The sequence below is a fragment of the Salmo salar genome, chromosome ssa14 (genome assembly GCF_905237065.1).
Source record: "Salmo salar chromosome ssa14, Ssal_v3.1, whole genome shotgun sequence".
Classification (NCBI taxonomy): Eukaryota; Metazoa; Chordata; class Actinopteri; order Salmoniformes; family Salmonidae; genus Salmo; species Salmo salar.
This window is the reverse complement of record NC_059455.1, coordinates 4,711,785-4,783,873: the sequence shown is the minus strand read 5'-3', so window position 1 is coordinate 4,783,873 and position 72,089 is coordinate 4,711,785. Positions and strand designations below refer to the sequence as shown.

Here is a 72,089-nt window from a genome sequence, read left to right as displayed (position 1 = left end):
ATCAGTCAGGAAGTTAAAGCTTGGTTGAAAATGAGTCTTCCAAATGGACAATGACCCCAAGCATACTTCCAAAGTTGTGGCAAAATGGCTTAAGGACAACAAAGTCAAGGTATTGGAGTGGCCATCACAAAGCCCTGACCTAAATCCTATAAAAAAATGTGTGGGCAGAACTGAAAAAGCGTGTGCAGGCTAGGAGGCCTACAAACCTGACTCAGTTAAACCAGCTCTGTCAGGAGGAATGGGACAAAATTCACCCAACTTATTGTGGGAAGCTTGTGGAAAGGCTACCTGAAACATTTGACCCAAGTTAAGCAATTTAAAGGAAACGCTATCAAATACTAATTGAGTGTATGTAAACTTCTGACCCACTGGGAATGCGATGAAAGAAATAAAAGCTGAAATAAATCCTTCTCTCTACTATTATTCTGACATTTCACATTCTTAAAATAAAGTGGTGATCCTAACTGACCTAAGACGGGGAATTTTTGCTAGGATTGAATGTCAGGAATTGTGAAAAACGGAGTTTAAATATATTTGGCTAAGGTGCATGTAAACTTCCGACTTCAGCTGTACATACATACACAGAAACAGAAGGCATTTGATCCCAGTATGGCACAAAGAGAAGATTCATATGGTAGACAAGCCTATACACACACGTGCCATTTACCACATAAAAGCAAAATATTTTTACAATTTAATTATTAGGTATATGACAAGAATGCCAAAATATGCATCTTTCCAACTCAATATATTCAACAGCAATTGGATGGGGAAAGGTGTTCGCAATATGGTGAACGCTCCAACACTGCAAGACCTAAAACTATCCAGACACTTCAGATCTATAATCATTAAAGGATTAGAACTCCTGTGGAGTGAATTGGGACTGGTACAATGAGTAAGACTATGTTGCCTACTATCGCCCTAGTGTCCAGTCAACTATATGGTACATAAGAGAGACAAACCACAACAATGGCATTGCTTTGTGCAATTATTAAATACGTAAATTAAAGTCCGGGAGCAAAACTAAACTCACTCACACTGAGATATAGTGTGGTATAATCAGTTTAAGCACAGCCATGCAAATCTTTAGGCAAAATGAGTTTCCACAAACAAGGAAAGGATATCCAACAAAACAAATCTCACCATGCTTATGGCCTCAAGGCAATCTAGATAATCTTAGAAGTCCAGAAACTCCCAAGTCATTGGACATGTATCGTCCAAGTCATCAGACACGTCTTCATCCTCAAAGCCTATATCCTCTTGAATGTCCATAACTTCAAGAGTGTCCCACAAAACAAGAGTAGCCAGAGAATGTCTGGAGCTTAAAGAATTTTCAAATATGACCCCAAAAATCTGGAACATCCAAATTGAGTTTTGAGCCGTGAGCTGTGAGTGACACACCTGGGCCTTGTTCAAATACTCTAAAAAAATGCATCCTTCCTTCCCTAATCTGACATGACTAGATGGGTCAAAGAAATTCAATGGAACCCTTTGTTTAGACATATCAAATGATGTTAGAACAGTGATTACTTCAACAATGGAAAGAAGTACGTATGCTTAACCTCAGCCCTGCCAACTTGGCACTTGTGGAGATCTGAGAGTATTAGATAGGTGTAAGCAATAATAGTACACATAGCTCTCCTTGCTCTATCTATGCTATATATCCACAGGTGTTCATCCTTCTTCAATGTTAAGGTTAGGATAAGTTTTCCTCTTGAACTTCAACACTATCTTAAATGCTTAAAATGGAAATCTCACCACTATTCAACCTTTTATTCATTATCTCCAGCACCACCCCAACATCAACATAGGTAACTTGGGTGACTTATCAGAAGGATCACAACCATCCAGCTTCAATTCACCTTAATGGAGAAGCTGGACCACTACACGCCAAGACTGTTGTCCTTGTTTAAGTCAAGAGGAGGTTTATTCAACTAAGCAGGAAAATGTTAATTTACTAACTTTGCCTGCTCATAGTTTAAAAATGTAATGGTGCTCAGTGTTTTGTATAGTACAGTTATTGCCAAAATAAAATAAAGTTGTTTCAGTGACAGTCAGCTAACCTATGAGCAACCCGGCCTATGTATTGAATACATGGAATTGGATTGTGAAGATAAAGATGCAGGAATCCTGCACACAATGTGCTTATTTTCCATTTTCTTTTTTGTTTGGTGAAATATGCATAAAATGAGAGTAATTGCCCATAACTTCGCATGTTTTAATACTCATTCTTACCAAAGAAAATCTCATCTACTGGAATTTTTAAAAAGAAAGACTAACTTTATGTTTAATCAGTTTAGACTCAAGATACATTTGTTTGTTAATCTTTATGTTGTGTTGTTTTGATGAATGTATTTGTAATTTAGACTATCATATTATAGTTTTGATGAATTAAGCAAAGCCAGTTCAAACGGGAAACTTGAGTGTTGTATCAGCTGTTAGCAAGCACCATAGCATACATAAGCATTAGCTGAGATTCAAACAATCAGTTCTCACCTTAAAACCTTGTAAGGATTACCCTTTTTTTCAATTTTCGCCTAAAATGACATACCCAAATCTAACTGCCTGTAGCTCAGGCCCTGAAGCAAGGATAAGCATATTCTTGGTACCGTTTGAAAGGAAACACTTTGAAGTTTATGGAAATGTGAAAGAAATGTAGTATAATATAAAACAATAGATCTGGTAAAAGATTATACAAAGAAAAAACCAACCGTTCTTTTGTATTTTTTTGTACCATCACCTTTGAAATGCAAGAGAAAGGCCATAATGTATTATTCCAGCCCAGGTGCAATTTAGATTTCTTTAAAAAAGTCAGTTTAAATAGACCTCCATATGTTTCGCTATTACAGCAAAAACATGCCATGCGATTGTTTGAGGACAGCGCCCCACATCAAAATATTTTTCCACCGGCACAGGTTTCATAAATTCACAAATAGCGATTAAATATTCACTTAATTTTTTTAAATCTTCCTCTGATTTGTCATCCAAAGGGTCCCAGCTATAACATGTAGTGTCGTTTTGTTAGATAAAATACTTCTTTATATCCCAAAAAGTCAATTTAGTTGGCACCATCAATTTGAGCAAACAACTCGTTCAACATGCAGAGAGAGAAATCTGAAAATCTACCCCTAAACTTTGTTTCAACAAGTCAAAATATGTTTCTATTGACTCTTCAGATACCCTAAAATGTAAACAAACTATAATATTTCTTATGGAAAGAAGTATGTTCAAAAGGAAACCGATTTTAGCAGGTGCGTCCTGTCTTCATGGCGTGCGCAAATTCGAATTTCCAAGATTGTGTCCTTCTACTAAAACTGTTATTTCTTATTCGTTTTTGAAGTTAAAAGAGAAAAAAGAGGCCTAGCCCTAAGAAGTGTTTTAATATCAAAATGTCTAAGACAAACTTCAAGAGCATAACACACTTGTTGAAACCATTTAGCAAATGTGTTTATATTCCCTTATCATACTGGCGACCTCCCCGCAGAGTTACCCCTTAGGGAGAAATCCAGACCGTACAGCAGTCCCAATCTGGTGAGATTTGACAAACAAGACAAAAACAACAACAGCAATACACTTCTTCAAATAAACTAGAGGTGAGAATAACTTTTCTTCCTTTCATAGGCAGACATGTGAAGAAACAAATTAGCATATTTACCAAAAGCCCCAGAGGACCGGTAATTAAAAATAATACTATCTGTTAAATCAGAAATAACCAAATTAGAATAACAAATCAAATTAGAATTACAACTCTTGATAACTCCATAAGGAAATAAGTATATCCCATAAGTTAATGGTAAAATAGACTAGAGACAGGTGTTCCTCATTCAGGGCAGCTCTCTCTCTCCTTCACGTGTTCCAAAATACACATAGGGCTATTGCTAAATTATAAACTTCTTCTTAATTATAAATGTTTACATAGCCCATTTAAATCTCACCCAATGTCTCCAGTCTTTCTAGTTGAAGGTGATCGGGCCTCACCAGGGAGCAAGAACAGAGGTCATTCAACCTCATTAAGTGTTTTCTTTCTTTTTCTTTCCCTGTACCTCAGAAACCATTTAAAAACATTTCCATCATTCTGCGTACCCAGTTTACAACCAAATAAAGACACCACACAATAAATCAAACATGCTATTAACACAACTTAACAAATATTCCTAACCGGTGAGTTGTGTGCGCGTGTGCTGGTGAAACGTATGGCAAAACAAATAAACCAATGACCAGGCCTTACTTATTTGGGAGCTCCCTCTATGGCCAGATCTGATACATTTATAAAACGTTACTAATAAACTTTTCCAAACAAGTCAAACAACGTTTATAATCAAACCGTAGGTACCCTAATACGTAAATAAATGATACAATTTAAGACGGAGAATCGTTATTGTCTTTACCGGAGAAAAATACCAAAGAACGCGCTCTCTTCCACACGCTTGGAAACACTACAGCCAAAATGGGAGCCACCTAGAAAAACTACCATTTCTGGCTCATTTTTCCAAAAACCAGCCTGAAACTCTTTCCAAAGACTGTCGACATCTAGTGGAAGCCCTAGGAACTGCAATCTGGGAGGACTTGGCCTTATTATAAAAGTGATGGCCATTGAAAATAGTGGTAGGCTGAAATTTCTTTTGGGGGGGATGGTTTGTCCTCGGGGTTTTGCCTGCCATATCAGTTCTGCTATACTCACAGACATAATTTTAACAGTTTTAGAAACGTTATATTGTTTTCTATTATATGCATATTCTAGCTTCTGGGCCTGAGTAACAGGGAGCTTGCTTGCCCCTTACCCAAGAGAGGTTAACTTTTGTAACCATGCCTTAAACAAAGGCACCAAAAGTACAAACACATTTTCAGATTTGCACTTTGTTTGCAATTCTGCAACACAATTGCAAATCACTACACCCTGTTTCTTACATTAGACACTTAATTCAAGAATGAAATCTCTTGTAATCATTAGGAAAACCTTTCTATTCAAAATGCAAAACATACCTGAAATTGACAACACCCCACACACGAAAACACTTATACAGTAATTGAACACCAATTAGTCTGAGCCTTAGATCGACAAATAAACCTCAGGTAAGCTCACCTCTTTTGTGAGAACTTTGCAAACATGTAGGCAGTGAGAGAGAGAGGAAGAGGAAACGAGGAGTAGGATGAGGACAAGAACAAAGAAGGGGACCAGGCAATAGACGGAGACATTTTTCCGAAAACATTAGTGCCACTTTGGTGGACCATGTCATAAATCATGGCCTGACGATGAGGGAGGCTGGGCAGAGAGTCCAGCCCAACCTGAGTTGCTACACGGTAGCATCCATAATATGTACATTTAGACTGGAGAACAGGTACACTTCCGTTCAAAAGTTTGGGGTCACTTAGAAATGTCCTTGTTTTTGAAAGAAAAGCACTTTTTTTTGTCCTTTAAAATAACATCAAATTGATCAGAAATACAGTGTAGACATTTGCAATGCTGTAAATGACTACTGTAGCTGGAAACTGCTGATTCTTTTAATGGAATATCTACTTAGGTGTACTGAGGCCCATTATCAGCAACCATCACTCCTGTGTTCCAATGGCACGTTGTGTTAGCTAATCCAAGTTTATCATTTTAAAACGCTAATTGATCATTAGAAAACCCTCTGCAATTATGTTAGCACAAGTGAAAACTGTTGTCCTGATTAAAGAAGCAATAAAACTGGCCTTCTTTAGACTAGTTAAGTATCTGGAGCATCAGATTACAGGCTCAAAATGGCCAGAAACAAAGAACTTTCTTCTGAAACTTGTCAGTCTATTCTTGTTCTGAGAAATGAAGGCTATTCCATGCGAGAAATTGCCTAGAAACTGATGATCTCCTACAACGCTGTGTACTACTCCCTTCACAGAACAGCGCAAACTGGCTATAACCAGAATAGAAAGAGGAGTGGGAGGCCCCAGTACACAACTGTGCAAGAGGATAAGTACATTAGACTGTCTAGTTTGAGAAACAGACGCCTCACAAGTCTTCAACTGGCAGCTTCATTAAATAGTACCTGCAAAACACCAGTCTCAACGTCAACAGTGAAGAGGCGACTCCGGGATGCTGGCCTTCTAGGCAGAGTTCCTCTATGTTCTTTTGCCCATCTTAATCTTTTATTTTTATTGGTCAGTCTGAGATATGGTTTTTTCTTTGCAACTCTGCCTAGAAGGCCAGCATCCCAGTCGCCACATCGAAGTGTCAACTGTAGGGATCAGCTCTTCCTTCAGGGGTCCTACAAACTCACTCACCTTTGGGGTTTTCAAAGGAGAGGTCAACTCATGAGGTTTAGCAAAATCAGGATCACTCATAAATGTCTCAGACAGATCGACCATGGTGGGATTGTCGACATCCTCCTCAACACTAGACTTGCTCCCGGCAACTTTATTAGACATAGCACGTATAACGCCACACACGCTAGGAACACTCTAGGGTACTTTTCTGATAACCCATCAGGTTCCTCTACTCTGGGTTCCTTACAAACCACAGGATTTGGCACAACTTTACCCACTGCCAAATCGTTTCCCAAAATGAATGAGACCCCCTTCACCGGTAGGCTGGGCCTCACTCCAACGACAACGGAACCAGAAATAAGATCAGACTCGAGGTCCACATTATGCAAAGGAACTTCCATGCGACCCATCTCCACGCCTTGTGTTAACACACTAACCAGATGCTGAAGTGTCATCTCAAAGACATAACTCCCTCCAAAATGAAGGACTGGGCTACCCCAGTGTCTCGCAGTATCTTCACTTGCTGCTTAACAGCATCGCTGTTCAGAGACAAACACGTCAGAAACAAAGGATTCATACACATATGATCAAAAATCTTGTATAGGAGATACCCCACTCCCAACCAGAGACTTCATAAGCTGGAGTGCTCCCACAAGAAGAAACAGATCTTTCTCTCATTTTTCTGTTTCAACTTAGGACACAGAGACAATGTGTCTTTTCTCACGTCAGTAATGACAAACTGGCGGATACGAAAAACTAGCTGTTTTCTGCCGACCTTTATCTTTGGGAACTGTAGAAAAGGAATGAAACCTCACAGTAGGAGGTGACTTCTCTGGATTGATTTTTACATAGGGATAAATACTGGGTGCTTTGTTTGTGAAGGTAGTTTTATGTGTCAACACAAACTCATCTGCAAGAACTGCAGCTTTCTCAAGAGTGAGATCCTTGTGCTCATAAATGTAGGCTGCAACCCTTTCGTGAAGGCAATTCTTGAACTGCTCGAGAAGTATGAGTGTCTAAATCCTTAAGGTCCTTAACCTCTTGAGAACCACACCACTGATCAAAAAGACATGCTTGTTCCCTTGTAAACTCTAAATGGCTTTGTGATTCTGTTTTTTGTAATTTACGGAACTGTTGTCTGTATGCCTCTGGGACCAACTTGTAAACCCGAAGGATAGCAGCTTTAACTTTTTAAGGTATGGGGGCAGTATTTTCATTTTCGGATGAAAAGCATGCCGAGAGTAAAGTGCCTAATACTCGGGCCCAGAGTCAAATAATTGGATATATTTGGATAGAAAACACTCTGAAGTTTCTAAAACTTTTTGAATGATGTCTGTGAGTATAACAGAACTCATATGGCAGGCAAAAACCTGAGAAAAATCCAACCAGGAAGTGGGAAATTTGAGAATTGTAGTTCTTCTTTTGAATCCCTATCGAATCCCTACAGTGTCTGTGGGGTCACGTTGCACTTCCTAAGGCTTCCATTGGCTGTCAACAGCCTTTAGAAACGTGTTTCATCCTTCTCCTGTTACTGGGCAGAAAATAGGAGCTCAGTCAATGAGTGGACTGCCTGGGACCAGTGAGTTGTTTACCGCGCGGTCACGTTTGGCGCACCGCTCCTTCTTTTTCCTCTGTAATGAATACGCTATTGTGGAATATTCTCGACGTTCTATGTTAAAAAGACCCTAAGGATTGATTGTAAACAACGTTTGACATGTTTCTACGAACGGTAATGGAACTATTTGACTTTTCGCGTCTGGATTTACACTCACGCGTTTTGCCTTTGGATAGTGATCTGAACGCACGAACAAAACGGAGGTATTTGGACATAAATATGGAGTATTTCGAACAAAAATAACATTTCTTGTTGAAGTCGGAGTCCTGGGAGTGCATTCTGACGAAGATCAGCAAAGGTAAGAGAATATTTATAATACTAATTCTGAGTTTAGTTGACCCCAGAACTTGGCAGGTATCTGTATAGCTTCCTTTGATGGCTGAGCTATGTACTCAGAATATTGAAAAATGTGCTTTCTCCGTAAAGCTATTTTAAAATCTGACACAGCGGTTGCACTAAGGAGAAGTATATCTATAATTCTTTCAATAACTATTGTACATTTTATCAACGTTTATGATGAGTATTTTTGTAAATTGATGTGCTCATTCACCTGTCGTTTTGGTGGGAATACATTTTCTGAACATCACGTGCCAATGTAAAATGGGGTTTTTGGATATAAATATGAACTTTATCGAGCAAAACATACATCTATTGTGTAACATGAAGTCCTATGAGTGCCATCTGATGAAGATCATCAAAGGTTAGTGAATATTTTAGCTGTATTTTTGGTTTTTGTGATGCATGTCCTTGCTTGGAAAATGGCTGTGTGGTTTTTCTTGTGAAGTTTATGTCCTAACAAAATCTTATTTTATGCTTTCGCCATGAAGCCTTTTTGAAATCGGACAATGTGGTTAGATTAACGAGAAGTTTATCTTTAAAATTGTGTAAAATAGTTGATTGTTTGAGAAAATGAAATTATGAGATTTTTGCTGTTTTGTATTTCGCGCCATGCTATTTCACTGGCTGTTGATAGTGTGTACCGCGGGTGGGACGCTAGCATCCCACCTAGCCCATAGAAGTTAAGGACAACAAAGTCAAAGGTATTGGAGTGGCCATCACAAAGCCCTGACCTTAATCCTATAGATAATTTGTGGGCGGAACTGAAAAGCGTGTACGAGTAAGGAGGCCAACAAACCTGATTCAGTTACACCAGCTCTGTCAGGAAGAATGTGTCAACATTCACCCAACTTATTGTGGGAAGCTTGTGGAAAGCTACCCATTTCGGGTAGCTTTCCACAAAGTAGCCCCACAACATGATGCTGCCACCCCCTTGCTTCACGGTTGGGATAGTGTTCTTCGGCTTGCAAGCCTCCCCCTTTTTCCTCCAAACACAACTATGGTCATTGTGGCCAAACAGTTCTATTTTTGTTTCATCAGACCAGAGGACATTTCTCCAAAAAGTACGGTCTTTGTCCTCATCTGCAGTTGCAAACCGTAGTCTGGCCAAAGTACGTTTATCTCTAGGAGACAGAACGCGTCTCCTTCCTGAGCGGTATGACAGCTACATGGTCCCATGGTGTTTATACTTGCGTACTATTGTTTGTACAGATTAACGTGGTACCTTCAGTGTTTGGAAATTGCTCCCAAGGATGAACCAGACTTGTGGAGGTCTACAATTCTTTTTCTGAGGTCTTGGCTGATTTCTTTTGATTTTCCCATGATATCAAGCAAAGAGGCAGTGAGTTTGAAGGTAGGCCTTGAAATACATCCACATGTCCACCTCCAGTTGACTCAAATGATGTCAATTAACCTATCAGAAGCTCCTAAAACCATGACATCATGTTCTGGAATTTTCCAAGCTGTTTAAAGTCACAGTCAACTTAGTGTATGTAAACTTCTGACCCACTTATTGTGATTCAGTGAATTATAAGTGAAATAATTTGTTTGTAAACAATTGTTGGAAAACTTACTTGTGTCATGCACAAAGTAGATGTCCTAAACCACTTGCCAAAACTATAGTTTGTTAACCGGAAATTTGTGGAGTGGTTGAAAAACTAGTTTTAATGACTCCAACCTAAGTGTATGTAAACTTCCGACTTCAACTGTATATAACTTTGGCAAAACATCAATTTACTTTAGGGAAAGACAGCATCTGAACAGTGCACTTTGCAATCTCCAACTTTCCTTTCCACTTTGCAAGAGGCTGAAACCAGAGATCTGTATATAATGACGACATGCTCATGTCTCCGCCTGAACAATGGTCATTGTCCCAAAGGTAGGAAGACAGGCTACAAGCTTAGGTTTGCATAATATGCCAATAAAAACCCATTGGGTGTATTCTGTACAAATTTTGGTAAAAGGGAGCCCTCTTGCTTCACCTCTTCCTCTCTGCTGAATCTATCACCGGAGAAAGCATCCGAGCGAGCCAAACAGCGCCCCTCTGTCTTACTATACGCAGCACATGCACTGTATCTGATCCTGTCTGGCCAGAAATAGTATGACTTGCCATACTCATTTTGTCCAGACAGCATCAGAAACATGGTCTACACATACTGAGACAGTGGGGCGCTGTTTCGCTCGATCGTATGCTTAATCTGAGATTGATGCGTCTTTCTGTCGGCCTGTGTCTCGGTCCAAAAAATGATCAGTATTTCAATATTTTATTTGGACGGGCAAGGAGGTACTGTATGGCGGGCCTGGCCCCCTAAGGCCCACCCATAACGTCGGCCCTGAGACAGTATGGTTCATTGCCTTATCCTCATGTCTGTTCCACCACCCCTCTCCTCCTTCCATTCCTGCCCAGGCAAGTATAAACTGAAAGAATGATTGGTGATGCTGGCTGGTATAAATAAGTCAGTCATTACAGGACATGGGCTGATATTTTATGTTTTCATTAAAATTATATAAAGTTTTCTTTCATTACAACTCATCAGTGGAGGCTCCTCATAGGAGGAACGAAGCATAAAAAAGTTGTCCTTTATAGATAAAACTATACTAAATATATTCACGTCACATTTAACATTTACATTTAAGTCATTTAGCAGACACTCTTATCCAGAGCGACTTACAAATTGGTGCATTCACCTTATGATATCCAGTGGAACAACCACTTTACAATAGTGCATCTAAATCTTTTAGGGGGGGGTTAGAAGGATTACTTTATCCAGTCCTAGGTATTCCTTAAAGAGGCGGGGTTTCAGGTGTCTCCGGAAGGTGGTGATTGACTCCGCTGTCCTGGCGTCGTGAGGGAGCTTGTTCCACCATTGGGGTGCCAGAGCATGCAACAGTTTTGACTGGGCTGAGCGGGAACTGTGCTTCCTCAGAGGTAGGGGGGCCAGCAGGCCAGTAGTGGATGAACGCAGTGCCCTCGTTTGGGTGTAGGGCCTGATCAGAGCCTGAAGGTACGGAGGTGCCGTTCCCCTCACGGCTCCGTAGGCAAGCACCATGGTCTGGTAACGGATGCGAGCTTCAACTGGAAGCCAGTGGAGAGAGCGGAGGAGCGGGGTGACGTGAGAGAACTTGGGAAGGTTGAACACCAGACGGGCTGCGGCGTTCTGGATGAGTTGTAGGGGTTTAATGGCACAGGCAGGGAGCCCAGCCAACAGCGAGTTGCAGTAATCCAGACGGGAGATGACAAGTGCCTGGATTAGGACCTGCGCCGCTTCCTGTGTGAGGCAGGGTCGTACTCTGCGAATGTTATAGAGCATGAACCTACAAGTTCGGGTCACCGCCTTGATGTTAGTGGAGAACGACAGGGTGTTGTCCAGGGTCACGCCAAGGTTCTTAGCACTCTGGGAGGAGGACACAATGGAGTTGTCAACCGTGATGGCGAGATCATGGAACGGGCAGTCCTTCCCCGGGAGGAAAAGCAGCTCCGTCTTGCCAAGGTTCAGCTTGAGGTGGTGATCCGTCATCCACACTGATATGTCTACCAGACATGCAGAGATGCGATTCGCCACCTGGTTATCAGAAGGGGGAAAGGAGAGATTAATTGTGTGTCGTCTGCATAGCAATGATAGGAGAGACCATGTGAGGATATGACAGAGCCAAGTGACTTGGTGTATAGCGAGAATAGGAGAGGGCCTAGAACAGAGCCCTGGGGGACACCAGTGGTGAGAGCACGTGGTGCGGAGACAGATTCTTGCCACGCCACCTGGTAGGAGCGACCTGTCAGGTAGGACGCAATCCAAACGTGGTCCGCGCCGGAGATGCCCAACTCGGAGAGGGTGGAGAGGAGGATCTGGTGGTTCACAGTATCAAAGGCAGCAGATAGGTCTAAAAGGATGAGAGCAGAGGAGAGAGAGTTAGCTTTAGCAGTGCAGAGAGCCTCCGTGACACAGAGAAGAGCAGTCTCAGTTGAATGACCAGTCTTGAAACCTGACTGATTTGGATCAAGAAGGTCGTTCTGAGAGAGATAGCAAGAGAGCTGGCCAAGGACGGCACGTTCAAGAGTTTTGGAGAGAAAAGAAAGAAGGGATACTGGTCTGTAGTTGTTGACATCGGAGGGATCGAGTGTAGGTTTTTTCAGAAGGGGTGCAACTCTCGCTCTCTTGAAGACGGGAGGGACGTAGCCAGCGGTCAAGGATGAGTTGATGAGCGAGGTGAGGTAAGGGAGAAGGTCTCCGGAAATGGTCTGGAGAAGAGAGGAGGGGATAGGGTCAAGCAGGCAGGTTGTTCGGCGGCCGGCCGTCACGACGCGAGATTTCATTTGGAGAGAGAGGGGAGAAAGAGGTCAAAGCACAGGGTAGGGCAGTGTGAGCAGGACCAGCGGTGTCGTTTGACTTAACAAACGAGGATCGGATGTCGTCGACCTTCTTGAGTCAAAGTTAGACGTGGGGAGGTTTAAGTCACCCAGAACTGTGAGAGGTGAGCCATCCTCAGGAAAGGAACTTATCAAGGCGTCAAGCTCATTGATGAACTCTCCAAGGGAACCTGGAGGGCGATAAATGATAAGGATGTTAAGCTTGAAAGGGCTAGTGACTGTGACAGCATGGAATTCAAATGAGGAGATAGACAGATGTGTCAGGGGAGAATGTCCACTTGGGAGAGATGAGGATTCCAGTGCCACCAAATAATTGATTAAAACACACTGTTTCGTAGTGAAGGTTTACAGTAAACTCAAAAGCACTCTGTAGGGTAGCACCATTATGTAGCCGGAGGACAGCTAGTTTCTGTCATCTGGGTACATTGATTTCAATACAAAGCCGAAGAGGCTCACGGTACCCACCCCCCTTCCATAGACTTACAAATTAATTATGACAACCAACCCAAGGTTTCCCAACCCTCCCCCCCTTTCAAAGCACTTCATGGCTACAGACGTGAGTGCTATGGGTCGGTAGTCATTTAGGCAGCTTACCTTAGTGTTCTTGGGCACAGGGACTGTGGTGGTCTGCTTGAAACATGTTGGTATTACATACTCAGACAGGGAGAGTTTCAAAATGTCAGTGAAGCCACTTGCCAGTTGGTCAGCGCATGTCCTGGTAATCCGTCTGGTCCTGCGGCCTTGTGAATGTTGACCTGTTTAAAGGTCTTACTCACATCGGCTGCGGAGAGCATGATCACACAGTCGTCCAGAACAGCTGACGCTCTCATGCATGTTTTAGTGTTACTTGCCTCGAAGCGAACATATAAGTTATTTAGCTCATCTTGTAGGCTTGTGTCACTGGGCAGCTCTCGGCTGTGCTTCCCTTTGTATTCTGTAATAGTTTGCAAGCCCTGCCACATCCGACAAGCGTCGGAGCCGGTGTAGTACGATTGGATCTTAGTCCTGTATTGATGGTTCGTCAGAGGGCATAGCGGGTTAGAGTCCCGCTCCTTGAAAGTGGCAGCTCTACCATTTAGCTTAGTGCGGATGTTGCCTATAATCTATGGCTTCTGGTTAGGGTATGTGCGTACGGTCACTGTGGGGACGACGTCATCGATGCACTTATTGATGAAGCCAGTGACTGATGTGGTGTACTCCTCAATGCCATCGGAAAAATCCCGGAACATATTCCAGTCTGTGCTAGCAAAACAGTCCTGTAGTTTAGCATCTGCTTCATCTGACCACATTTTTATAGACCGAGTCACTGTTGCATCCTGCTTTAATTTTTGCTTGTAAGCAGGAATCAGGAGGATATAATTATGGTCCAATTTGCCAAATGGAGGGCGAGGGAGAGCTTTGTACACATCTCTGTGTGTGGAGTAAAGGTGGTCTAGAGTTTTTTCGCCCCTCTGGTTGCACATTTAACATTTAGGTAAAACTAATGAAAGTTTCCCTGCATTAAAGTCCCCGGCCACTAGGAGCGCCGCTTCTGGATGAGTGTTTTCATGTTTGCTTATGGCGGTATACAGCTCATTGAGTGCGGTTTTAGCGCCAGCATCGATCTTTGGTGGTATGTAGACAGCTACGAAAAATACAGATAAACTCTCTAGGTAGATAGTGTGGTCTACAGCGTATCATGAGATACTCTACCTCAGGCGAGCAAAACCTTGAGATATCGTGCACCAGCTGTTGTTTAGAAATATGCATAGGACCTCGCCCCGTGTCTTACCAGAGGCTGCTGTTCTATCCTGCCGATAGAGTGTATAACCCGCCAGCTGTATGTTATTAATGTCATCGTTCAGCCACGACTCGGTGAACCATAAGATATTACAGTTTTTAATGTCCCGTGGGTAGAATATACGTGCTTTCAGTTCGTCCCATTTATTTTCCAGCGATTGTACGTTAGTTAACAGTACGGATGGCAAAGGTAGATTAGCCACTCGTCACCTGATCCTCACACCCCCTTTCTCCAGCGAATGACGGGGATGAGGGCCTGTTCGGTTGTTTGGAGTATATCCTTCCCGTCCGACTCATTAAAGAAAAATCTTCGTCCAGTTCAAGGTGAGTAATTGCTGTTCTGATGTCCAGAAGCTCTTTTCGGTCATAAGAGACGGTAGCAGCAACTTTATGTACAAAATAAGTTACAAACAATGCGAAAAAACTAACAAAATAGCACGGTTGGTTAAGAGTCAATAAAACGGCAGCCATCCTCATCCTCTCCGGCGCCAGAGGAGGGCGTTCCGCCATGTAACCAACTGCAGATTGTACTGGATAGTACCATGGAAATGAAATATCAAACACACTTTGCTCTTTACTTTTCAAATTGGCAGGCATTATGCACAATTAATCATGAAAATGATAATGCAATATATTTATTTTAATTTTGTCACAAACAATGCCTACCCATTTCGGATAATAAATTGGAAACGTGATTTTGATTTATCATTTGCCAATTTGAATTTATGTTTTATGAATATCACAAAACTACCATAGTCAGAGAGGATACCATTTGAATCTGATATATTTCTGTTGTGTAGCAGAGCAAGAAAGTAGTCCGTTTACATTTTAAGTAATTTAAGCATACACTTATCTAGAGTGACTTACATTTCGATACATTTGCAATAACATCTGCTAAACACGTGTATGTGACAAATAAAATGTGATTTGATTTGATACACAGCCTCCTTCCCTCATGCTGCTAAACATACCCTCGTAAAACGGACTATCCTACCGATCCTTGACTTTGGCGATGTCATTTACAAAATAGCCTCCAACACTCTACTCAGCAAATTGGATGTAGTCTATCACAGTGCCATCCGTTTTGTCACCAAAGCCCCATATTCTACCCACCACCGCAACCTGTATGCTCTCGTTGGCTGGCCCTCGCTTCATATTCGTCAAACCCACTGGCTCCAGGTCATCTATATGTCTTTGCTAGGTAAAGCCCCACCTTATCTCAGCTCACTGGTCACCATAGCAACACCAACCCGTAGCATGTGCTCCAGCTGGTATATTTCACTTGTCATCCCCAAAGCCAACTCCTCCTTTGGCCGCCTGTCCTTCCAGTTCTCTGCTGCCAATGACTGGAACAAATTGCAAAAATCACTGAAGCTGGAGACTTATCTCCCTCTCTAACTTTAAGCATCAGCTCTCAGAGCAGCTCACAGTTCACTGTACCTGTACACAGCCCATCTGTAAATAGCCCACCCAACTACCTCATCCCTGTATTGTCATTTATTTCTGCTCCTTTGCACCCCAGTATCTCTACTTGCACATTATCATCTGCACATCTATCACTCCAGTCTTAATGCTAAATTGTATTTATTTCGCCACTATGGCCTATTTATTGCCTTACCTCTCTAATCTTACTACATTTGCACACACTGTACAGTATATAGATTTTTCTATTGTGTTATTGACTGTACATTTGTTTATCCCATGTGTAACTCTGTGTTGTTTTTGTCGCACAGCTTTGCTTTATCTTGGCCAGGTTGCAGTTGTAAATGAGAACTTGTTCTCAACTGGCCTACCTGGTTAAATTAAGATTACAAAAAATTGAAGAGCAATTTGGGTAAAGTGCCTTGCTCATGGGCACATCAACAGATTTTTTTCACTTAGTCGGCTCTGAACCAGCAACCTTTCAGTTACTGGCCTAACGCTCTTAACCACTAGGCTACCTGTGTTGGTGTTATATGGGTCATTCCGTCAATGGATACACACCTTTTGGATCCTGTAATTTAGTCAAAGTGCCAATTAAAGTAACAGGTCATTTCAGTAATTTCATCTGAAATCAGCAATAAATTCCCTTGTCACAAGGGGAATGGAATCTTGATTTGGGAGGGGCAATTGAATGCAAGCTTCACAATTTTTTTTATTGCCTATCTATGGGTAACAGGGTTGACTAGTTATGCATGACACGCTCAGTTTTTTCTTTTGAAAATAAATATTTAACTAGGAATATTTTCACCATATTAAAATGAGAGTTCAGTTCACGTAACAGGGTTGACCTTAAAATTAGGGACAAATGTAAATGAACCACTAATTACATTAAATAAATAATAATCTTCAGAAATTACTTTGTCAAAGCAACAAAATAACTAGGGTTTTACAATGATTCTGAAAACGTGTGGTTAAGTGGGTTAAAACCTTAATAGAGGTCGGGAAAATATAATATGGAACAAAAGAAAGTCATATTTATTGAATTTTCCATGTGGTTTATACACATTAAGAACAATGTCCTAATATTGAGATGCACCCCCCCTTTTGCCCTCATAACAGCCTCAATTCATTGGGGCATGGACTCTACAAGGTGTCGAAAGCATTCCACGGGGATGCTGGCCCATGTTGTGTTTCCCCCAGTTGACTGGTTGTCCTTTGGGTGGTGGACCATTCTTCATACACACAGGAAACTGTTGAGCGTGAAAAACCCATGGGTGAATGACACATAGCGGTGCGCCTGGCACCTACTACCAGACTCTGTTCAAAGGTACTTCAATCTTTTGTCTTGCACATTCACCCTCTGAATAGCACACATACACAACCCATGTCTCAATTGTCTCAAGGCTTAAAAATCCTTCTTTAGCCTGTCTCCTCCCCTTCATCTACACTGATTGAGGTCGATTTAACAAGTGACATCAATAAGGGATCATAACTTCCCCTGGTCAGTCTATGTTTATAATGTTTTGTTCACTCAGTGTATTAAAGGGCACTTCATTAAATATAGCAGGCTTTTCAAATTCAACACTGGTGCAAAATTTTTACTTAAAATATTTGAAAAAATATCAGTCACTATATTCATGTAACGACCCATATATTGCCTCCCGTCAAACAATATTTCCTCCTTGGTGTGGCAAATCCTCAACAGGCAAGAAACACAGACCCAAGAAATATCTGGCCAGATTTATTGCACTTAGTAGATATGATGTAACTAAGGCTGTTTATTCATATCTTCACTTGTGTGAAGATGAATAGCACAGTCATGAATAAACAGTGTCTCTCTAATATACCAAATGTAATGTGCAGAGTTGCAGAAAATGCAAGTACAATACATTTGAGTTTACTTGGTACAAAGGTGACAAAACTGGTTGTAGCTTAGCAGCAAAATGAACTGTATACCATATATTTATCCTATTATTTTGCTAAAGTGTGTCAACACTAACATTACTTTTGAGCTGGAAAATAACTGATGTTTGTAGAGCTGAAAAAGAGATGAATTCCAAACTCAGTAGCCTGAACTACAAATACTGTACAATATGAGTGAAAAACTACTACTGACTTAGATCATAGGAAGTCAAAACAGATCCCATCTGTAAAACAAAAGTGTCTTCATGGCAATACTGTATGGCGTGTGCAGAGCCCGTAGTCTAGCGGTAATACCACAGGCTCTAGACACATATACTCCCTCTCCCCACCGCAGACCGAGGTTCATGCTTCACTCTAAGGGCTCGATTCAATCCGTAATGCCAAAGTTCAGTGCTATAGCGCGATTAAAATTGAAAGGAAATTTTCCCGCATTCGCGGAGACTGCATTCATGGTAAGTGCTGCATATGTCGGCTCAATTGGAAATGACCTCATAGCGAACTATAGCGCTGATTGAATCTAGCCCTAAAACATCAAATGAGACCTAAAAAGTCATATTGTTACTCCCATCTCTCTGTCTACCCCTCTGTGATTTCACAACTGTCTAAATAAAATACTGTATGGCACTCTGCCTGTTGTTTAATTGTGTTTTACAGAATCAGCTTGGCCCTGTATACAGTGTGTTCGGAAAGTATTCAAACCACTTGACTTTTTCCACATTTTGTTACGTTACAGCCTTATTCTAAAATGGATTCAATAATTTTTCCCCCCCTCATAAATCTACACACAATACCTCATAATGATAAAGCGAAAACAGGTTTTTAGACATTTTTGCAAATGTATTAAAAATTAAAAGAACCAATCAGACTTTCCTAGAGCTGGCTGACCGGCCAAACTGAGCACTCAGGGAAGAAGGGCCTTGGTCAGGGAGATGACCAAGAACCCGATGGTCGCTCTGAGAGAGCTCCAGAGTTCCTCTGTGAAGATGGCAGAATCTTCCAGAAGGACAACCATCTCTGCAACACTCCACCAATCAGGCCTTTATGGTAGAGTGGCCAGACAGAATCCACTACTCAGTAAAAGGCCCGCTTGGAGTTTGCCAAAAGGCATCTAAAGAACTCTCAGACCATGAGAAACAAGTTTCTCTGGTCTGATGTAACCAAGATTGAACTCTTTGGCCTGAATGCTGTGTGGATATTTTTCAGTGGCAGGGATTAGGAGACTAGTTAGGATTGAGGGAAAGATGAACGGAACAAAGTACAGAGAGATCCTTGATGAAAACCTGCCCCAGAGCGCTCAGGACCTCAGACTAAAGGGAAGGTTCACCTTCCAACATGACAACGACCCTAAGCACACAGCCAAGACAACGCAGGAGTGGCTTCGGGACAAGTCTCTGAATGTCCTTGAGTGTCCCAGTCAGAGTGGCCCAGTCAGTTGAACCCAATCGAACATCTCTGGAGAGACCTAAAAATAGCTGTGCAGCTACGCTCCCCATCCAACCTGACAGAGCTTGAGAGGCTCTGCAGAGAAAAATGGGGGAAACTCCCAAAATACAGGTGTGCCAAGCTTGTAGCGACCTACCCAAGAAGACTCAAGGCTGTAATCGCTGCCAAAGGTGCTACAACAAAGTACTGAGTAAAGGATCTGAGTACCGTGATATTTCAGTTTTTGATTTTTATAAATGTGCAAACATTTCTAAAAACCTGTTTTTGCTTTGTCGTTATGGGGTATTGTGTGTAGATTGATGATGAAATGAAAACAATGTAATATATTTTAGAATAAGGCAGTGACGTAACAAAATGTGGAAAAAGTCAAGGCGTCTGAATACTTTCCGAATGCACTGTACCTGTGTGAGATGTGCCCCATGCGATAACATATGCAATGACACATCCAAATGCTATCCAGCTAAAACATTTGGTTCCTTGGAAGTTGTGGGAATGTCTGTTTTTGGTTTTAAATTGGTTCTTGGAAATTTAGTTGTTTCTGTATAGAATGGTCATGGTACCGCAGACCATTTTAGAACCAGTTCCATTGAAAACATCAATGTAGCTCCTTGTGAGGATCTGTTCACTCAGCACTGATTCTGCAGATACTGGGCAGAGAATGCCTCCAGCTGAGACTCCAGATCTGTGGCTCTGTGTCTGTGGGAAACAGAAGAGATTTATCACTCTGTTATTTTCAAACTTTTCATGTCAGTAGTTTGTATTGAAGTATGTGTGTGTACAATGTGTTCAGAAAGCCCTACTGTCAGACATTAAAAAGCTGAGATGAACAATGCAAGGTACAGTGGCTATTCGACCTGAGAGTCTTGGAGCGTCGCTGGACGTTCTCCAGTCTCTGGATCCTTCCACTCAGTAGTCGAATGTGCCCCTCCAGCTCCACCTCACTCAGGTCAACCCGCTGGCACAGACGGGCAAAGGTCGTTGCCAACTCCCTGCCACAACCAAAAGGTCACGTTAGAGGGCATGAGAGCTGGAGAATAATTACTGTACATGTAACAGTATAGCTTCTGTCTCTGTTCTGGCCCGAGATGGGTGCAAATCAGAGACCCTTATCACCCACAAAGCAACATTCTAACCAATAGCTCTATAAAAAACATGGTCTTGGTTGAACAAGGGTGACACGATCTCTAGGTCAAATAGAGGGTGACATCACTTGGAAGATTGCCACTACTAGTGCACAGCTAATTAGCGAGTGATTCCACATTGAGGCTACATAGGATACACATGACAGTATAACTGTAAAATAACCACAGTTAAAAGCAAAATGAATGCACTGTATACAGCATACTGTAGTAACCCTGCAGTTACAAAAGTATCTGTAATTTTTTTCGACGCAGTAGTGTAACTGCATAGTACTCTACTCACCATACACTAGCGCTGAGCTTTTTGAGGTCAATTTGGTTTCGGTTTGATTATAAATAATCACGGTTTTCGATTTTGTTTATAAAAAATATAAATAAACGCACTATGCATTATGTGGGTTGAATGCTCTAACAACACAGAGAAAAAGTCCCATGATGGTAGTGAATGCCCATTATCACTTATTAACCATCATTTATTCACATGAATTTAATAAAATATTTCAGTTGTGTATATTACATTTGTTTTATTTGATGACTATTATTTCATTTCAAGTCATCGTCTCTTCTCTATAGAGCTGCTGCCTATGCTGTCTGACAAAATCACTATTTTACTAGTTCTTAAAAAGTAAATAAGGCAGACTTTTATGACTGCTGAATACCAACTAGCAATCACTTTGAACATGTATTTTCAGGTAGAAATACCTCGCGAAGCAACTGCTTTCTAACCCTCTCGACTGCGCATTCTTCTGTCTCTTCTCTCCCTCTCTGTGTCTACCCCACACTAACCTAACTTAACAGGTGTAAAAGAAACACACAGACCGGACAAGTAGGTGTGCAATGGATTATGGTCATTGTAGTTAATTACCATGTTTTCTGCGCTAAACTATGTCGAATATTGGCCTGTTGGAAACTACAACTCCCTAATACATCGCACAGTTTGGGCTTGATCTGATTTATCTCTAGAGCAGTGGTCACCAACCAGTCGATGGAGATCTGTAAAAAAACAAACTATAAGACTTGTGTTCGTATTTTATTTATTTGTCTGAAGTTGTTGGTGTTAAGTGCACCCAATTCAACTGCCCTGCGTGTCGGGTAGGCGATGTGTTCCCATTTTGAACCATTTCATATGTCTGAAGGTACCTTCCCGCCGGGCCCGGGGTTAGCAAATCAAGTGGACTATAGGCCTACCACTTGTCAATCGGATGGCTCAGATCTTCTTGTTTGCAGTAACGTAGCAGGTATTAAAAAAAATCTACTGCAAAGTTGATATTGTGAGATTTCAAAGCTTTTAAAACCATGACTAGAGAGAGACTGTCAACAAATACAGCAAAGAGCTGCTGTTTTTATGATTGAGTTCCTGTTTAAGTTTACGCAACACTGTCAACACTTTCTAAAGGGAGAGCGGAGGAACATTGAAAGGCGGACCCTCATTCTGCTGCCCTGTCCCTCTACTGAGAGTCACCATCCGATGCAGGCTCCATCAGCCCAGTAAAATAAAAATAAAAAATTATTACAAATATATGCTCACTCAGCTGTGCCTCACAAGTAATACAACAACTGATCTATTACCGGTGTAATCATATAGCCTACCTCAATTGTTGAAATATCATTTTTTTTAAATGGTCTGAAAACAACCACAAATGCAAGGCAATTCAAGCAAAACAAATATGTGTCTCGTTTCAGGAAACTAGGCGTATGTCGCGCGTCACTACTTCACAGGAGAGGCATTTGAACGTAAACCTTAAAAAAAAATCTAAAACCATTTTTGGCAGAAATGCATTCTGGAACATGTGAACTTTCATGTGCCTTAATAACAAACTTGTATGCCATCTGTAAAAATTGTTAAATTACGAGCCTACTTGGTTGAGCCATGGAAAAAGCCAGGAACCTTCCCACTAGCCATGATTGGCTGAGATAATGGTTTGGCTGGACATGCCGAGAGAGGAGTTCGGATTGGTCTGCCATGTAGCATGCTTCTGTCTATAACATGAGCTGGTCAGTATGTGTAGGTAATCCTTTCTAACTTGGCTTTTTTTGAAAGATATCACATAGTAGAACTGAAAAACTGCTGCTCTCCACTTTCTGGAGGACCGAGATTTGAAATCAGTGGAATGACCGGTGGAATTAGAGTATGATAGCTAAGGAGATGGAGAAAATGTTGTAGTTTGATTGCAAATATGCAGAGGGAGTCGAAAAGGGAACACACAGAAGGCTGTTGTACAAAACACCTGTCTCCGGATTACATCTTCAAACTAAGGGCAATCATGGCATCTGTGACAGAGAGGGAGAAGCGTCCATCCATGTATATGGGTAAGATAGTCTAGCTAGTTACATTTTCAGATATTATACGTTTCTAATTTTGTACTTTATTACATTGAGTAGCAAGCTACCGCGAGGACGTGCTCTATCAACTCTGCGGCTTGAGCATGCTTTTGGTGCACAGTTGATAGCGCGCTGGCCTTCGGGCAAGAAGGTTGAGGGTTCGAAACCTGCTCCCTGCTTGTTTCATTTGAAGTTATGCACAATTATCAGGTTATTATTTGGTTTATAATGCCCATTCATTGTCAGTTAGAGAGACAGTAGTGCATTGGGACCCAAAAGCATAATCAGTGCTCTAACTCCCCCTTGGTCATTAGGGAAAATGTGGTCTATGATAGGACAGGGTTTTTTCACACCTAGCTCGGCTATTAGACTATTCTTTAGTAAAGGGTGAATAGTCTATGTTCAGCTATTAGGCCCCCTCCCCAAATTGCAGCAATTTTTGGTTGCAAGTTGCCCTTTTTTTGTCGAGAGCAAAACCTTTTTATTTTCAATCAAAAATAATTGTTCTGGATGCAAAAACGAGGCTTTAAAGTAAAAAAAAAAAATTGCAATCAAGTATTTTGTAATAGAGCACAAAACTTTATGCATTTTATTCCCCAAAAATATTTTGAGGACAAAAAATGTATTTGAAAATAAAACTCCAATTTAATTTCGCTATCAACCACCCTCCATTTTGGCCATTTTTTGAGTGTCAGTTTGGCTACAACCAATACTGTTCAGCCTTTCTTTCCAACACAAAGGAAGACATAGTGGACACCTATGAAGGACTGTGTGATGATGGCATCTCAGGTAAGCAGCACTGGGCGTTCTTCTGTCCAACTTCTACATAGCTAGTAGTTAGCTCCTACGATTCAGGGACGGTTCATAACATTCTGCTATATTTTATAGATATATACATACATAGAATGATAAATCATGCAATTATTATTCTCAAACTAACCAAAAACATTTATCTACGGATGCCTGTTCTCGCCTTTTTCAGGTGAATTCATCTAACTTTCTTTCATTGCAACTCATAAGCATGCCATGTCCTATTTGTTTCATAGTCGATATATAAGCATATTTTATGACTGTAACAGTTAGCTTTTTTTACAGAAGGATGAAAGAACACAATATGTCTGTCAGGGAATGCTATTCTGATATGTCAGATGAGTTAGACCAGAAAGTCAGGGCCATTAAGGCCAGGATACCCCATGGGGGCTTTAAAATGGTCAAAGGAAGTCTCAGAGCAATGGGCTATCGTGTACAATGGCAAAGAGTTAGGGAGTCTTTGCAGCGTGTAGATGGTGCAGGTATCATTGCCAGAATGATCCAGCTTCGTTGCATTGCTCGGCAAAAATACTCTGTTCCTGCTCCCCTGTCTCTTGTCCACATTGATACAAATCATAAATTGATAGGGTACTAAGTGTCATGCCCTGATCTGTTTCACCTGTTCCTGTGATTGTCTCCACCCCCTCCAGGTGTCGCTTATTTTCCCCAGTGTTTCCTGTCTCTCTGTGCCAGTTCATCTTGTTTAGTCAAGTCAACCAGCGTGTTTTTCCCGTGCTCCTTTTGCTATTTTCTTTTTCTAGTCCTCCCGGTTTTGACCCTTGCCTGTTTCTGGACTCTGTACCCGCTTGACTGACCATTCTGCCTGCCTTGACCACGAGCCTGTCTGCCACTCTGTACCTCCTGGACTCTGATCTGGTTTTGACCTTTTTGCCTGTCCACGACCATTCTCTTGCTTATCCCTTTGGATTATTAAACATTGTAAAACTCCAACCATCTGCCTCCTGTGTCTGCATCTGGGTCTCGCCTTGTGCCTTTATACTAAGATGTATAATGTCTTCATCAAATATAAGAATTGATTTCAACTTTTTATTCTTACTTATTCATAGACAAATTTTCAATGATGTATGAAGTTGGAGTTGCTCTTCATCAACTGGTAATACATAAATAATGAAGCAGGTTAATAGGTTAAACATTTCACTTTTAATTCCAATGCTTTTTTCAAGATACAACATTGTCATCTTGGGCGGTATAGACGAATTTTCAAGGAAGGTAAGTATATTATTTTGTATGCATGTTGCATATTTCCCATCACCTAATGAACAACCACAATACCAGTCTGGTGTTAAGCTTTCTGTGCTGTATTGATGTATCCTGAAAATGACATCTGCTGCTTTAGATTGAACGGTTATATCTCAGTTATTGTTTTCATATCTACAAAAAGATACTTTACTTTCAGAGTGCGAGCTGATCAAGGGGTCAAAAATCTAGATACATTTACATTTTAGTCATTTAGCAGACGCTCTTATCCAGAGCGACTTACAGTAGTGAATGCATACATTTCATACAATATCATACATTTTTTTTCTGTGCTGGCCCCCCGTGGGAATCGAACCCACAACCCTGGCGTTGCAAACACCATGCTCTACCAACTGAGCTACAGGGAAATACAAAACCATTAGGTGCCAACCGTATTTCTACAATAAAACGCAGTTGATTGCAAAAACGTTTTGTTGAGATGAGCCCTAATGAACACAAACATGGCCCATTTAGACATAGTGAGATTCACAAGGGGACAATAAAGGAAAACATACCTTATTTTTTTCTCAACCAAATTTGTATTTGGGATGTATTACCATGTTTTGGAGCACATGCTAGATCTTACATGAACTGTTTCATAAGACGATAGCCTGGTTTGCTGGTTTTCTCAGGAGTCCCTAAAACATTAAACAACACGAATTACAAATTCATACTCATGTCATAACACTAACTAGCTAGCTGGCTAATGTTAGCTAGTCAGCTAATTTGCCAAAATAGCAATTTTTGTAAATTTACTTTATGACAAAAAAAATGCACAAACGTTGGTATCTACATTAACTAACATATTCCTCTCAATTGTACATTTTTTGCTTGACTCATTATAACTACTTACATTTGCTTCCACCGTAATGTTTTGCCAGCCATCTTTGAAGAAAGTCACCAGGCTCGCGTCAAATTCGTCATTGGAACCACACGATATGATTGGTCATATAAAAACCTTGGGACCCAAATACATAATGAGTGCTCTAACTCCCTCTTGCGGTGGTCTGGCACACTGAAGCCATGACGCTGGGTACCTCTATGTCCCGCGGTGTAAGCTCGCAACTTCTAAAGGAGGAACCACTGTATGCAGTGATAATGTTTTGGGCCTATAGCTTACTGCACAAACCTCATTAATACAGTACTGTTTTTAATAGGTTCATGTTGCATAATCGTATGTTTTTTAAGTCATCTAAAAAAGAATTGCGGCTTGCATTTTGACTCAAAGTGATCTCTCAAAAAAGGTTGGTGACCACTGCTCTAGAGAAACTGAGGAATGTGTGCATTGAGCTCACAGAAAAAAAACGGAATGAAATGGAATTCAAATAATTTATAATAATAATTGGTTAATTGCATAACACTACCATACACTCATTTAAATTCAATCGAAAGCCACAAAAGCTAAATTAAATCCTATCCTCTCTCAAACTGTTTCGGTAGAACTGGGACTCACTGGTGAACCTGCTGGCTGCAGCTCCCACTGGTGAAGGGGATGATGGCCCTAAGTCGGTGGATGGCGAGCTCCACAAACTGCTGCTTCAGAGCCCTTTCCCTGGAGGCGTTGGTCCACGTCAGCTTCTCGTACAGGTAGAGCAGGCCATAAAGTGTTGCGGAGAGGGCGATGAGCCTCCAGCCCACTGAGCGCCACACCTGCCGCACAGGGTGGGAGGAGATCACCTGCTTAAGCATTAGCTGTCAGCCATTAGCCATGTAAACATTGCTGTAATAGCAGTGCTAGACTAGCAAGAAAATCAGTGTTAGCATTAGCTTTTACAAACAGTTGTCAGTATTAATAGCATATTAGCAATATAATCATGTGTCAGTGTTTGCTTTACTGTGTCAGTTTTGGCACGCAAGTTATCTGTTATCATTACAAACAAGTAACGGTAGCTAACACTGTTCCATACAGATTTTGCGTACCATGGTATTCAAATGAGGCTGCGATGAAAACAAATGGGACTGTAGTGACTGTGTTGGTATCAAAATCCGGTTCGTAAACTACATTTCTATTCAAGCATTGATTGACATGGTAATAGACCAATAGTATTCGAGAAAATGTGAAAAACCTGACCCCTCTGACGCTATACGATACGCGCTTCTCTCGCAGATTAAAAACAAGAAAGTGAAAGGGATAGGGAAAGGGGGATTCCTAGTCAATGGTCCAACTTGAATGCATTCATTTTTCGCGTCATCACTGCAAGCCATCATGACTCTCAAAAGCCGTGACAGCCGCAGTTTACGTTTGAATATTACTTTAGCATATTCAAATTCGACACAAACCTTTAAATAGGTATGTAATGACACATTATATTAACTCTTTATAGTGTTGCCCAAATCGGGTGAAAAAAGCTGTCCCTTTCACTATTACTCAGTAGCCTTCGCTTCCCCCTCCACAATGTAAAAAAAGACCAGGCGGAGCTCCATTGTCTTCTTCAATCATGTATGGAAGTTTATTAGTTATCGTTAAGCGTTGGTGTGCCAAAAGATAACGGCTAGCAATGCATGTGTTAGCGATGGCCAATACAAGCCCCTTCCAGTTTTATCAGTAGCGGTAGCAAATAGAGTACATTATACAATGAAATACAAACATAATTGGTTTGAATAGAAGAGAACGTGCACATACCACTCCGCCAATGACAAGCACAGTCATGGATGCTCTGGAGGTGAGTGACACTACACCTGTTGCCATTGAAAAGACCATGTGGTCCTGTAGGCTGGTTCCACCATGTGCCTGGAGTGCAGTAGGAGAGGTATTCTGGAGAGAATTTAAGGGCATATGACACTGGTGGCCACCTACATCAATACTCCTCATCGAGAGCTACGGGGTGTACAGGCTTTCATTCCAACCCTGCTAAAACTACTTAGCTGTTCTTCGATACTTTGATTAGCTGAATCAGGTGTTAAGAATAGGGTTGGTGCAAAACCCTGCAGTCCCAGTAGCTCAAGAGGATGGCTTGCCACCCCTGGCATATCACACATTTATCCTACTGTTGTCAAAGTAAACTTTTTTTTAAGCATCTCAGAGTAGGAGTGCTGATCTAGGATGATGTCCATGCCATATTTCTTAAATATGATTTTAAAGGCAAAACTGATCCTATATCAGCACCTCTACTCTGAGAGACGGAATACAGGCCCTGACCATGGCTAACCTGAAACTTCTGGTTCATGGCCGTCAGGGCTCGTTTGGCATTGCTCGGCCCAATGAATCGACTGACAAGGGCAGTCCAGCCGAGAGAGAACTGGAAGTCGATGTTCTCCTGGAAGTCAGCGCAGAGGGTGGCCAGGTTAAGGTCGTAGGTCAGGACAAACTTCCTGCTGGGTAGGTGAATGTGGAGCTGCTCCTGGACAGCAGGGGGCAGCAGTGGCCGAATATTCTCTGAAATACAGAATCATCATCATGGGTCTAACTACACAAAAATAATACATCTATATAAATCAATTACTTCCTAATTCTTGGATTGATATTGTAGCGATCCTCACTAATGAGCCCACGTTACAATTCCCCCAAAGTGGATTAACCCTATTGGAGCAATGTGTAGCAAGTTTGCCTTTCACAGGAGCGATCTGGGTTCTATTGCTGATCCCTCCGTTTGCTATTTTGGTGACAGAGGTTTGGGATGGCGCCAGTGAAGCCATCGCAATGCACGGATGGACGTGCTTCGTAAACCTGAAAGATGGTCCAGCACGGAGACGTATCTTTGTGTTCAGATGGGGCAGTGTAGCAATCCTCACTAATGAGCCCACATTACAATTCCCTCCAACTGGGTTAACCCTAATGTGTACCGTTGTTTGCCTTTCACAGGAGCAACACGGTTCCTATTCCCGCTCCCTCTATTCGCTATAATATAATAATGTTATGCCCATGATCACCAAACTGTTTTGAATTTCAAGAAACACATTCATGGCTCAAGCAAAGTGTGTACTATACCTACCAATCATGTTTTTCTGGCATGACTGCATGTGGCCATTGATCCCAGTGGAACAACGAAAGGCCAAAGATGTACTCATCCTCTCTTCCACATGCATCATAAGCTTCTGCAGGTGAAAACAATGAGTAGAAAGAGATTATGAGACTGCATGTAATGGAGGTGGTTCAGTGAACCACACTCGCGTGATCAGTAACCTTATCGGAGACCTGGATACCTAGGTTAGCTCCCCAAGCTCTGCCCAGGCTTTAGCTCAGCGGGCTAACGGTGTTGTGGTGAGTAGACAACCCGGGTTTAAACCTGGTTGGTCACACACACAACCTATTATTCAAAAGGATGTCAGTGAAGATTTAGTTTACCATCATTATATTTTTTAGACAATCATACACAACCAAGTGCTAATGCCATAAAAAAAACTAGAATTTGAACGACACTGACCAGTACTTTTAAAGTTCATACATCACTGTGTTATCATCCATAGATGTAAACAAAGCTTACATTCACACACACAGTCATACAGACACATACAGTACAGTGCCCTATTGACCCTATGTCTATTGACCCCATCCACCCCCCTCTGACCAGCAGGACTTTAAGAGGCTTTCCTTTCAATCCTGTTTAGCGTGATTCCTCACTCTCCAGCTAGCTGTACTGATCAGATAGGGTACACTGAGACTGTGTGTGTGTGTGTCAGGGTTTCCGTTAGCCAGTAATTGCCGGCTTTTGGCTGATAAAAAAAAATGAAAAGAGATAACTAAAATGCTTGCCGGCCAAATTGACCATGAGCGGGTAAACTGATTGCGAAGAGACGCTGTAGACGCTACTACTAGTCACATCCCAAATCTCACACACACAGACACACGTGACATGACTCAAGTGACCCTGTTACCACGGTAACCTCCAGCCCTTAAAGGAGCAGCTGAACATTTTGTGTCATCTGATATTTTGGGTAAAAGACACACAGACAAAAAAAAAATGAAATTGATTATTAATATACCACATTACTTCTTACTGGTATATTTTTTTATCTACCCACCACAGTTGATGGTGGAACAAAAAGTTAATTTTAGGCCCTGACCGAGATCAAAAAAATTATGCATTTAAATAATTAAGGGAAATATCAGTCAATGTAAATACATTTGACTGTAGTTGCTGCTGGAGTGAATCAAAATCTTTGATGAGCCAAGTCATTCCGCAACAATTGTAAATGCTATCGCGTGTTAAAAACACTTTTGATGGCCACGATTGAAAAGAGCTACTATTTTTATTTCTTTACAGGTAATTGAATCGCACCATTCAAGTGCATAGGCAATAGTAGGTAGGCTATCAGTGCGTCACCCACGACTTTGCAATGTGATCTGGAGGCAGTATGCATTTTGAAAACATATATTTAATTGTTTGAAACCTGAATGCTTTACTTCATATTATGAGGTATGTCTTACCTTGATTTGATTCAAAGTAGCCTAGTCAAAATTGGACCATAGAAACATGGAGGCAATTATTTTATAAAGACTTCCTCATGGCCTCCTGAGTGGCACAGCGGTCTAAGGCACTGCATCGCAGTGCTTGAGGCGTCACTACAGACCTGGGTTCACTCCCAGGCTGTGTCGCAGCCGGCCGTGACCGGGAGACCCATGATGCGGCGCACAATTGACCCAGCGTCGTCCGGGTTAGGGGAGGGTTTGGCTGGCCGGGATTTCCTTGTCCTATCGCGCTCTACCAGCGTTTCTCTCCAGTTCTATAGGTTTTCATATCAACTTTCTTTCATTGTCCAGAAGCCAAAGGCACAATCCTAGTCATATTAGCAACGCATCCTAGTTGTTGCATCTTTAGGTTCCCACTCTTTCACATATGGAACCACTCATATCAGGTTTGCTGTTTAGAATGGTGTTTTCCTGTGAATTGCATTTTTGTCAAATGTTTGAAAATTACGTTTTATTGGCTGCTACATTACAGGAGTTGCATGATCTGTTAAGATGAATTACCATAATCGAAACGTGATCTAAATGTTCTATCATTCTGAGCACTGTGGGTGGACGCTCTAATGGGTTTACACACCCAATGCATACACTGTATAGGTCTGGTAAATTTCTCAAATGGCCGGTAAAATTAAAATCTTCCTGGTCACATTGTCTGGCGCCACATTTTCCTAACGGAAACCCTAGTGTGTGTTTGTGTGCATAGGTCTCTGCGCACATCTGAGTGTTTGCCCATGGGTGTGAAGGTTAAATGTCACGTTTAAAAAACATGACAGTGTAGAAAGGGTGAAATAGTTAAAGGGAAATACAATTTTAATGCCACTTTTTCTGTCCTGAAAAAAGTGTGTTGTTAAGATTAGGCCTTTAGGCTTCGTGTAACAATTAAGATAGAGTTTAACTGTTGATCATGGGTTAATATTGCTAGGATATAGGATCTAGAAGCAGAACTCACTGCTTTGTAGAGCGGCAATGCATGTGGTGTTGGTATAAAATCAACACTGAACTCATCAACCAGCGCTGGGAGACCACGAATCTGCTCCACCATGGCAACGGTCACCTAAACAAAAATGTATAGTAAAAATCATAAACCAACAGATAATTTACTAACCTTAATCTCTCCATTGCCTACACTATTTATATGTGGCTACCAATACACAAAATATCGTTGAACACAAAATCATGAACACAAACTGCTTGTCAGGCCAACTATAGACAAACATATGTGTTGTATGAGAGAGTTGTTCATCTGTTAATCCTAAACCAATCATTTACTCACACATTTACGCACCGCTATCCTTGCATTATTTGGATTTGAGATCTGTGTGCTTAATGAAAATGTTCTCCCATTAACATCAATTAATTATTTAGGTCAAGGGTGAAAGATGTGTACGCTTATCTAAACTCTGAATCAGGCCTATAGTAAATAATAGGCTATTCCCCTTTGTCATTTGGCTTAACAGACAGTCCCTCCCTTTTTATACAACTGTACGTGGGTGAGTGCGAATGTCTACCTTGGCAGCCACCTCATCTGTTATGGTGTTGATCTTCTCTTTGACGTTCTCAGTCAGGCGGTTAAGTTGGCCTCTGACAAACTCTAGACGGTCCTTCTGGTCCTCTCGGTCCTCCAGGGAAAATATCCTGCACGCGGAGAGGTCAAAGGGGAAAGAGCAAAGGTTGTCATAGGTAGGAGCAAATTGGAAAGCTTCTCTCTTTCAAAGCTAAATCCTATGCTGAGATGCACATTTGAGTCAGAGTTTTGCGCAATTCATACAGTACATGGATGTTAGTAGGAAGTTAGTGTGAAAATTGGAGGTTTGGATGTTCAGATCTAGCGTTTGGTCCTTTAAAGGGATACTGCGATATTTAGGTCTTCAATCTATTTATCCATTACTATGAATAGCTTTGTAAGACTATAAATGACCAACCACCCAGTTTTGGAGTAGTTAGAAGGTCTATTCCCCTGCTTTTGAGAGGAGCTGGCTACTGTACTGGGGGACTTACAGCAATTGCGCTAAACTAACGATATGCTAACTTCAATAATCTCCAAACCGCACGCAGAGACATAAAAATGGTATCCATGAGTTCATCGGACTCTGGGTAAGTAGATAAACGGTCTAAATCTTGAAATATCACAGTATCCCTTTAATCTAATGACTAATAATCAATACTGTTTAGGGGCGTATGGCAGTAGCACATTACCAATGCTCCTATAAAAAAACTGGGGGAGAAACTCACTTCCTTTCGGCGGATGCGATATTTATGGCGTCCATGACTGCTTTGATTGCTTCTGTGATCTGCCACGCCCTGCGCGTGTGCTGCTCAAACTTGGTCTTGACCGCAGAGTGCGAGATGAACTCCTGTGCAGTCGTAAATACAGTAAGTTAGTGTGACAATGCCACTCAACGTGAAATTGACAATGATATTACAATGGACCACGACAATCAGTTATGCTTCAGTGCTTGCCTCAAAAGTTCTCTCGAATCTCTGGAACTCCCTCAGTCTCTCGTGGAATCCCTCTGCTAAAGCGCCACCTAGAAAGACCAGCAGAAGTCAAAATAAAAATAATAATGGGGGACCACCAGCACATTAAGTTATAGTTAATGTGGGCATTCATGGATGGCCGGGTAAGGTGAACAGTTCAAAGCTTTACGATAGCAATGATGTTTTCGAGGTGAGACAGTAACAGAGAGATGCCTGTTATAGGGCTGATGGAGGAAAATCTGCCAGGAGTGTGCTGTCAACTTCTTATGAATGTATATGTATTCAAGTAAATTGTTATTTTGCCTTCTAAATTACCATAACCATGTCAATATCGTATAATTATTGTTCCAAAGCCTTATCAGTGAGCCAGCTTAGCCAGTCAGTAAGCATCATGCAACCTCGCCCACCTAGCCTTTGGTCCCTCCTCACCAATCTCACCTGTCTCGGGCATGCCCTGGGCACAGTGCATCCTGGAGCTGAGCACCTCCTTGGCCGACACAAAGAAGATCCGGCCCGGCGCCTCCTCTTGTCTCACCACCCTCAGCTCCTCCACCAGGAAACTCACACAGCGGTCCATGTGCTGCTTACGCACCTGAGGGAGCTCATTATCCATTAGGTTTGAAATTTTGGTCACTCAAAAAGTAGGCAAATTGAATGAAGGGCTCAATGAAGCGCCCATAAGCCCTTTATAAGTGGGATCCATCTTGTTTTTCTCACAGCTAAACTACTGTCATGATGTTGCCCTCTTTGGGTACAGCGAGCACCATCCCCCTCTCCCTCTCTATACCCCTTTCACCAGGCTCTGTAAGAGAGGTCGTAAATTCCTAGAGAAGATCCTGCCTCATGGCCAGACAGTATAGAGAGAGTGAGTTACATAGAGAGAACAAAGGAATTTCTTCCACCTCACAGAACTGGAGAACCGAACAACATTTATGTTCTGGAGAAGGTATAAAAGATCGGTGAATAATCCAGCTACGAACTGGTCCGTTTGGTGTGAACCTGCTTTCATCTGTGAAGAGCACAGGGCGCCAGTGGCGAATTTGACAATCTTGGTGTTCTCTGGCAAATGCCAAACGTCCTGCACGGTGTCGGGCTGTAAGCACAACCCCCACCTGTGGACGTCGGGCCCTCATACCACCCTCATGGAGTCTGTTTCTGACCGTTTGAGCAGACACATGCACATTTGTGGCCTGCTGGAGGTCATTTTGCAGGGCTCTGGCAGTGCTTCTCCTGCTCCTCCTTGCACAAAGGCGGAGGTAGCGGTCCTGCTGCTGGGTTGTTGCCCTCCTACGGCCTCCTCCACGTCTCCTGATGTACTGGCCTGTCTCCTGGTAGCGCCTCCATGCTCTGGACACTACGCTGACAGACACAGCAAACCTTCTTGCCACAGCTCGCATTGATGTGCCATCCTGGATGAGCTGCACTACCTGAGCCACTTGTGTGGGTTGTAGACTCCGTCTCATGCTACCACTAGAGTGAAAGCACCGCCAGCATTCAAAAGTGACCAAAACATCAGCCAGGAAGCATAGGAACTGAGAAGTGGTCTGTGGTCCCCACCTGCAGAACCACTCCTTTATTGGGGGTGTCTTGCAAATTGCCTAAAATTTCCACCTGTTGTCTATTCCATTTGCACAACAGCATGTGAAATTTATTGTCAATTAGTGTTGGTTCCTAAGTGGACAGTTTGATTTCACAGAAGTGTGATTGACTTGGAGTTACATTGTGTTGTTTAAGTGTTCCCTTTATTTTTTGGAGCAGTGTATATATATATTGATTGCAATTGTTCCCGAATGAGTGAGCGTTCATGTGCAAAGGCTTAGCATTTCAATTGTTATAATATTAAACTCTGTAGTGCCTTCTCAGCTGACCCCCACTCCCCTTTTGTCTAACAAGCCGCCATACCGGTTTAGCCCACTAGGGCACATTCTCCTATCATTTCCTTGTAAACATATCTGCTGTTTGTTATGCATTACTGTGAATTACTTAGTTAGTAAATAAATGATTTTAAGACAATTGATGTATGGATGACTCATAGTGAAGACTGGGTTTGTACAGATAACCAACAATTTACGACGTTTGGAATGAGACTAACGTGAGGTAAACAATAATTCATTAATTAGAAGACTAATTGATCAGATATTAAAATATCTGAAAGTTATATTAGGAAAATTATAACTTTGTAATCTGAATATTTTCCTTGGTGCCCCGACTTCCTAGTTAATTACAGTTACATGATTAATCAGGTTAATCGCGTAATAATAATTACAGAGAGTTATTTGATAAATACGTCTTCAGTTTAATGATGCCAAAGACACGACACTACACAAGACATGTAATGTAAGCATAGTGTACACAAAGCGCAAGCGTGGATGACACTGAGCCACTGTGAGCAAGGAGAAATGATACTCCAGCTGAGCAAGCAGCAAGTGAATGAAGCGCTCTTGCGCTGCTTAAGTGTCTATTTCAAGTATTTTACTCCTGCTTTCAGTGTTCTCAACAAGCGGATTGCACTATTGATTGCCTTGTCCTTTTGCTGCTTCTGGTGTAGCATGGCAAAAACAACGGTTATGAAATGCTTGCACTATGCTTGCAGTGTAGTTTCACAGTCAAACTCACTTCATCAATGTACTCGGGCTCCCACGCAGAGGCATCCCAGCGGTTGTGCAGGATAAAAATGTTTGGCTTGGATATTCGCTCGCTCACTTTGTGGAAAAACAGCTTCTCCTTTAAAGAGGAATAGACACATCAAGAAACATATATATAGGAGTAGAGAAGCAATGGAAAGAAAAAATGGTTTTAAATTAACATAAATCCATCATGGGACACACCGCAACATCTAGATACAATATAATAATTGATTATGCTCATAGTGGTGTCCATAGGCGTAATTTCCAGTAGGAATGGGGTGGATTTTGTAAGATAGTATAAAAATGCAGAAAATATATTTGAATGGCAAAAAACATTCTTAAAGTTTTCTGTCAATTAATGGTATTGTACGTTAGTGTTAATGCTAAAGAGTTACAAGAGTGGTTTAGTTTTTTTTCTCACTGTGTTCATCAGTGTGGACTCTGCATTGCCCACCAACACAAAGACGTCAGCATCCAGACAGAACTTGTCGATCCAGCTGTCCAGGTAAGAGGTCACATCAGTCCCTGGGCTGCGTGTGTGCATGCGCATGCATAATGCAACATACAAGTAGAATTGATTGATAAGAGGAAGTAAAATAATACATTTTGAACACATACAAAGTGAGTACATTTTTCATGAAACATAAAATATACAAACACTGCACAGACAAGTCAGGACAACCCAGCGTAACAGAGCCAGTCCAGGTTGTATATTGTACATTTCCTTCAGAAAGTAATCATACCCCTTGACATATTCCACATTTTGTTGTTTTACAGCCTGAATTCGAAATGGATTAATTAAAACATGTTTCTCACCCATATACACACACAATACCTCATAATGACAAAGTGTGAACATGTTTTTCGAAAATGTAGCAAATTTATTGAAAATGAAATAAAGAAATATCTAGTCTACCTTCCCCTGATTCAACACACCTTTGGCAGCGATTACAACTGTGAGTCTTTATGGGTAAGTCTAAGAGTTTTGAACATCTGGATTGTACAATATTTGCACATTCTTTTTTTTTATTCTTCAAGCTCTGTCAAGTTGGTTGTCGATGGCTAGACAACCATTTTCAAATCTTGCCATATATTTTTAAGCCCATTTAAGTCTAAACTGTAACTAGGCTACTCGGAACATTCAATGCCGTCTTGGTAAGCAACTCCAGTGTATATTTGGCCTTGTGTTTTAGGTTATTGTCCTGCTGAAAGGTACATTTGTCTCCCAGTGTCTGTTGGAAAGCAGACTGAACCAAGTTTTCCTCTAGGATTTTGCCTGTGCTTAGCTCTATTCCATTTATTTTTATCCCACAAACTCCCTAGTCCTTGCCGATGACAAGCAAACCCATAACATGATGCAGTCACCACCATGCTTGAACTCAGTGGTACTCAGTGAGGTGTTGTGTTGGATTTGCCCCAAAAATAACGCTTTGTATTCAGGACTTAAAGTTAATTTCTTTGCACTTTATCGTTAGTGCCTTCAAGCAAACAGGATGTTTCTCAATATTTTTATTCTGTACAGGCTTCCTTCTTTTCACTCTGTCATTTAGGTTAGTACTGTGGAGTAACTGCAATATTGTTGATCCATCCTCAGTTTTCTCCTATCACCGCCATTAAACTCTAACTGTTTTAAAGTCACCATTGGCCTAATGGTGAAATCCCTGGGCAGTTTAGAAGGGACACCTGTATTTTTGTAGTGACTGGGTGTATTGATACACCATCCAAAGTGTAATTAATAACTTCCCCATGCTTAAATGGATATTCAATGTCTGCCTTGTATACCCATCTACCGATATGCGCCCTTCTTTGCATTGGAAAACCTCCCTGGTCTTTGTGGTTGAATCTGTGTTTGAAATGCACTGCTCGACTGAGGGACATTACAGAAGTGTGGAGTACAGAGATGAGGTACTCATTAATAAATCATGTTAACCACTATTATTGCACACAGAGTGAGTACATGCAACTTATTATGTTACTTTTTAAGTAATATTTTACTCCTGAACTTATTTAGGCTTGCCATAACAGCGGGTTGAATACTTATTGACATGACATTTCAGCTTTTCATTTTTTATAAATTACAAAAAAATGTGTAAGTCGCTCTGGATAAGAGCGTCTGCTAAATGACTTAAATGTAAAATGTAAATGTAAAAAAATCGAAAAACATAATTCCACTTTGACGTTATGGGACATTGTGTGTAGGACAGTGACACACAACCTCAATTTAACCCATTTTAAACAGGCTGTAACACAACAAAATGGAAAAGGGTCAAATGGTGTGAATACTTTTCAGGACACTGTACACTCTTAGAAAAATGGGTTCCAAAAGGGTTCTTTGGCTGTTCTCATAGAAGAACCCTTTTTGGTTCCAACATACATTTTATTTGAATCCCATAATTTATAATTTGTATTAGGATATGATTATGAATTTAATATTGTATAATTTGTAATGGACATATTGAATCATTGAATTCATAAATTGAACTTGTATATTCATACTGTTTAAATATGGTAGATATTGCATTAATTGTCTGTGTATCAAGTTTATAAACTCATTTCAAGTATATCAAAGGTAGGTATATTCAACTTCTCAGATGCATGTTTTCAAATTCAGATTCAAAACCAAAGACAACAACCTGGTACTTTGCCAGCCGGGAAAGGTAGAGAACAAATGCTCTCTGTGTTAAAAGAGTAGCTTCTGGAGGTTTCTGAAGCCAATGTGTCGTGCTGAATATATTTTAGTCATTAAAACTAGGTCAGATAGGGGAGAGGCGTTGTGTTGTGAGGTGTTGTTTAATTCGTTTTTTAAAGCAAATTTTGCTGTTTTCTCGAGTCATTTGAGATGGAAGGGAGTTCCATATGATCATGGCTCTATATAATACTATGTGTTGCCTTGAATTCTAACTGGATTTGGGGACTGTGAAGAGACCCCTGGTGGCATGTCTGGTGGGGTAAGTATATCTGTCAGAGCTATACGTAAGTTGATTATACAGACAATTTGGACATTTTAACACAATAGTATTTCTCACAAAAACAAACATGTATGCAGTCAGCCCTCAACCAGGAAAGCCTGGCATGCATGTTGTTGATGTTAGTTCTGTATGTTAAGGACAAGGAATGCTGCTATGTTTTGAGCCATCTTCAGCTTTGCTAGGTCTTTCTTTGCTGCACTTAACCATATTACCGGACAGTAATCAAGATGGGACAAGACCAGAGCCTGAACTAGAACAGTTGATTTTTGTGTCAAAAACACAGAACATCTTTTTATAACAGACATACCACTCCTCATCTTCACAACAACTCTGTCAATATGATTTGACTATGATAATTGACCATCCAATGTTATACCTAGGGGTTTAGCTTCCTCAACTTGCTCAATGGTCACACCCACAACTCCGTTTGAGGTTTAGGTCTTAGAGAATGTTTTGAACCAAATACAATTATTAGTTTTAGCTGTATTTAAGATCAATTTATTATTAATCACCCATTCTGATACTGACTGTAACTCCTTACTTAGAATTTCACTGAGCTCACTGACTTTGGGTGCTGATGTCACGACTTCCGCCAAAGTCGGCTCCTCTCCTTGTTTGGGCGGCGTTCGGCGTTCCATTTTTCATTGTTCCCTGCACACCTGGTTTACATTCCCTAATTACACTGCCATATATTCCTCTGTTCCCCCCCAAGTCTTTGTGTGGAATTGTTTTGTGTTACGTGTTTTACGTGACACGCCAGGCTGGTTTTCCATGATCCGTGTTTATTTTCACAAAGTATGTTTATTTGGTAAACTATATCTTTTGTGACTGTTTTCGCGCTTTGCACTTTTGCCATTTTTGCTGGAGGTTTTGACGCAGTTGCATCCGTCTGCTGTTTTCTCCTGCCTCAATAAAGTGCGCGCCTGTTCACAACTCTCTGCTCTCCTGCACCTGACTTCACTACCAGTAAGCACACCCGTGACAGCTGACATGTAGAGTGTGGAATCATTCGCATACATAGTCGTTCTAGCTTTGTTTAAGACCCGTGTCAAATCCTTTGTAATAATAGAGAAGAGTAACGCACAAGTCAACTGTCCTGAGGGACACCGCACTGTACATATCTGATGTTAGAGAAGCTTCCGATGAAGAACACTCTCTAGGTTCTATTGGCTAAATAGGAACACCTGCTATTTCTATGACATAGACTGACCAGGTGAAAGCTATGATCCCTTATTGATGTCACCTGTAAAATTCCCTTCAATCAGTTTAGATGAAGGGAAGGAGACAGGTTAAAGAAGGATTTTTAAGCCTTGAGACAATTGAGACATGTATTGTTTATGTGTGCCATTCAGAGGGTGAATGGGCAAGACAAAATATTTAAGTGCCTTTGAACAGGGTATGGCAGTAGGTGCCAGGCGCACCGGTTTGATAGTGTCACAAACTGCAATGCTGCAGGATTTTTCACGCTCAACAGTTTCCCGTGTGTATCAAGAATGGTCCACCACCCAAATGACATCCAGCATACTTGACACAACTGTGGGAAGCATTGGAGACAACATTGGCCAGCATCCCTGTGGAACGCCTTCAACACCTTGTAGTCAATGTCCGGACGAATTGAGGCTGTTCTGAGGGCAAAAGGGGGTGCAACTCAATATTAGGAAGGTGTTCCTAATGTTTTGTATTCTTAGTGTATATTCTCATAGGGTCCAAATCATGCTTTTTGTGACACTTTCTTCTAACGTCTCCTGCGCTGCATGTGATCATCAAAGAGGGGAACAGAAGTCATGTCCATGTTCCAGAGGTCTTAACTTTCAGGTATGGCGTCAAATTACACTACATGACCAAAAGTATGTGGACACCTGTTTGTTGAACATCTCATTCTAAAATCATGGGCATTAATATGAAGTTGGTCCCCCCTTTGCTGCTATAACAGCCTTCACTCTTCTCGGAAGAGAACTTCTCGGAACATTGCTGCAGGTACTTGCTTCCATTCAGCCACAAGAGCATTAGTGAGGTCGGGCACTCATGTTGGGGGATTAGGCCTGGCTCACAGTCAGTATTCCAGTTCATCCCAAAGGTGTTCAATGGGATTAAGGTCAGGGTTCTGTGCAGGCCAGTCAAGTTTATCCACATCTCGACAAACCTTTTCTGTTTGAACCTCGCTTTAAGCAGGGGGGCATTGTCAAACTGAAATAGGAAAGGGCCTTCCCCAAACTGTTGCCACAAAGTTGGAAGCATAGCATCATCTAGAATGTCATTATATACAGTAGCGTTAAGATTTCTCTTCACTGGAACTATACAGTAGCGTTAAGATTTCCCTTCACTGGAACTATGTGGCCTAGCCCGAACCATTAAAAACAGCCCCAGACCATTATTCCTCCTCCACCAAACTTTACAGTTGGCACTATGCATTGTGGCAGGTAGCGTTATCCTGGCATTCGTCAAACCCAGATTCATCCGTCGGACTGCCAGATGGTGAACCATGATTCATCACTCCAGGGAATTCGTTTTCCCTGCTTCACAGTCCAATGGCAGCAAGCTTTACATCAAATCAAATTGTATTGGTCACATACACATATTTAACAGATGTTATTGCGGGTGTAGCGAAATCTTGTGTTCCTAGCTCCAACAGTGCAGTAGTATCTAACAGTCCAGTAGTATCTAAAAGCAATACACACAAAAATAAAATTAAAAGAATGGAATTAAGAAATATGTAAATATTAGATTGAGAAATGTCAGAGTGGCATTGACTATAATACAGTAGAATAGAATACAATATATACATATGAGATGAGTAAAGCAGTAGGTAAACATTATAAAAGTGACTAGTGTTCCATTATTAAAGTGGCCAGTGATTCCATGTCTATGTATATTGGCCAGCAGCCTCTAAGGTGCAGGGTTGCGTAACCGGGTGGAAGCTGGCTAGTGATGGCTGTTTAACATTTAAGGCCTTAAGATATAAGCTATTTTTCAGTCTCTTGGTCCCCACTTTGATGCACCTGTACTGACCTCGTCTTCTGGATGATAGCGTTGTGAACAGGCAGTGGCTTGGGTGGTTGATGTCCTTGATGATCTTTTTGGCCATCCTGTGACATCGGGTGCTGTAGGTGTCCTGGAGGGCAGGTAGTTTTCCCCGGTGATGCGTTGGGCAGACCGCACCACCCTCTGGAGAGCCCTGCAGTTGCGGGTGGTGCAATTGCCATAGCAGGCAGTGATACAGCCCGACAGGATGCTCTCAATTGTGCATCTGTAAAAGTTTGTGAGGGTTTAAGGGCCAAGACAAATTTCTTCAGCCTCCTGAGGTTGAAGAGGTGCTGTTGCGCCTTCTGCACCACACTTTCTGTGTGGGTGGAGCATTTCAGATGGTCAGTGATGTGTACGCCGAGGAACTTGAAGCTTTCCACCTTCTCCGCTGCGGTCCCGTCGATGTGGATAGGGGCGTGCTCCCTCTGCTGTTTCCTGAAGTCCACGATTAGCTCTTTTGTTTTGTTGACATTAAATGAGAGGTTATTGTCCTGGTACCACTCTCCCAGGGCCCTCACCTCCTCCCTGTAGGCTGTCTCGTCATTGTTGGTAATCAGGCCTACTACTGACTTGATGATTGAGTTGGAGGCGTGAGTGGCCACGCAGTCATGGGTGAACAGGGTGTGCAGGAGGAGGCTGAGCACGCACCCTTGTGGGGCCCCTGTGATGAGGGTTAGCGAAGTGGAGGTGTTGTTTCCTACCTTCACCACCTGGGGGCGGCCCGCCAGGAAGTCCAGGACCCAATTGCACAGGGCGTGGTTCAGACCCAGGGCCTTGAGCTTAATGATGAGCTTGGAGGGTACTATGGTGTTAAATGCTGAGCTATAGTCAATGAACAGCATTCTTACATAGGTATGCCTCTTGTCCAGATAGGATAGGGCAGTGTGCAGTGCAATGGCGGTTGCATCATCTGTGGATCTCTTGGGGCAGTAAGCAAATTGAAGTGGGTCTAGGGGGTCAGGTAAGGTAGAGGTGATATGATCCTTAACTAGCCTTTCAAAGCACTTCATGATGACAGAAGTGAGAGGTACGGGGCAATAGTCAGTCATTTAGTTCAGTTACTTTTTGTGTCTGGTTTTCCCTTTGTAGTCTGTGATTGTCTGTAGACCCTGCCACATACGTCTCATGTCTGAGCCGTTGAATTGCGACTCGACTTTCTCTGTACTGACTTTTGCCTGTTTGATTGCCTCATGGAGATAATAACTACACTGTTTGTATTCAGCCATATTCCCAGTTACCTTGCCATGGTTATATGCGGTGGTTCACGCTTTCAGTTTTGCACGAATACTGCCATTTATCCATGGTATCTGGTTTGGGTCGGTTTTAATAGTCACAGTGGGTACAACATCTCCTATACACTTCCTGATGAACTCAGTCACCGTATCCGTGTATTCGTCGATGTTATTTTCAGAGACTACCCGGAACATACGTGATCAAAACAATCTTGAAGCATGGATTACGATTGGTCACACCAGCGTTGAATAGACCTTAGCACGGGTACTTCCTGTTTGAGTTTTGCCTATAGGAACGGAGGAGCAAAATGGAGTCGTGATCAGATGTGCAGAGGGGAGGGCGGGGGAGGGCCTTGTAGGCATTTAAAAAAGTTCAGTAGCAGTGGTCCAATGTTTTACCAGCGTGAGTACTACAGTCAATGTGTTTGTAGATCTTCGGTAGCGTTTTCCTCCAATTTGCTTTGTTAAAATCCCCAGCTACAATAAACGCGGCCTCAGTATATGTGGTTTCCAGTTTGCATAAAGTCAAGTAAAGTTCTTTGAGGGCTGTCGTGGTATCGGCTTGTGGGGGAATATACACGGCTTTGACAATAAACAAAGAGAATTCTCTTTGGAGGTAATACGGTCGCCGTTTGATTGTGAGGTATTCTAGGTCGGGTGAACAAAAGGACTTAAGTTTCTGTATGTTATCACAATCACACCATGAGTGATTAATCATGAAACATACACCCCCGCCTTTCTTCTACCTGGAGAGTTCTTTATTGTTGTCTGCGTGATGTACTGAGAACCCAGATGGCTGAATGGATGGGGGCAGTATATCCCAAGATAGCCATGTTTCCGTGAAACAGAGTATGTTACAATCCCTGATGTCTCTGGAAGGAGATCCTTGCCCTGAGCTCGTCTACTTTATTATCCAGAGACTGAACATTAGCGAGTAATATACTCAGAAGCAGTGGATGGTGTGCACGCCTGAGTCGGACTAGAAGTTCACTCCGAATACCTCTTCTCTGCCGGTTGTGTTTTGGAGCAGACTCTGGAATAAGTTCAATTGCCCTGGGGGGTACGAACAAAGGATCCAATTCAGGAAAGTCGTATTTCTGGTTGTAATGCTGTTGAGTTACCCTGACTCTGATATCCAAAGGTTATTTCCGGCTCTATGTAATAACACAAAACAATTCTGGGCTAATAAGGTAAGAAATAACACACACAAAAACGAAATACTGCAAAGTTGTTTAGAAGGTAGAGGCAGAGCTGCCATATCTGTCGGCGCCATCTTACTTTTCTTACTTACACCACTCCAGCCGACGCTTGGCATTGCACATGGTGATGTTAGGCTTGTGTGCGGATGCTCAACCATGGAAACCCATTTCACGAAACTCCTGACGAACAGTTATTGTGGTGACGTTGCTTCCAGAGGCAGTTTGGAACTCGGTACTGAGTATTGCAACCGAGGACAGATATTTTTTACGTGCTTCAGCACTCGGCGGTCCTGTTCTGTGAGCTTGTGTGGCCTACCACTCCCCGGCTGAGCCGTTGTGGCTCCAAGACGTTTCCACTTCACAATAACAGCACTTACAGTTGACCGGGGCAGCTCTAGCAGGGCCGAAATTTGACAAACTGACCTGTTGGAAAGGTGGCATCCTATGACGGTGCCATGTTGAAAGTCACTGAGCTCTTCAGTAAGGCCATTCTACTGCCAATATTTGTCTATGGAGATTGCATGGCTGTGTGCTTGATTTTATACTCTGTCAGCAACGGGTGTGGCTGAAATAGCCGAATCCACTGATTTGAAGAGGTGTCCACATACTTTTGTATCTGAGAAGTTGACTATTTGATCTATTTGATCAACTTGAAATGAAAAGTTTGATACACAGACAATAAATTAAATATCTACTATATTTATAGTAGATATTTGACTGAATATTCATTCAGTTCAGTTTCAAATCATGAAATACAAGTTCAATTTATGAATTCAATGATTACATTTGTGCTTCACAAATAAATAAATATTAAAGAAAAATGTAATATCCTAATACTGTAACGCCCTGGCCATAGAGAGGGTTTTTTGTTCTCTATTTTTGGTTAGGCCAGGGTGTGGCATGGGTGGGCGTTCTAGGTTTCTTTTTCTATGTTGGTGGTTTTCTTTGTTTCGGCCGTGTATGGCTCTCAATCAGGAACAGGTGTAGATCGTTGTTGCTGATTGAGAGTCATACATAGGCAGCCTGTTTTTCCTTTGGGGTTTGTGGATGAATATTTTCTGTTTAGAGTTTGTTCCTGACAGAACTGTTGCTGGTCGTTCTTTTGGTTTCTTTTTTGTATGGTGTTCATTCGGTCTTAAAAACCTTTCAAGATGAACACATCCTCCGCTGCACCTTGGTCTCATTTCAACGACAGCCGTTACAAATACAAATTCAAAATTATGGAATTCAAACACAATTTCTGTAGGCACTGAAATCACTCCATAGAACATGCACCATGGATCACTCCGTAGTTAATCAATTGCCTGCGAATCTGACTAAGCCCGTCTTACTCTCACTTTTGTAGTGTAACATCATTGAACAATGTTGCGAATGTCTAGACTATTTCGGACCCAGTATATCAGACATTTTGTTAACAGTGAATAGCACATTTTGAGCCTCTTCCAGTGCCACACAGCTAGTTTGGGGATTGTCTACCGTAACTGTGTCGACAGGTTGTGTATAGCCTATTCATGATAGTTAGCAATTCAATCCATGAAAGAATCCGTGCTTCTTTCACATGCTTTGCTTGCTGTTTGGGGTTTTAGGCTGGGTTTCTTTACAGCACTTTGAGAATATCAGCTGATGTACGAAGGGCTATATAAAAATAAATTTGATTTGATTTTGATTTAATATGTACGGGACTTAATGTTGAGTAAATATGGTGGGCTGCTAATGTTGTGATGACTGGTCGAATGTATGAATGAAGCCATTTGCAGCTATTTGCACCTGCACATTTTGTATTTTTTTGTGTGGCATAGAAATTATATGTAATTGGTGCACAGGTCCCGTCATAATTTTTTCTCAGGAAACGGGAAGGAGCTTGGTTGGGAAGTCCTGAGATACCGGTCACTGGTATTAAACCCTAGCACGTACCTGTCCATAATAACAAGGTCATCCCTCAGCAGGGCACACCTGGACTTGGGCCAGAACACCTTCACTAGGCAGCCTGAGTCTAGACTGCGCTCCATATGCAGGGCATGGGCCAGCTGATTGACTGACTAGAAGGGGGGAAGAAAAAGACACAGAGACATGCATAAAGTAATAGAACAGAGGGAAATATACAGAAAATAACAGCAATCTAAAACTATTATATTTGCACTACGTAGTCCGTGGTCCACATCAAGGTTAATTTAGCAAGTCCTACATTATCATTGCTAACAATTGTGTGTTATACTGCACATCGAAAAGGCTGGTCTAGCAGTAATGGCGCAGCCTCCGACATACGTCTACATTATCGGCATAGGTTTGAATCTGGCCTTCAGCCTTTCGGCACAAACTCTTTCTATCTTTCCCCACTTTCATTCTCTCTCAATATCTGTTCAATAAAATTGGAAAAGCCCGAAAATATACAGTGTGTGTATATATATATATATATATATATATATATATATATATATATATATATATATATATATAAATACACACACACACACACACACACACACACACACACACAGTAGATCAGTCTGCGAACCCCTGGTTTGACCCCAGACCTTGACGCTTTTTCTGTCATCAGAGCCCTCGGTGGTGAGGTAGGCTTCGTCCCCGTCTGTGCCTTCCACCCTCAAAAAGCAGTTGGTGGTGTGGCCAATGCCGCTGGGCAGCACCCGGTCCCTCAGCATGGCATTGATCACCGTGCTTTTACCGTTACTCGTCCTGCCAGGGAGAGGGAAAGGAAATGTCTCTTTACTCCTTTGACAAAATGTTTACAATTATGGTCGCAGGGCTAATGTGAACAGCTTTGTTCTATCCTGGGTCTCCTGCCACCACAGTAATTATGCTGAGAAAAAGCCTAGGTAGCTCAACGAGCTAGCACAAATCTTCCACCTCCGTTACACTAACTTTGAGGAAAATAATTCTGCACATCCAAAGTTATGGTACTAATATTTACCTATGCTGTATCAATAGTTACACCATACTATCTAGGTAGTATGAAAAACATCTGGAATAACAGTGAGACTACATAATTATATGAATCCAGCAACAAACTGTATAATATAAATGTCCTTTACATATGGACCCTCAGTAATGCATCTGTGTTGATTATTGGGTTCAATTCTATTTCCAATAAACCATTGACTCTCACCTCCCAAAAAAGGCTACCTTCATGTGCCTACGAGCCAGCACCTCCTGAATGGTGGCCAGTTTCCTAGCACAGGTCTGGATTTCAAGGCACTGCTCCTCAACTGCGACCTGCTCCAGATCCGCACTTCGCCATGTCTCTGGGCATCACAGAAGCAGATAGACAAGAATGGATATTGTGGTAAATGACAACTAAAACCACCACACTAGTATAAGGTAGCCCCCATGTGTACGCGTTCATATCCCCACACTAGTATAAGGTAGCCCCCATGTGTACGCGTTAATATCCCCACACTAGTATAAGGTAGCCCCCATGTGTACGCGTTCATATCCCCACACTAGTATAAGGTAGCCCCCATGTGTACTCGTTAATATCCCCACACTAGTATAAGGTAGCCCCCATGTGTACGCGTTAATATCCCCACACTAGTATAAGGTAGCCCCCATGTGTACGCGTTAATATGTCATAGGTAGCCACGCAAAAAAGTGAACAGTTAACAAGGGAATTGTCTGAAGCGTGCCCTTTTAGATGCAGATTATAGCATACAACCATCTATACCTATGATATTGTGTATACATCTTTATTCAAACTGTAAGATGCTATTAATGCTAATAATCTACAAAACACATTTTTTGTTAAGTACCACTATGTAGACTCATCTTACCGTCCACAAACTCTGAGCCCTCTTTGACATACTCCAGCAGCTGATCAAATATACCGTTGATAGTCTTCTTCGCCACCACAAAATGCATGAGGGGCGATGGGCCCCCCGGGTCCATTTCAACTTCCTGAACATAGTGTTGAGATTAACTTAATAGGCACAGACAAACTGACAGGCAGGCAGACAGACAGACGGACCGACAGGTGACACACAGGCACACATTATGCAAACACAGTACACACATGCACACAAAATCTGTCAGTACCTTGGCTAGGGGAAAGTTGCAGTAAGAGAAATCTTCAGAGGTTCTGGATTAATTTGCTTCCCAATCAATGCCATTAGAAAGTGTTGAGAAGCATAGCTGCAGGACAAGAATTGACAACACTTCCTCTCCCTAAATGATCAAATACACCTGGTTTGCCCAATTACATTTTTTTCTCCATTATATCATCTGTTTATACACCCGTACACTCTCATTTCCACTTCTTTCTATTCTTCATACACAATCTATTTCACCTCCACCCTCTTCCTCTCACTCTACAGCATACAGCCTGGGTCTACCTGCTTTTTGTATAAAGATCAGATCTCTGAAGCGCAGTGGACTTACACAGCCTTTCCAGTTGGTGTGTGTGTGTGTGTGTGTGTGTGTGTGTGTGTGTGTGTGTGTGTGTGGAGCCTGTGAATCTCCAATCCTCTTAGCTAGGACTTAATGCATCAGATGGTCCGGTGTTACACGTCTTGTTTCTTTACCTGCTGCGTCTACTATGAATAATACTATGAGTAATACTATCCTTTAGTAGTGTTCACTGAGTTAAACTGGGCCTAACTGCAGATTGGGTACTTGTGTAATGTTTACAATGTTTTAGGCATATTGGTATTTTTATAACTGCTGTTTACCATTCACTTTTGATATCTGCTAATGAAATGGACTATTTGCATTGTCTTGTAAGTAAGCATTTCACTGTAAGGTACCTGTTGTATTCGGCGCATGTGACAAATAAAATTTGATTTCATCTATCTAACCAATTATTCTAATAAAGTAAACTAGCCTGTGTGTGTGTACGTGGGTGAATACTAAATGATTACTATATGTGTTATTTCATAGTTTTGATGTCTTCACTATTATTCTACAATGTAGAGAATAGTAAAAATAAAGAAACCCTTGAATGAGTAGGTGTGTCCAAACTTTTGACTGGTACTGTACCTACAGGGGTCTTTTATTCAAAATCAAATAGCTAAATGATCCATTGTATGACCATCTTAAAACAATTCCATATTTAGCTTAGTACCCCTCCACCACCGGCTTAGACTTTGAGGTTAAAAGGTGGAAATCTTATTACCAATCACACCATTCATAGTGCTGATATGTGGTACCCCACACGCTACAGTACCTTTGAATGGTGCACCTCTATCTTTGCATCAAAGATAGAGGTGTAGCTTTGAGGAACTAACAAGGTTAGCTAGCCTCTTGACGGTCGCCTAGGATAGGGGGCGCTACAGCGATTTTAGAAAAAAAATTGTGCCCATTTTAAATGGCCTCCAACTCAAACTCAGAAGCTAGGATATGCATATAACTAATACTTGTGGATAGAAAACACCCTAAAGTTTCTAAAACTGTTTGAATGGTGTCTGTGAGTATAACAGAACTCATATGGCAGTCAAAACCCCGAGACCGATCGTAACAGGATGTGGAATTCTGAATTGCGGACTCAACTTCATCACTTTGCCTATAAATCACACCGTGAGCAATGGTTCATTGAGCACTTCCTATTGCTTCCACTAGATGTCCCCAGTCTTTACAAAGTGGTTTGAGTCTCCTACTGTGAAAACTGACAGAATGAGAGGCTGTGGAAAGTGGGCACATGAGGAGGGCCATCACCATTATGACGCCGGCGCCCCTGGCTACCCTCCCCTTTCGAAACGTTTAGAAAGACAATGCAATCGTCCCCCTTGAATCTTAATGGATCTCTGGTTGAAAAAGGCCCTAAAGATTTATGTTATACAACGTTTGACATGTTTGAACGAACCTAAAAAAAATAAAATGCATTTTATTGAAAGAGGAGTCCCGCGGCCGACGGAACTTTTGGAGCAGCCTTCAGAACGCGCTAACAAGAACAAGCTATTGGGACGTAAAGGATTAACTTTTTCGAACGAAAATACATTTGTTGTGGATCTGGGATTCCTGGAAGTGCTTTCTGATGAAGATAATCAAAGGTAAGGGATTATTGACAATAGTATACAAGAGTAGATTTGATATGCGATTGTTCCAAGATGGCGCTGACCTGTAACGGTAGCCTATTTTTCTGAGTATCGCATCCCCTTTTATCGCAAAGTGTAATTACCCAGTAAAGTTATTTTTAAATCTGGCATTACAGGTGCTTTCAAGAGATATTCATCTATAAATCTTAGAATGACAATATTACATTTTAAAAATGTTTTCGAATAGTAATTTAGTAAATTGTAGCGCTGTTTCACCGGATGCATTTGAGGGAAAATAGTTAGTCAACGTCACGCGCCGATGTAAAATGCTGTTTTTATATATAAATATGAACTTTATCGAACAAAAGAATGCATGTATTGTGTAACATGATGTCCTAGGAGTGTCATCTGATGAAGATTGTCAAAGGTTAGTACTGCATTTAGCAGTTTTTTGGTTATTTGTGATGCATGTGGGTTGGTCGGAAAATGGCTATGTGGCTACTTTTACGATATACTCCTCTAACATAATCTAATGTTTTGCTTTTGCTGTAAAGCCTTTTTGAAATCGAACAACGTGGTTCGATTCAGGAGAGGTGTATCTATAAAACGATATAACATAGTCCTATATTTGAAAAAATATATATATTGAATTTCGTTTTGCTAATGGCGATAGGATTTTTCGCTGGATGTCCGCTGGATGTCCCTCCCGCATACAGGACGAGCCCGTCAAGAGGCTAGCCAGCTGTACTCGTTCGCAGCGACGCCGTTTTACAAACAAAGCCAACACCACAGCCACTGCTAGCTAGCCAGCTTTACCAACTAGCAGTATAGTAGAAACTAAATACATTACAACGGAACAATTTGATTAGAGTAATGTTAGCTAGCTACATAGTTGTCTTTGTATGATAGATAAAGGTGTCGTACAGAGTAGCTATCGAGGTTAGCTAGCCAGCTACATTTTCAAACAAAGTCAACAACGCAGCCACTGCTAGCTAGCCAACTCTACCAGCGAGCAGTACTGTATCATTTTAGTCAACAAGATTTTTGCAACGTAAGCTTAACTTTCTGAACATTCGAGATATGTAGCTAGCAGGACTGACTTTGTGTTAGCTAGCCAACGTTTAATCACTTCTGCATTATGAAAGGTACTAGACACGGACACGAATGATCCATTGGTAGTTTGTTGTAACCAAGTATTGGTGCTAACCATGTGTTATTGGATGCTAGCATGCTAGTTAGCTACAGCGTCATAGGATACGGTGCACTGGAAGAAGCTGGAAGAATACTGTACCAAGTTATCAAGCTGAATAAACTAAGTTTGAGCCTATTCCTGGTAACATTGAACCACTGTAGTTTACATCAATTATAATTTCTAAAGTGGAAGTTGGAAAGTTATATTTGAGTGTCATTGAGTGTTCATTCCAATCTCCTTTGCATTAGCGTAGCCTCTCCTGTAGCCTGTCAACCATGTGTCTGCCTATCCCTGTTCTCTCCTCTCTGCACAGGCCACACAAACGCTTCACACCGCGTGGCCGCTGCCACTCTAACCTGGTGGTCCCAGCGCGCATGACCCACGTGGAGTTCCAGGTCTCCGGCAGCCTCTGGAACTGCCGGTCTGCGGCCAACAAGGCAGAGTTCATCTCAGCCTATGCTACCCTCCAGTCCCTCGACTTCTTGGCGCTGACGGAAACATGGATTACCACAGAAAACACTGCTACTCCTACTGCTCTCTCCTCGTCTGACCACGTGTTCTCGCATTCCCCGAGAGCATCTGGTCAGCGGGGTGGTGGCACTGGAATCCTCATCTCTCCCAAGTGGACATTCTCTCTTTCTCCCCTGACCCATCTGTCTATCTCCTCATTTGAATTCCATGCTGTCACAGTCACCCATTCAAGCTTAACATCCTTATCATTTATCGCCCTCCAGGTTCCCTTGGAGAGTTCATCAATGAGCTTGACGCCTTGATAAGTTCCTTTCCTGAGGATCGCTCACCCCTCACAGTTCTGGGTGACTTTAACCTTCCTACGTCTACCTTTGACTCATTTCTCTCTGCCTCCTTCTTTCCACTCCTCTCCTCTTTTGACCTCACCCTCTCACCGTCACCCCCTACTCACAAGGCAGGCAATACGCTTGACCTCATCTTTACTAGATGCTGTTCTTCTACTAATCTTACTGCAACTCCCCTTCATGTCTCCGACCACTACCTTGTATCCTTTTCCCTCCAACACTACTCACTCTGCCCCTACTCAGATCGTTTTGCACCGTCGCAACCTTCGCTCTCTCTCCTGCTAATCTCTCCTCTTCCATCCTATCATCTCTTCCCTCTGCTCAGTCCTTCTCCAACCAATCTCCTGATTCTGCTTCCTCAACTCTCCTCTCCTCCCTTTCTGCATCCTTTGACTCTCTATGTCCCCTATCCTCCCGGCCGGCTCGGTCCTCCCCTCCTGCTCTGTGGCTGGACGACTCATTGCGAGCTCACAGAACAGGGCTCCGGGCAGCCGAGTGGAAATGGAGGAAAACTAGCCTCCCTGTGGACCTGGCATCTTTTCACTCCCTCTTCACTACATTTTCTTCCTCTGTTTCTGCTGCTAAAGCCACTTTCTACCACTCTAAATTCCAAGCATCTGCCTCTAACCCTAGGAATCTCTTTGCCACCTTCTCCTCTCTCCTGAATCCTCCCCCCCTCCCTCTCTGCGGATGACTTCGTCAACCATTTTGAAAAGAAGGTTGACGACATTCGATCCTCGTTTGTTAAGTCAAACGACACCGCTGGTCCTGCTCACGTTGCCCTACCCTATGCTTTGACCTCTTTCTCCCCTCTCTCTCCAGATGAAATCTTGCGACTTGCCGCCCAACAACCTGCCCGCTTGACCCTATCCCCTCCTCTCTTCTCCAGACCATTTCTGGAGACCTTCTCCCCTACCTCACCTCGCTCATCAACTCATCCTTGACCGCTGGCTACGTCCCTTCCGTCTTCAAGAGAGCGAGAGTTGCACCCCTTCTCAAAAAACCTACACTTGATCCCTCCGATGTCAACAACTACAGACCAGTATCCCTTCTTTCTTTCCTCTCCAAAACTCTTGAGCGTGCCGTCCTTGGCCAGCTCTCTTGCTATCTCTCTCAGAATGACCTTCTTGATCCAAATCAATCAGGTTTCAAGACAGGTCATTCAACTGAGACTGCTCTTCTCTGTGTCACGGAGGCTCTCCGCACTGCTAAAGCTAACTCTCTCTCCTCTGCTCTCATCCTTCTAGACCTATCTGCTGCCTTTGATACTGTGAACCATCAGATCCTCCTCTCCACCCTCTCCGAGTTGGGCATCTCCGGCGCGGCTCACTCTTGGATTGCGTCCTACCTGACAGGTCACTCCTACCAGGTGTTGTGGCGAGAATCCGTCTCCGCACCACGTGCTCTCACCACTGGTGTCCCCCAGGGCTCAGTTCTAGGCCCTCTCCTATTCTCGCTATACACCAAGTCACTTGGCTCTGTCATATCCTCACATGGTCTCTCCTATCATTGCTACGCAGACGACACACAATTAATCTTCTCCTTTCCCCCTTCTAATAACCAGGTGGCGAATCACATCTCTGCATATCTGGCAGACATATCAGTGTGGATGACGGATCACCACCTCAAGCTGAACCTCGGCAAGACGGAGTTGCTCTTCCTCCCGGGGAAGGACTGCCCGTTCCATGATCTCACCATCACGGTTGACAACTCCATTGTGTCCTCCTCCCAGAGTGCTAAGAGCCTTGGCGTGACCCTGGACAACACCCTGTCGTTCTCAGCTAACATCAAGGCGGTGACCCAATCCTGTAGGTTCATGCTCTACAACATTCGCAGAGTACGACCCTGCCTTACACAGGAAGCGGCGCAGGTCCTAATCCAGGCACTTGTCATCTCCCGTCTGGATTACTGCAACTCGCTGCTGGCGGGGCTCCCTGCCTGTGCCATTAAACCCTTACAACTCATCCAGAATGCCGCAGCCCGTCTGGTGTTCAACCTTCCCAAGTTCTCGCACGTCACCCCGCTCCTCCGCACACTCCACTGGATTCCAGTTGAAGCTCGCATCTGCTACAAGACCATGGTGCTTGCGTACGGAGCTGTGAGGGAAACGGCACCTCGGGAACTTCAGGCTCTGATCAGTCCCTACACCCAAAGAAGGGCCCTGCGTTCATCCACCTCTGGCCTGCTCACCTCCCTACCTCTGCGGAAGCACAGTTCCCGCTCAGCCCAGTCAAAACTGTTCGCTGCTCTGGCACCCAAATGGTGGAACAAGCTCCCTCACGATGCCAGGACAGCGGATTCAATCACCACCTTCCGAAGACACCTGAAACCCCACCTCTTTAAGGAATACCTGGGATAGGATAAAGTAATCCTTCTACCCCCCCCCCCCCAAAAAAAAACAAATATATAGATGTACAATTGTAAAGTGGTTGTTCCACTGGATATCATAAGGTGAATGCACCAATTTGTAAGTCGCTCTGGATAAGATAAATGCCTTTGAATCACACGTTGTACTGTGTGATACGCAACCCTTTCAATGGTTATTTTGGACAATTTCAACTGAGACCGTGCATATGTTCAAATTGTCCAAATTTGTGGATTTTGCGAGAAACTGTCCTTTCTTACAATCGAGTGGAATTACTAGGCTTCTATTTGCCGTCCTGGGTTCACAGGTTGGGATGTATTTATTATCGGGTGGTTTTGCCACAGAAACTAGAGTTTCTATTGCACAGATTCATGTCCTGTTTTTCTTCTTCAGTGGGGTTTTATGGCAGACCACAACCCAAAAAGGTGTGTTGCTTCCACCTACTGGATGCGGTGGTTCCAAGTGAATACACCCTAAATGTTGCATAATCCCTATCAAATGATTTGTGAAACAGAGACAAAATGTGACCAACAGGCTCAAATACAGTATGTAGCAAAATTTTAAATTTCATTTTTTCCTTGGATAAAAGTAGAGACTCAGCGCTACAAAATAGTATATCATACACTGCATTTTTGAGGAGTTGATAAACTTGTAAACTCACTTTTGGCCTTTGAATGTTTTGGTACCTAGTGGAGAGCTCTGCTTTGTCTACACCCATTCAGCATTATTCACACCCTCTTAAGCCAGCCCCACCCATCTCTTTAAGGATTCACATGTGAGGTCATGTGCTAAAAGTTAAGATTAAGACTAAACGTGGTAAACGTAGTAGCCTACAATAAGGAAAAATTCCAGGTAAACAAAGTGTCCAGATAAAAATATTTTCAGGATATTAGACGTGAAAGAAACACTATAACCCCCAGCCACATCTTGCTAAGTGGATGGGTCTCTACAGAAGGTGTAAACAGTACAGCCAAATGGTTACTTGCATAGTAGCAATATCAGAAAGTGTCAATATAAATAAAATATAAAGTATGTACAAGAACAATATCAATAACCATATCAGTGATAGACGAGGTAGTTATATGCATATAAATCAGGGGTAAAGTGGCTGAGCAGCAGGATAAAAATTGTAGCAGCAATGTATGGCGTGTGTGTTAGGAGAGAATCATTTGAATAGAGGCACTGCACGAACCACGCATGAACAAGGGAATCTATATTCGGAGAGCCTGTTTCTGTCCTGCCCTTGACTTTGGTGCACAACATCAATTCCCCTCCCAAGTTTGGATAAGAAGAATAACCTCATACAATGCAATGAAAATAATATTCACCTGAAGTGCTGGTACTGCTTGAACTGTTGCAGTGGCCTGAAGTACAGAGGCAGGTGTTGTTGCCAGCCATAGCTTTCCACTAGCACTGTACCATCCTCCAGTCCAGTACCAGCTGTGGGATGTTGACCCCTGTCACAGTGCTGTCCTTCACAACACTAGCAATCTCAGACAAAGTGTTCACTATGGTCTTTCTGAAGCGCTGCTTGATGAGGCCGAAGAACCAGTTGGGGTCAAACTTGGTGTGGCCTGTGATCAGGAAGTGAAGTTCCAGAATGTGGTGGAGCTTGTGCATGGTCCGCCAGGCACAATACCAGAGCACAAACTGGTATTGTAGGTACACATGTGCAGAGCAGCAGCACTGCATACAGAAAGATCATCTTGGAAACTGGAAGTTAAGATGATAACACACAGCCTGACTACACATACCTCTGGAAAATACAGAAATAATGTGAGCTCAATAAAAGTAGTGCTAATCATGTTGGAGGTAATTTAAGTAATCAAAATGTGTTGTTTATGCTTTACATACCAAGTGTTGTCATGAATTCCTTGTAGAGAGGCCACACTGCTGCTTTGTCACATGGGATGGCATCAGCTTTCCACCAAAGTGTTTGTTTCCTGGGTGGCGTCCTGGTAACACTATCCTCTGCATAGTTGTTGATGAAGTTCACCACTCACTGCAAGCCCTCATGCTTCAGGTGTAACCTGTGCTTGCTTGGGCCAGCTCTCTTTTTGATGGGAGGCAATTGATCATTCTCCTTGTAGTAGAGTCGGGAGTGTTCTACTGATGCTGAAAGACAAATTCCAGATACAAATATTTTGGCATTATTATACAATAGATTGCCGTAATCATCGTCAGACACACCTGGCTAACTTGATGTAATCATCTGGCGAAGCGGAGTCTTGTTTAGACACGCTAGCTAAACAATGAACCATAATCCTAATCCATAGAGTACTAGCAATAAACACCGATTGTCGTAACTAGCTAAAGATAACCAAATAGGTTCAATGTTAGCTAGTTAGCTAGCTAACATTAGGCTATAACTAGCAATGCGAAATGACATTTTGAGATAACATTACTACACACAGATCATAAATGTAATGTTGGCTAGTGAGCCAGCCATCTAACGTCAGCTAGCTAGCTAACAGTATGCTTTAACTTGCAAAGAATAACAAAGAATATCTAGTTAACAGAAGAAAAGAAATACAAAATAAGGACAGAAGAAAAAGGACATCAAAGTGAAACAGTCCTCTAAAGACACAAGAGACAATAGTAGAAGAAACAACGCATCTATATTCTATTTCTATAGCTTCTTCAAGGTTTCCAAGATGGCGTAGTAGTCAGACGTCCTTTGTCCTCGTCTTGTCCCGTGTGTATGTATTTTTTCTTTTTGTCTTTTTCTTCGCATATCTTTGTGTATATTTTTTCTAGAAACTCAACTTCAAAACACTCTCCTGCAACCCGCCTCACCAAATGTGGTGCTGATCTGTTTTTTTTTGTTTTTTTTTTCAAAAGTATTATTCACCTCGTAAAGCTATCGACAGTTTTGTACAACACGACAGACCAGAGCATACTGGACCTATTTTCTCTCCATATCCCTGAATTTCTACCGCAAGCTCTGGACATTTACACCTGGATCTTGCAGCTAACTAGCTGCTATCCGAGTGACTATTGGCTAACGTCGATTCCGGAGCAAACACCAGAGCTATCCCGGAGCTAGCCAGCTGAAGAGTTCCATCAGCCAGTCCTGGGCTACAATCACCTATCCGGACCCGTTTTACTGCCGATGCGGAGCCCCACCGGGCCTTCAAGACTGGAATTCCGACATTATCTGCCTGAGGGAGTTATTCAACTGGCCCCTCCATCTCAACGTAACCTGAACGCCCATCTGCTAACTGCGGCCCGCTAATCGTTAGCTGTCTTGTGCATATCGGCTACTATCTGAACAGGTCTATCGAACAATCTTCTTGGGCCTCTATAACTATAACTATTTTGACAATTGGATTGGGGTTCCACCCTCAGTCGAATGGGCAAACTGAGCAGGCCAACCAGCCCAGCAACTGGAGCAAGTTCCTCGTCTGGGCGGAGTATGCTCATAACACACTGTCGAACTCGCAGAAGCCCGCTCCTCGCTACATGGAACCATTCCAGATCCTGAGTCGCAGCAACCCAATCACCTATCGTTTCCAGCTTCCCAGGTCCATGAGGGTCGGTCTGTCCGTCCTTTCATGTCTCCAGACTCAAGCTGGTAAGGACCAGTCAATTCTCTCCCCCTACACCTGCTCATCCACCCCCCACACTTGCTCCTTCGCCCCCTTGACATGGTCCGGCGTCTGTTGGAGGCTCGTCGGGTCCGAGGGACCCTGCAGTACCTGGTGGACTGGGAGGGCTACGGTCCCAAGGAGCAGGCATGGGTGCTTGAGGGTTTTTTTGTTGTGGTTTTGGGGGATTTTGTGGTTTCTTTTTGTAGGTGCATTCGGGGTGTGGACCTTTACGGGGGGGTACTGTCACGTCCTGACCAGCAGAGGGAGTTGTTGTGTAGTTTTGGTCAGGACGTGGCAGAGTATGTCTGTATGCGTGTTCTGGGTGTTGTATTTCTATGTGGGTCTGTGTGGCTCCCGATCAGGGACAGCTGGTGATCGTTGTTCCTGATTGGGAGTCATATAATTAGGAGTATGTTTGTCACTTGGGGTTGTGGGTGGTTGAGTTAACACTGCTATTCGTTTTGTTCGTAAGTAGCCTGTTAGCCTGTCGTGAGTGTTTATTGTTTTCTGTGTATACTTTACTTAATTATATTAACCTGTTGGGGGTAGGGGGCAGTATTTACATGGCCGGATAAAAAACGTACCCAATTTAATCTGGTTATTACTACTGCCCAGAAACTAGAATATGCATATAATTATTGGCTTTGGATAGAAAACACCCTAAAGTTTCTAAAACTGTTTGAATGGTGTCTGTGAGTATAACAGAACTCATATGGCAGGCAAAAACCTGAGAAGATTCTGTACAGGAAGTGCCCTCTCTGACCATTCCTTGAGCTTCTTGACTCTGTTTATTGAAGACTGAGGATCTTTGCTGTAACGTGACACTTCCTACGGCTCCCATAGGCTCTCAGAGCCCGGGAAAAAGCTGAATGATGTAATTCCAGCCACTGGCTGAAAAGCATTATCGCTTTTGGCAAGTGCTCTATCAGAGGACAATGGGCTGAGGCGCGTGCACAAGTCGACCCCATGTTTTTATTTTCTTTCATCTTTGAACCTAAACACAGATTCCCGGTCGGAATATTATCGCTTTTTTACGAGAAAAATGGCATAAAAATTGATTTTAAACAGCGGTTGACATGCTTCGAAGTAAATTCCGCATGCAGTTTGGTCTCTTCAATACAGCTTCAACATTTATGACAGAACCACTCACCACTACAAGACCAAGCAGCGGAAAAGGGAGCAGGACGCTGAATATATGGACTATTCTGAGGAAATAGACTTCGACATGGACAATCGCGAGAAGTGGACTTGGGAACAGATTCTGTCCGGAGAGGGCCCGTGGAAGAAGGCTGGGGAGCACCGGGAACGCTACCGGGGAACACGACTGGTGAGGAAGCCGGAGAGGCACCCCCAAGATTATTTTTTTTGGGGGGGGCACACGGGTAGTTTGGCTATGCCAAGGAAGAGCCATAAGCCAGCTACCCGTGATTATATGGAGGAGCGTATGGAGTGGAGGGTGCCGTGTTTCACTGAGGTGCGCACTATCTCACCCATACGCACGCACAGTCCGGTGCGCGCCATTCCAGCCCCTCGCAGATGCCGTGCTAGAGTGGGCATCAAACCTGGTAGGAGATTGCCTGCGCGTCTGGTCGCCGGTATGCCTCCTAGGACCAGGCTACCCTACTCCCGCTCTACGCACGGCAACCATCAGGCCCCTGCACAGCCCAGTTCGCCCTGTACCAGCACCCCGCTCGTACAGGGCTGCTAGTTCCATCCAGCCAGGACGGGTTGTGCAGGCGGTGCGGTCAAGGCCACCTGTGCGCCTCCATGGCCCAGTCTTTCTGGTTCCCGCCTCTCATGCTAACCCGGAAGTGAGGACCTCCAGTCTGGCACGACCAGTACCAGCAACCCGGACCAAGCTTCCCATGAGTCGGCCTAGTCCTATTCAGCCTGTTCCCGCTCATCGCACTAGCCCTAGGGTGCGTGTCTTCAGCCTGGTAAAACCTCTACCAGCCCCATGCACCAGGCTTCCAGTGCGTCGGCCCAGCCTCAAGAGCCCGGCACCAGTGTGCAGTCCAGAGTATCCGGCACCAGTGTGCAGTCCAGAGTATCCGGCACCAGTGTGCAGTCCAGAGTATCCGGCACCAGTGTGCAGTCCAGAGTATCCGGCACCAGTGTCTAGTCCGGAACCGAGGGAGACTGCCTGCGACCCGGAACCGAGGGAGTCTGCCTGCGACCCGGAACCGAGGGAGTCTGCCTGCGACCCGGAACCGAGGGAGTCTGCCTGCGACCCGGAACCGAGGGAGTCTGCCTGCGACCCGGAACCGAGGGAGTCTGCCTGCGACCCGGAACCGAGGGAGTCTGCCTGCGACCCGGAACCGGGTGAGTCTGTTTGCGACTCAGAACTGAATGTGACTAACTGTATTGAATGAGTCTACCTACAGTGTGGAAATGAAGGAACCTGCCCACGATCCACAACGGATTGAGTCTGTCTACGACCCGGACCCCAATGAGTCTGCCTACAACCTGGAGGGTAGGAGGCCGGAACCAGAGCCACCTCCAGGATAGGTGGGTTGGGGAGGGAGGGTCTAGCACAGTGCCGCCGTTGATGGCAGCCACCCTCCCTTCCCTCCCTTATTGTTTAGGGGGTTTTTGTTGTGGTTTTGGGGGATTTTGTGGTTTCTTTTTTTAGGTGCATTCGGGGTGTGCACCTTTAGGGGGGGTACTGTCACGTCCTGCCCAGCAGAGGGTGTTGTTGTGTAGGTTTGGTCAGGACGTGGCAGAGTATGTCTGTATGTGTGTTCTGGGTGTTGTATTTCTATGTGGGTCTGTGTGGCTCCCGATCAGGGACAGCTGGTGATCGTTGTTCCTGATTGGGAGTCATATAATTAGGAGTATGTTTGTCACTTGGGGTTGTGGGTGGTTGAGTTAAAGCGGGGACTGTGAAGTAACACAAACATAGGCACAGACATATGCATACACACACGATAACATACGCACTATACACACACGAACACATGGCTTTTGCGTTCTAGGTATGTGGTAGTGGAGTATGGGCCTGAGGGCACACACTTAAAGTGTTGTGAATTCTGTAATGAATGTATTGTAATGTTTTGGAAATTGTATAACTGCCTTAATTATGCCAGACCAGGAAGAGTAGCTGCCTCCTTGTCACCACTCCAGCATTCCGGTTTCCTGAGCACCCCAAGCCCACCAATCCCATGCTGCTGGGTCGCACACGTCTGAGCCCACAGGAGTGTGACAGGTGAATACGCCAAGGCCACCTCTGTGCTACCTGCCCAGAGCTGACGGGAAACACCAGGGCTCGCCAGAACAGGGGGAAACCCTGACGAGCTGTGCAGTTACCTCCAGGCTACCCAGTCACCGTCTGTTACTACCCGAAACCCTCCACTGGGCCAACCATCAGCTCCAGATTTAAGCCTTTGTGTACTCTGGGTCAGCGGATAATATAATTTTTAAATTTTATTTAACCTTTATTTAACTAGGCAAGCCAGTTAAGATCAAATTCTTATTTACAATGACGGCCTACACCGGCCAAACCCGGACAACGCTGGGCCAATTGTGCGCCACCCTATGGAACTCCCAATCACGGCCGGTTGTGATACAGCCTGGATTCTAACCAGGGTGTCTGGAGTGACGCCACTAGCACTAAGACGCAGTGCCTTAGACTGCTGCGCCACTTGGGAGCCCCCCCCTTCATTGATCAAGACTTCACCAGAGAGTTGCAGATCCCCTGCGTGAAATGTCCCATCCCTCTGCAGATTCAAGCCCTCGATGGATGCCCCATTGGCTCCGGTCAGGTGGAATATCAGACCAAGCCCATTCAACTGCACGTTGGGGTGAACCACTCTGAGACTCTTAGTTTTCTGTTGATCACTTCTCATGAGAACCCCCTTATCCTAGGTTACCCCTGGCTAACGCTACATAACCCACTAGTTTCCTGGTCCACGGGACACCTACTAGACTTGGGTAAGGACTGTCAGACTAAATGTCTAAGACCCCCACCAAGAACCTCGCCGTGCCCTCCTGCATCCTTTGAAGACCAAGACTTTTCCGCTCTCTCTCCCGAATACTTCGACCTCTGGGAGGCCTTCAGTAAGAGGAAGGCCACCACCCTTCCCCCTCATCATCCTTACAACTGTGCCATAGAACTCCTACCCGGCGCCACACCTCCCCTGGGTTGTCTGTACTGCCTCTCAACCCCTGAAGCAGCAGTCATGGACAATTACATCCGGGAGTCACTGGAGGCAGGTTTCATTCGCCCTTCAACATCCCCTGCTGGTGCAGGCATCCTCTTCATGGGTATGTTTGGATGTTTGAAGTTTTACAGAGGATGAATATTGGACCTAAGTATGTTGGTCTGATTAGATTACTGTACGAATGTCCGGTAGCTCAGATCCTGACTAATGGAAACGTTTCCTCACAGTTCTCCCTATGACGTGGCACAAGACAGGGTTTCCCCGCTAGTCCTCTCCTTTTTTATTTGGCTATAGAGCCACTGGCAGAAGCTTTTAGATCTCATCCATCCATCCATGGTGTTCGTATAGGTGGGCGAGAACATCTGCTCTCGCTATATGCTGATGACATTATGCTTTACCTCACTAAACCATAAATTTCACTCCGAACATTAATTGACATCCTGAAAGATTATGGGACCTTTTCAGGATATAAAATAAACCTATCGAATAGTATAATTATGCCTTTTAACAGGGCATCTATGCAGAACCCAATCTTAAACCAGCCATTTTCTTGGAAACCTCAGAAAATGACATATCTTGGATTGCAAATTCTTTCTGAAAATAAGTATACTCCACTTCTCAAAAAGGTTGGGGAAGAATTGGCTAGATGGCGGGATTTACCAATTTCTCTTATTGGGCGGGTCAATTGTGTATAGATTAATATATTACCAAAATTCTTTTACCTTTTTCAAACCTTGCCCTTTCCTATTCCCAAAGTTTTTTAAAACAACTTAATAGGAAGGTTTCTTAATTTCTGAGGAAAGGGAAACCCCCCCAGAGTGAAACTCACAACTTTATGCAAACCATACTCCGGAGGAGGACTTACTCTACCTGACTTCCAGTTGTATTACTGGGATTCTCAGTTAAAGGCTGTGTGGGTATGGCAATATACAACAACAAGTTCACCCTCTTGGAGACAGATACAGGAAGAGTGTCTGACCCCTGCTACATTGGCATCTATACCTTATATTAGCCCACCTAAAGCTTTGCTAGGTCTCATAAACAACCCCTTCATTAAAAACACTTTAAATATATGGATTGAAGTCTGTAAACAAACAGAAGGGCTTAGATCTATATATGAACAAACACCTTTCTATAATAACCCCATCTTACCCAAAGCCCTGAGAGATGGTATTACATTTTCTTGGTTCAACAAAGGCATTAAAATCTTTGGTAATCTCTATAGAGAAGGTGACCTACTATCCTTTCAACAACTGACATCTCATTTTCAGTTACCTCAAACTCATTTCTTCAAGTACCTACAGGTTTTTGAATTTACTGATGTCTGGTTGGACTTTCAGCAGTTTCTAGAGACGTCACCTTAGCTGCCTCGTTATTACTTTCTTCATTAATGTATTATTATTATTTGTTTTTGCGTTGAATAATTTATTTTCTAGCATGGAATGTGAATTCTGTTTCTTTTTTGTTGTTAATCAGTGAAGCTAATACAGGTAGAGGGGAGGGAGGGGGGTGTTCATGTGTTGGGGAGGGAATGGTTTTGCACGATGTGCCCCCATGTAGCATGGTGTTTTGTGTAGGTGGAAAGAATAACAGAGCATTTTCTGTGTCATATTTTGCTGATTGTTAAATTCTAAAAAAAATGGCAATAAATATATTGTAAAAACAAAAAAGGATGGAGGCTTGCGTCCCTGCATCGACTACAGAGGGCTGAACCAGATGACGATCAAGAATCGTTACCCACTACCCCTGATTTCCTCCGCATTGGAGTTGGTCCAAGGGGCCCAATTCTTCACCAAACTGGACCTCTGCAATGCTTACAATCTGGTGAAAATCAGGGAGGGGGATGAGTGGAAGACTGCCTTTAACACCCCAGTGGCCTCTATGAGTATTTAGTCATGCCCTTCGGATGATCAAACTCACCGGCAGTCTTTCAGGCATTGGTCAATGACACCCTGAGGGATATGTTGAATAGGTTCATCTTTGATTACCTCAACGACACCTTGATCTTCTCCAAGACCCTTCCGGAACACATACTGCATGTCTGCCAAGTCCTGAGGTGCGAGTTCCACGTATCCCAGGTTTCCTTACTGGGTCACATTATCTCTACCGCAGACATCCAAATGGACCCCGTAAAGATTGAGGCGGTCGCTGACTGGCCCCGTCTCACCACACTCAAGCAGGTCCAGCGGTTCCTCGGGTTTGCCAATTTTTTTTCAGACATTTTATACACAACTTTGGTTCAGTGGAAGCGCCTCTCACGGTCCTAACCCGCGAGTCCCAGACCCGTTTTTGATAGACCCCCGAGACTGACAGGGCATTCATGGAGCTCAAGGGATATTTCACCTCTGGACCCATTCTCATTCTTCCTGATCCGACTTGTCCCTTGGTGGTGGAGGTGGACTCCTCGGACACCAGAGCAGGGGCGGTCTATTTACAGCGGATGGAGGAGGACAAGAAACTGTACCCATGCGCCATTTTCTCCAAGCGGTTCTCGCCAGTGGAACGCAACTACAATGTAGGTAACCAGGAGCTCTTGGCAGTTAAGTGGGCTCTTGAGGGTTGGAGACATTGGTTTGAGGGGGCACCTCATCCTTTCGCAATCTGGATGGACCATAAGCACTTGGCATCCATTCAAGAAGCCAAGAGAGTATCATGGAAATTGCAAGATTATGTTATAATGCTTGTAATGCATTATAATGGTTGTTTTATTTGACAGAATAGCGTATTCTGTTAACTATTGTGTGTGTGTTCTACTGAGGATGGGCCTCTATGAGATAACACTGACAGAGGAGATTTACGATGTCTTTGGGTGATAAAACCTAAAGAGCATTCCAGAGAACATGAGGTAATGTTTGTGCTATACCTTACCAGGATGAGATGGTTCCAGTTTGGAGTAGGAGGACCAGACACTGGTCTATACAATGAAAACTGTTGACACAGCAATTGATATCTGCTATGTATTATGGATATCTTTCATACAAATCTTAACCTTGTGACCATTCTATGTATCTGTTGTTCGTCATGTAGGTTGAGAGGGGTGTATCTTGGCTATAAAATACCTTTGTACTTTTGTTTTATCACTCTCAATGGTTCATTAGAAATGGTGCATCGTTAAAAGTCATTGCTATTGCAAAGCTCTTATTATTAAAGATGTAGTTTAAGTATAACTCTGACTCGTGTGTTAAGTTTGTCTCTCCTCATTTGATAAGACAGAAATTAACCTGTTAGGGCTAGGGGGCAGTATTGACACGGCCGGATAAAAAACGTACCCGATTTAACCTCTTACATCTAGACGTTCCGCTAGCGGAACACCTGCTCCAATATCCAATGATAGGCGTGGCGCGAATTACAAATTCCTCAAAAATACAAAAATTTCAATTTTTCAAACATATGACTATTTCACAGCATTTTAAAGACAAGACTCTCCTTTATCTAACCACACTGTCCGATTTCAAAAAGGCTTTACAGCGAAAGCAAAACATTAGATTATGTCAGCAGAGTACCAAGCCAGAAATAATCAGACACCCATTTTTCAAGCTAGCATATAATGTCACAAAAACCCAGAAGACAGCTAAATGCAGCACTAACCTTTGATGATCTTCATCAGATGACACACCTAGGACATTATGTTATACAATACATGCATGTTTTGTTCAATCAAGTTCATATTTATATCAAAAAACTGCTTTTTACATTAGCATGTGACGTTCAGAACTAGCATACCCCCCGCAAACCTCCGGAGGAATTTGCTAACAATTTATTAAATTACTCACGATAAACGTTCACAAAAAGCATAACAATTATTTTAAGAATTATAGATACAGAACTCCTCTATGCACTCGATATGTCCGATTTTAAAATAGCTTTTTGGTGAAAGCACATTTTGCAATATGCTAAGTACATAGCCCAGCCATCACGGGCTAGCTATTTAGACACCCGGCAAGTTTAGCACTCACCAATATCAGATTTACTATTATAAAAGTTTGATTACCTTTTGTTGTCTTCGTCAGAATGCACTCCCAGGACTGCTACTTCAATAACAAATGTTGGTTTGGTCCAAAATAATCCATCGTTATATCCGAATAGCGGCGTTTTGTTCGTGCGTCCCAGACACTATCCGAAATGGTAAATAAGGGTCGCGCGCATGGCGCAATTCGTGACAAAAAAATTCTAAATATTCCATTACCGTACTTCGAAGCATGTCAACCGCTGTTAAAATCAATTTTTATGCCATTTTTCTCTTAGAAAAGCGATAATATTCCGACCGGGAATCTCCTTTTCGGCAAACGGAGGAAAAAAATCACAAAGACGGGGGCGGCCAGGTCACGCGCCTAAGCCCACAGTCCCTTGATCGGCCACTTGAGAAAGGCGATAATGTGTTTCAGCCTGGGGCTGGGATGACGACATTCTGTTTTTCCCGGGCTCTGAGCGCCCATGGACGACGTAGGAAGTGTCACGTTAGAGCAGAGATCCTTTGTAAAAGATAGAGATGGCAAAGAAGTTCCAGAAATGGTCAGACAGGCCACTTCCTGTAAAGGAATCTCTCAGGTTTTGACCTGCCATTTGAGTTCTGTTATACTCACAGACACCATTCAAACAGTTTTAGAAACTTTAGGGTGTTTTCTATCCATATATAATAAGTATATGCATATTCTAGTTACTGGGTAGGATTAGTAACCAGATTAAATCGGGTATGTTTTTTATCCAGCCGTGAAAATACTGCCCCCTAGCCATAAGAGGTTAATCTGGTTACTACTCCTGCCCAGTAACTAGAATATGCATATAATTTTTGGCTTTGGATAGAAAACACCCTAAAGTTTCTAAAACTGTTTGAATGGTGTCTGTGAGTATAACAGAACTCATATGGCAGGCCAAAACCTGAGAAGATTCCATGCAGGAAGTGGCCTGTCTGACAAGTTGTTTAATCTTGGCTCTTTTTATTGAAGACTGAGGATCTTTGCTATAACGTGACACTACCTACGGCTCCCATAGGCTCTCAGAGCCCGGGAAAAAGCTAAACGATATCGAGGCAGCCTCTGGCTGAAACACTTTATCGCGTTTGGCAAGTGGCCGATCAGAGTACTATGGGCTTAGGCGCGTGCCCGAGTCGACCCCATGCTTTATTTTCTTTTGTCTGTTTACCTAAACGCAGATTCCCGGTCGGAATATTATCACTTTTTTATGAGAAAAATGGCATAAAAATTTAATTTAAACAGCGGTTGACATTCTTTGAAGTACGGTAATGGAATATTTAGACATTTTTTGTCACGAATTGCGCCATGCTCGTCACCCTTATTTACCCTTTCGGATAGTGTCTTGAACGCACGAACAAAACGCCGCTATTTGGATATAACAATGGATTATTTTGAACCAAACCAACATTTGTTATTGAAGTAGAAGTCCTGGGAGTGCATTCTGACGAAGACAGCAAAGGTAATAACATTTTTCTTATAGTAAATCTGACTTTGGTGAGTGCTAAACTTGCTGGGTGTCTAAATAGCTAGCACTGTGATGCCGGGCTATCTACTGAGAATATTGCAAAATGTGCTTTCACCGAAAAGCTATTTTAAAATCGGACATATCGAGTGCATAGAGGAGTTCTGTATCTATAATTCTTAAAATAATTGTTATGCTTTTTGTGAACGTTTATCGTGAGTAATTTAGTAAATTCACCGGCAGTGTTCGGTGGGAATGCTAGTTACATGCTAGTCACATGCTAATGTAAAAAGCTGGTTTTTGATATAAATATGAACTTGATTGAACAAAACATGCATGTATTGTATAACATAATGTCCTAGGGTTGTCATCTGATGAAGATCATCAAAGGTTAGTGCTACATTTAGCTGTGGTTTGGGTTTATGTGACATTAAATGCTAGCTTGAAAAATGGGTGTCTGATTATTTCTGGCTGGGTACTCTGCTGACATAATCTAATGTTTTGCTTTCGTTGTAAAGCCTTTTTGAAATCGGACAGTGTGGTTAGATTAACGAGAGTCTTGTCTTTAAAATGCTGTAAAATAGTCATATGTTTGAAAAATTGAAGTTTTTGCATTTTTGAGGAATTTGAATAACGCGCCACGGGATTACACTGACTGTTGAGTAGGTGGGACGCGCCTGAGTCTCACAGTACTGTAACCAGCCACTACCCAAACGCGCTACTTTTTTTCAACCAGAGCCTGCAAAGCCACGATTCAGCTTTTTGCCGCCTTCTGAGAGCCCATGGGAGCCGTAGGAAGTGTCACGTAACAGCAGAGATCCTCTGTAATGGATAGAGATAATCAAGAAGGGCAAGAAATTGTCAGACAGGCCACTTCCTGCATGGAATCTTCTCAGGTTTTGGCCTGCCATATGAGTTCTGTTATACTCACAGGCACCATTCAAACAGTTTTAGAAACTTTAGGGTGTTTTCTATCCAAAGCTAATAATTATATGCATATTCTAGTTTCTGGGCAGGAGTAATAATCAGATGAAATCGGGTATGTTTTTTATCCGGCTGTGAAAATACTGCCCCCTAGCCATAACAGGTTAAAATAATTGTTATGTTTTTTGTGAGTCCAGTTACAACTTATTTTGTCAAAGTAGAAATGAAAAAGATGATAGTAATAATAATAATATAACCAGCCAGGTGCACACCTGAAATGATTTGCCATATTCCTAATCAAAAGCACCAGTGCATGAACAATTGTGAAGGATGAGTTGCATAAATAAATATTTGTGGAAATATATTCATGACAAGATAAAAAAAATAATTGTTCATTGTGTAGGACACCGTATTGTGCATTTATACGCATTTATCAATCTCGTCTCCCCTTTGTGCTTTGGGTCCACAATCAGCACACAGCTTTGGGGCTTTGTGGGAGCAAGCCCCATAAACAAATCGGTTACACGACACAGTTTTCATGGGCCTTGTTTCGTGAGCACCTGCCGCAAGTGTCCCATCATTTCTCTGAAGCGGTTGAGTTGCATGGTCTCGGAAAAAGTCCGCCCCATACCTATCAGATCTAAATGACTCCACATCCATCTTTTTTCTGCCGTGTAACCCGCGGACATACAAGAGTGCAATAAATGCTTTGATTTCATCCATAGACATGTCCCACGTACTCTTCCCTTTTCAATACAATCTCTGGTGTGCTGCAACATCTGCACATAAATTCGTCACTCTTTTCTACCCAAACTGTGCCATCCCTCCCAGACTCTTGTCTCACCGTGGCAGTTGTGTTCACCGTCTCAGTTGGCTCTGTACTGGTTTTTCTAAGGCGAGGCTCAGGCATCAGAATTGGAGGTTCGAAGTCAGAATCAGATGAAGACTCTTCATGAGCAACGTCGATTTCAAGCTCAATATCTGATCCTCCATCCGACTCCAACTCATCAAAATTTTGCAGCATTTGTAATGCTGTCAGTGCATCCATTCGTTTGGTTTTGTCACACCCTGATCTGTTTCACCTGTCTGTGTGCTTGTGCCCACCCCCCACCAGGTGTCTCCCATCTCCCCTCAATATCCTCTATATATTATACCTGTGTCCTCTGTTTGTCTGTTGCCAGTCACCTTGCTTCTGTCTTTTCTATAGTTCCTGTTTTCTAGTTTTCCCGGTTTTGACCATTCTGTCTGTACTGACTTTGCTGGCGCAATTCCGCGGATTCCCCACTGGGCAGCGGGTCACACCCGTAATCTCCCAGCCTACCCCAGTGTCCCGAGTACCCCGCTTACCTCCTCCAGAGTGCTACGCTGGAGATTCCGGAAACTGCCTGGCTTTTCTCTCCCAGTGCTCCCTCATTTTTGAGCTGCAGCTTTCTTTGTTCCCCTCGGACCGCTCGAGGATAGCGCACATCATAATGCTGATGTCCGGGAGGGCACTCGCCTGGGCTACAGCGGTGTGGGAGCTACAGTCTGCCATCTGCCTCAGTCTAGAGTAGTTTGTGACGGGAATGTTCGAAAGGTGTTTGATTCTCCGTTGTCCGGGAGAGAGCTGTTCCAGCTACGTCAAGACTCCCATAGTGTGGCAGACTACGTGGTGGATTTTTGTACATTGGTGGATGAGAGTGCATGGAACCCGGAAGTATTGTTCGACATGTTCCTTCACTGATTATCGGAGGAGGTCAAATATGAGCTTGCAGCCCGGGAGCTGCCCATGGACCTTGACTCCCACATAGCCTTGACCATCCAGATCAATGGGTGGCATCGAGAACGTAGGAGGGAGAGAGAATCTGTGCCCTGTCGCCCTCGATTCCCACCTCGCCTCCGAAGAATCCCGAAGACCCCCGAAGTCTACATGTCCGAGTGAACCCGACATCACCCGAGTTCTCTCGGGAATCACTGAGGGCTGCCGACTCACCTCCTTCGGAGTTCAGGCACCTGGGCAGGGCTAAACTGACTCCGGCTGAGTGCTTACGCAGACTCCACACCCAGAGCTGTCTATATTGTGGCTCTACGGGACATTTGGTAGCTACCTGCCCATTAAAAAAACAGGCTCATCAAGAAGGGGCGGGTACTCTGGTGGGCCTATGGAGAACTTTTCCTCTCTCCTTACTCGCACCCCTTTCCATGCCATCCTGCTGTAGGGGAACCAGTTGAGATCTCTCCGGGTACTCATCGACTCTGGGGCCGATGAGAGTTTTTTAGACGCTACCCTGGCATCCGAGGTGGGCATCCCCACTCAGCCCATCTCCATTCCCATGGACGTTAGAGTGCTGGACCGGCGCTCTATAGGCCGGGTCACTAACAATACCACTCCCATCAACCTACGAGTGTCAGGGAACCATAGCAAGGCTATCCAATTTATGCTTACTAAGTCTCCTCAGGTTCCCGTGGTATTGGGATTCTCTTGGCTCCAGCAACACAACCCCATCATAAACTGGACTGCTGGTGCCATTATGGGCTAGAACCTGTTCTGCCACGCCCATTGTCTGAAATCAGCGCAGCCTGCCCCGGGATGTCTTCCTGGGCCATTTCCGCAGAGTGCCACGACCTCCGGGAGGTGTTCACTTCGCTTCCGCCGCACCAACCCTATGACTGCGGGATTGACCTTCTCCCAGGCACCACTCCGCCGAATGTACTCTCTGTCGGGTCCTGAGGCCAAGGCCATGGAGACCTACAGTGGGGGGAAAAAGTATTTGATCCCCTGCTGATTTTGTACGTTTGCCCACTTACAAAGAAATTATCAGTCTATAATGTAGGTTTATTTGAACAGTGAGAGACAGAATAACAACACAAAAATCCAGAAAAACACATGTCAAAAATGTTATAAAATGATTTGCATTTTAATGAGGGAAATAAGTATTTGACCCCTCTGAAAACCATGACTTAGTACTTGGTGGCAAAACCCTTGTTGGCAATCACAGAGGTCAGACGTTTCTTGTAGTTTTGTCCCACTCCTCTTTGCAGATCTTCTCCAAGTCGAATCTTCAGCTTCCTCCACAGACTTTCTATGGGATTAAGGTCTGGAGACTGGCTAGGCCACTCCAGGACCTTAAAAACCTCTCTGGGCTATGTGGGACGCTACCGTCCCACCTGCGGGACACAGCAAGTGAAATAGCAGGGCGGCAAATTCAAAACAGCAAAAATCTCATAATTCAAATCTCAAACATACTACTATTTTACACCATTTTAAAGATACACTTCTACTTAATCGAACCACATTGTCCGGTTTCAAAAAGGATTTACGGCGAAAGCAAAACATTAGATTATGTTAGGACAGTGCCTAAAAAAGAAAAGCCACACAGCCATTTTCCAAGCAAGGACAGGCGTCATAAAAAACAGAAATACAGCTAAAATTAAGCACTAACCTTTGATGATCTTCATCAGATGGCACTCATAGGGCTTCATGTTACACAATACATGTATGTTTTGCTCGATAAAGTTCATATTTATATTAAAAAAAAAACATTTTACATTGGCCCGTAATGTTCAGAAATGCTTTTCCTCCGAAAACGTCCAGTGAATGAGCACATCAATTTATAGAAATACTCATCATAAACGTTGATAAAATATTAAACTGTTATTCAAAAAAATATAGCTAAATATCTCCTTAATGCAACCGTTGTGACAGATTTAAAAAAATCTTCACGGGGAAAGCACACTTTGCAATAATCTGAGTACTGCGCTCAGAAAACAACAGCAGGCAATACAGATACCCGCCATTTTGGAGTCATCTAAAATCATAAATAGCATTATAAATATTCATTTACCTTTGATGATCATCAGAATGCACTCCTAGGAATCCCAGGTCCACAATAAATGTTGTTTTGTTCGATAAAGTCCATCATTTATGTCCTCTTTGTTAGCGTGTTCAGTAAGCTACTCCAAATGTAGGAAGCGCGCCAAAAATGTCACAACGAAAAGTCAAAAAAAGTTATATTTACGTTCGTAGAAACATGTCAAACAATGTATAGCATCAAT

The 72,089-nt window shown here is 43.0% G+C and overlaps 1 protein-coding gene across 1 annotated transcript; it reads right to left on the bottom strand.

Moving 5' to 3' along the window:
* Window positions 1–19,428: 19,428 nt before the first annotated feature.
* On the bottom strand, window positions 19,429–47,987 carry mfn1a (mitofusin 1a). The gene is made up of 18 exons (XM_014139163.2): window positions 47,639–47,987; window positions 47,377–47,500; window positions 46,716–46,851; window positions 46,123–46,285; window positions 45,503–45,627; window positions 35,586–35,694; window positions 35,154–35,261; window positions 32,976–33,129; window positions 32,520–32,587; window positions 32,292–32,413; window positions 31,568–31,694; window positions 31,009–31,113; window positions 28,585–28,687; window positions 27,802–28,028; window positions 27,276–27,407; window positions 26,106–26,302; window positions 19,979–20,113; window positions 19,429–19,820 (listed from the first exon to the last, which is right to left on the bottom strand). Exons 2-18 carry the CDS (start codon window positions 47,489–47,491, stop codon window positions 19,751–19,753), a joined length of 2,196 nt encoding a protein of 731 aa, XP_013994638.1. The 5' UTR covers window positions 47,492–47,500; window positions 47,639–47,987; the 3' UTR covers window positions 19,429–19,750.
* Between the last annotated feature and the right edge of the window lie 24,102 nt (window positions 47,988–72,089).

Excerpts from the sequence above, each read along its gene's own strand:
- mfn1a (XM_014139163.2), bottom strand. The coding sequence starts at position 47,491 with ATGGACCCGGGGGGCCCATCGCCCCTCATGCATTTTGTGGTGGCGAAG. Across the intron at positions 32,414-32,519 it reads GATTCGAGAGAACTTTTGAG|GAGTTCATCTCGCACTCTGC; the intron begins GCAAGCACTGAA and ends ACGACTGCACAG. Across the intron at positions 26,303-27,275 it reads TGCTTGTCATTGGCGGAGTG|GTGTGGCGCTCAGTGGGCTG; the intron begins GTATGTGCACGT and ends CCTGTGCGGCAG.